The sequence below is a fragment of the Pinus tabuliformis genome, chromosome 1_2, assembly GCF_031772625.1.
Source record: "Pinus tabuliformis cultivar Carrire ecotype Pingquan chromosome 1_2, CPIR1, whole genome shotgun sequence".
NCBI lineage: Eukaryota > Viridiplantae > Streptophyta > Pinopsida > Pinales > Pinaceae > Pinus > Pinus tabuliformis.
In genome coordinates, this window is record NC_142298.1 from 100204912 (window position 1) to 100277000 (window position 72089).

The 72089-nt window shown below is 36.0% G+C and overlaps 1 pseudogene; it reads right to left on the bottom strand.

Moving 5' to 3' along the window:
* Positions 1-9572: 9572 nt before the first annotated feature.
* Positions 9573-54599, bottom strand: LOC149204678 (2-Cys peroxiredoxin BAS1, chloroplastic pseudogene; annotated as a pseudogene).
* Positions 54600-72089: the final 17490 nt, after the last annotated feature.

A 72089-nucleotide genomic window follows, 5' to 3' on the forward strand; every position in this document is an offset into this window, starting at 1 on the left:
CTGCAGCATCTTGTTGCACACAACTTCTTTGGATGATGCAGACCTTGCAGGACTTTCAAATCACTTGCACTCCACCCGTCTCTATCTTATGTGATAATACAAGTGCAATCAGCATTTCAAAGAATCCAGTCATGCACTCAAAGACCAAGCACATACCAATCAAGTACCATTTTCTTCGGGAACAAGTGCTTGAGCAGAAGGTCAAGTTGGAGTATGTTCCTTCTAAAGAACAAGTTGCTGATATTCTCACAAAACCACTGCCCAGGGAAACTTTTGAATATCTCAGACAAAAGCTGGGAGTAGTTGATGCTTCATCCTGCTGTTGAAGTTTGTTTATTCTACAGAAAAGTTGGTATACGCAGGTTACGGAAGGGATATCCGCGTATATACGCAGGTTACGGAAAAGGAAGTCGCATGTATGTTGGACGCTTGTTGCAGAAAGTATATCCGCGTACATACGCAGTTTCATGCAGGAGAAATCACGTATATGAAGTTCTGAACAGCAAGGGCAATCTCTGGAGTCCTGAACAGCAATGGGTATGTCAGAATTCTTCAGGCACAGTTTCAGGGGGTGCAGCAGGCATAGGTTCAGGGGGAGCAGCTTAAAAGTCTCATAAAGCATTGTTGGCATTCAGATGTTTTGGTTGTTGGGTTCAGGAGAAGGAGCTCAGAAAGAAATCCTGGTTGCTGATCTAAAAAGATGTTTCTCAGATGCTGCTGGTGACTTTCATAAGTCTTGGTCTAGATCTGTTGTCTCTATGTCATATCTCTTTTATGATGTCAAGGTCATGTAACGGCCTATGTTGGTTTCCCCACTATGCCTGGGATGAATGATGTAATATAATTGATTGTTTCTGATGTAGGGAGTATGGATGTATGTATTGAGTCTTTTTGTGATAGAAAGGTCCCTTATGGTGTATAAGTCTTGGTTCTTGTTGAAGAACATCTTTTGCAGATCTTGCCTACAGTCAGGGGGAGCATGTTTCAGCACAGCCAAGCAGAGGTATCAGCATGTTCTCAGGGGGAGCACAGCCCTTTGCCCTTGATGACAAAGGGGGAGAATGATTCTAAGGATCTGAAGGTTGCCATCAAGTCCAAAGGGGGAGATTGTTGGCATTTTGGCTCAGGTATGGCGCTATGATGCAGGTGTTGTCCTTGATGGCAACTCTCTTTGATGACAGATCTCCGTTCAGTCTACATAATGAAGAAGAAATCTCATATACGCAGGTTAATTAAGTCAGAGTTGCGTATACACGCTGGTGATATGCATACTAAGTCGCGTATACGCAGGAGAGCTATATAATAAGTCGCGTATACACGCAGATGCATGAACAGAAAAATGCGTATATGTCGGGAAGTTTCCTTTTGGTCCATGATAGTTAGTCCTCGGTACTTGTGCCCATGTCTTTGGACCAAAGTACCTCGACAGTCGTGTAGATCTCTAGTTTTGAAGTTGATGGTTTTGGATTTCTATGGTTTTGGCTCTTGGTATTAAGCAAGGCCTAAGGCTATATAAGGAGAAGAATATCATTAGGCAAAATCATCTTTTGAGAAGGCTTGAATATCTGAAAAAGAAAGAGATCTGACATGCAGGTTCTGGGTTGCTTGATCTAAGCCAAGGAGAGATCACATCGGTTGATGGAAGACTAGATCTAAGGATAGATTGGGATCTAATGGTTTGAAATGCACTATCATGATATGGTTGATTATGCGTATTTCTAGATCTGCATACTGTCGCAATGTTATGTTCTGGGTCTAACTGATGTCTGGTACAGCTGCAAATTGAGAGAGTTTATTTTTAGATCTGTACGCAGGTTGGCTTCGGTAAAAGCGCGTGTATACGCGGGTTTTGCTCATTGAAGTAGCGTATATCTTTTGAAGCTTGATTTTGGGTCTACAGTTGGGTCTGACTGTTATTGCAGAGTTCTGTAGTCTGCTCTGTGTTCTGGTAACTGGTGATTGACAGGGTTCAGTGGTTCAGTGATTCAAAGTTTGGTTGTTTTATGCTTCAATGATCTGTTGTGAAAGGTGAATGAATTGTAGTCTTCAGATTGTAATGTTGTGCTTCAGGAATATCCAGTCTGAAAATGTATGAAAAGTGGTACCTGAAGGAAAGAAGATTGTAGGCCAGCACCTACGTACTAGTATCTTAGGTAGTACAAGAGAAAAAGGGGGTTGGAGCTCCCTTCCAAGGAAGTTTGGAGAACGAGAGAAGGTTGTAGCCTTCTGCAGGTTGTAGCCTGCGTACTGGTATAAGGCTGCACCAGTACAAAAAGATTGTAAACTGAAGTTTTATATTAAAGAAAGATAGAGACGACTTGCAGCAGGTGGTTTTCACCCACATTGGGTTTCCACCTTATATCTTGGTGTTCATGTGTGTGGCTTTTGATCTGTTCTGTTATACTGCACCTCTTTACTGTTAATGTGGTGAATAATGTCCTGATGCACTTAACTGAAGATTAATCTAACTAAATTATAAGTTTTCTTCTTATACACTGTTTTATTTAGTCACAGTAGCGTGTACACGCTGGTTCACTTAACTGAAGTAGCGTATATGTTTCTGAGCATTGAAAAAGTTTGATTGATCTGATAATACTGATTCACCCCCCCTCTCAGTATTATTTCCAACAAGCCCGCAACAGTTACCCCGATGGGTGCATCCCAGAAATTAGAAAAGAGAACCTTAAGAAGTTAAGCGGGATGACATAGAAGCGTAGAGGTGGCCTGAAAAAAAAGTGGCAGGCTTAACCATTTGTGAAAGACTTAATTGGGAGGCCCTCATATTGACATCAGAGCCCACTGAAGCTAGCCCGAAAATAATACAAGGTAGCGACTAGAGGAGCGTTGACCGAGAGAGGGTTTGTACAGGAATAAGCCAGGAGTCATTAATTTTTTATAAAGGAAATATGGTGCAAAACAATGTTGTAGGACCCTTCTTTCTCCTCTCTAAAAATGGGACACATGGTGGCATATTATGGGCCCACGTGACGAAGGATTATGACGTTAGAACTAGTGAATGGGAGCATGACATGTGGCATTCATATTTGGTGTTTTGGGGTACCTAAATGGTCCATTTCTAGGTGACACATTTCACGAATCATAGGCTGACACATAGCAAAAGTGATGTCACCATGACTTCATCCCATTGATATGACCCTGAAAGGTCTTGGAGTGGCACAAAGGAAGATCAACGGCATGATTGGGCATTGGGAATGACCTGCGCATGTCAGAGTTAACCTAACCCAAAGATATTTTCTATGGGCTCTTGCTATTGCAGGAGGACCCCATCGGGATAACTCATCCTGCAAGGAAGACCCTGGTGGATTATAAAGGGGCATAAGATTATTGCGCTTGGTAAAGAGCACCACGAAGGTGGTTCCATGTTCGGCAAAAGAATACTAAGGGCACAGAGGTTTTACAAAGGAAAATAAGCCCTCGCATGCTTAAAAAGACTCTAACACCTTAAGGTTTGAGTAGCGGTCACAACACTGAGTCCTATGGTGGATAAGAGGCTAAGCACAAGCATGGGAGGAGATATAATTAAAAATGGTTGCAGAGTTATTTTGGCAAGTGTAAGCACTTGGGTCCAAGACTTATATGGCACCAATGTTTAGTAGTGACCATGTATTAAAAGGCTTCGGTCCTATGTTTAAAGTATTATGGAATGAATACTCGAAAGCTATATGTTCATAAATTCTATAAAATAAAACCTTTGGGCCATAACCAAAGGCCTTGGATGAATGATTCAGCATCTTGGTTTGGCAATGTGGCAATATCTTGCACGGTCGGTTGAGTTGACAACTATTTTGATAACATGTTATGATTAATAGATCCTTTGGGTTAATAGATGAATGAGTCAGAAACATGTGACAGTTTAGTTGCACTATTTGTTTGCTAAGCCAAACATAAGAACAAAATGTTAAATGCATGAATGAGTTGGAAGTAGTTAATAGGAAGAGTTAGCAATTCTGGTAAAACTGAAGGTTTTCCAGAAATAGAAAGTCTCAGCTAAATTCTGTAAAATGCCCGAATGAGAAAAATTAGAAGAAAATCTCACAGATTGAGCCTAGAACTGCATATCAAAGATTGAGAAGTTAATAGAACACACATAAGATTGGAACGAATAAGACAAAGGAAAAAATAAGGATTCATACAAGTATACAAGAAAAGAGTTGAAGCAAAAGATATAAGTCCATAATTATTTAAAAGTATAATTAGAAGGTCCAAATCAGAAAGTGGATAAATCCCACATGTGACAGAGAAATTGTACCTAGCATGGAGACCATATTTCATACAGATAATTGTGCAAGCAATGAAATTTTAGTTACAACATTATAAATAGAATGAGGAGAGGAGGTACTCGATATCAGCGACGAAGAGCAGAAGCCCTATCGATTACTTGTGGGTCGCACTTGACCAGATCCTCCTGAGAACGAGGTTCGCCATCCATCTTTTGCACGTCCATCATCCCTTGAGTCATACCTTGCTACCCTTGTGCCATATTTCTGCTAGTCTCCATCTTCTCCATGCTCTTCTCCATGAGCTTATGCATGGGTTATAGAAGAGTACATGTGATCAAGATGTGGACTATCATCTCATAGAAAATGGTTTGGTCATATTTAGGGACAGGATGTATGTGCCAAACAATAATGAGCTCAAGAAGCTTATCTTGAGGGAATTTCAGGCTAAGTCATATTCAGGTCACTCGGGATATCAAAAGACATTGAAAGAGGTGAAGAAGTTCTACTATTGACTGAATTTGAAGAAGGAAGTGGTAGAGTTTGTGGCTAATTCTTGGATTGTCAACAGGTAAAATCAGTCTAGTGTATGCATACAAGTGGATTACTACAGTTGATTCTGATTCCAAAGTGGAAATAGGAGGTCATTTCCATGGATTTCATTACAGATTTGTCGACGACATCCAAACAACATGTTTCTATTATGGTTGTGGTTGACAAAGGTAGCACACTTAGTTCTAATAAAGTCTACCGAGTATGCTAATGATGTAGCACATGTATTCATCAGAGATGTGGTGATACTGCATGATGTTCCAAAGAAGATTGTGTCAAATAAGGTTGCTAAGTTTACCTCTAGATTTTGGAAAGAGTTATTTGTAGGTTTGGGTACAGAGTTGGCCTTCAACACAACTTATCATCCACAAACAAATGGACAAACAGAGAGGGTCAACAGGATACTGAAGGACATGTTAAGGATGTATATGATTCATCAGCAGTGAAAGTGGGAAGAATATCTTCCACTGGTTGAGTTCGCTTACAACAATGGGTATCAAGAGTCTCTGAGGATGAGTATGTTTGAGGCATTTTATGGGTGGAGTTGTAGTGATCCAATGCATAGGGTATTGATAGGGCTAGAAATATTGGCAGAGATGGAACAAGAAATGCAGGTTATCAAGAAATATTTAGAGATAACATAGGATATACAAAAGAGTTATACAGATTAGAAAACGATGTTTAAGGAGTTTCAAGTTGGGGAATAGGTGTACTGGAGGATTAAGCCCAAGAAGAGATCCTTGGATCATGTGCCAAGCTGGCACCTTATTTTTGTGGGCCTTCTGAGATTCTTGAGAGGATTGGAACAGTAGCCTATTGACTTGCACTACCTCTGACAGTGAAATCCCATGATGTTTTCCATGTGTCATTTCTTAAGAAGTATGTTAAATATGATGATCATGTGATTGACTCATCTATATTGCAGGTGGAGCCAGAATGAAAATTTCATCCGGAACCTTAGTGTATTTTGCAAAGAAAGATTTTCATGCTCCAGAATTGGGCAATTGAGTAGGTTAAAGTGTAGTGAAAGCACTTTTGGCTCGATGAAGCTACATGGGAGATGGTTGATTAGATGTGAGCTATTTATCCTTCTTTATTCGCTAGTTGAGTGGATGTCTTTTGGTATATTTTTTGGTGTGGTATTTCGGTATGTGTATATATATATATGGATGTAAATACTGCCATGAGATGTGTTATAAATCTCCAATAAGTAGTATGCGTTTCATGTGGTTATGGTTGTTAGGTTGTTATGATTTCCGTGTTGGTTTTCTTTTCAGTAGGTTGATCATTGTAAATACTACGCCGAGCTAAGTTATAAATCTCCATGGGTAGTATGTTTTGCTTCTCAACGGTTTTACTGGTTATAGGTGTCATTAAACACCGGACAGTGTTCCCCCAAGGGGGAGGGGTGTGTAACAACCTTGGTCAAAAATCTATGTAATAAAGTTGATAAAGGAAAAATAATAACCAAGTTCATGGGACTGTTGAAACCACTCAGCCATATTAAACACACACAATAATCAAACCAACTACACACAAAAGACAAACTGGTAGAAAAGGCAAAGAGCCATCATGTGGTCTCTCATGCTCATGTATATCTCTCCTTTAATTCAAATAATTTAATAATACATTTAAATACATGAGCGAGTGGTCTTAAGATAGTGCATCCATCTTAGACTCACTTGGTTGAGACAATTTCTAAACTTACACACTAATTTAGGAGAGCTACTTGAAGATCTCATACAATCTAGAATCCTTAGTTTGAGGAATTCTCATGATTTTATTTATTTAATTTAATATTTGGATTTATTATAGATTTTTAAGAGAGTGAGGCTAACATTCCCCCCTTCAAAGATAAATCCAAAATGAATAAGTAACCATCTTCCAAGTTCTCAAGTTGATCCTCAAAAAAACATTTTCCTGAAAAACCACCAAAGCTAGATGCTAAAAAAAACTCAAATCTGAAGAGAACATGAATCAACTGCACGTCTGGTTCATCTCTGAATGTCACTTGACAACTCCATCATTTGCCAAGCCACAAAAGGATCCAACTTTCCTTTGCTTGAAATCAGCATCTGGTGTCCACTGACACAATTTGATGAATGCCCACTGGCGTATTTGTTAATGATGATCACCCACTAGCTGATGAAGATGCCCATTGGCTGCTTCACTGATGTTGTCGATATTTTCAGTCTGACAACCACTTGTCAATTTCATTGACATTTTCCCCCCTTTGTCAATTGAAAGGAGAGACAATCATCTGCATTTGATATCTGAACTCCCCCCCTTTAGGTGTAGGAGAGTTTCACTGTTGTACTCCCCTATTCAACTGCATGAGAGTACCATCGTCATTTGACTGTTGGCTGCAATATGTGTGAGTGAATCCGATTGTAAAACTTGTACAATCTTCTAGCTGTGGATGACCATTCCCAGGGATCAATCCATGAATAATTTATCTTCAATCTGGCTGACTATCATTGATTGCAGCATTTCTCTGATGCATGATTGGACTTGCCACAATGGTGACAAGCATGGAGATCAAAACATTGATCTTCCAAATGATCAGTTCTTTGACAATGAGAACATTTTGGTTTATATGCAACTTGAGTTTGTATGTATTGATGCCTGTCTGCAACTTGCGAAGAACTTGTTGAGGTGATATGTTCAAGTAATCCGGCACTGACGAACTGAATGGGCTTTGAATAAGCAGGGATATGTAAGTTATCGTTATCTTCGACATATCCTAAGCCGTGTCGATTTCGATTACATTGAATTTCTTCCCATGGCTTAATGATGGGTTTGGAAGAATGTTTCACTAGAACAACTTCAACACTTGAAGCTGGTTGGATGAATGAGTTCAAATGATTAGCTATATCTGGAAAATACTTGGAAGCAACACACTTCTCTTTCAACTCAATTCTCTGCAGTTGCAATTCTAGTTGAAGGAACTCAATCATTTCATGTGCATGTTGAAGATGCACTTGAATGTCAGCAAGAGTGGTTTTGTTGATGTGCACCACGTCATCGGCTAATGATAACATTAAATTGTGAAGAATTTTGGATAGTTGAATGTGTGTCGCCATGTTTTCTTGCTTACTTTGAAGTTAGGATTGCTTGGTGTAGAAGTCGTGCTTGAAAATTGCGCCCTTGTGCTGTTTGCTGATTGTTGATTCTTTAAACACTTGCTTGAATTGTTGACTTGACGCTCACTTGATGATGATCACTTTGCCTGAAATGAACTTTATGAATGTTGTAATGAACTTTACATAGGCTCATTTATTGTGCATTGAACTGTAGCACTTGATTTGGTTACTTGACACGCTCACTTGATCTTAGTGAGGTTGTTGTAGACACATGCTTGTTTTGATGCTTACTTGAAGATTAGAAGTCACACTCGTTTGATGATGATTGCTTGCTTGATTATTTTATGAACACGCTCGCTTGCTTGATTATTTTGACTTGAAATACTTGTTTTTTTTATTATTTTTAATGACATGGTCGCTTGTTGATGATTGTTGTACTTGCTTTAAACACCTATTGTCTTGAACTCCTGGGTGATTACTGCACTTAGTGATGCACTGAATGTGCTGAAAAATGATGGGTGTCGAACACTGTCGAAAATGCACCCAAATGACAAATGACAAGTTCAATCTTGATGACTCAGTTGAAGACTTACTTGACTTTAATGTATTCACCTGGTTTAATTGATTCTCTATCAATTCAAAGTGTGGGTGTCAGTTTCAACCGAGAATGCACCCTTACAATTCAACTTAATTTGACTTTGATTACAATCCAACTTACAAATTATGATTTGCAAGTTACAGTTTTGTATTGAGCTTAAAAAAATGGTGCAAGTGCAATTGCCAAAAAATTGTTGTTGAATTGCTGCAAAAATTGTTGATGTAGATGATAGCTTGACTAACTTGATTGGATGTTGATGTAGAATCGTCTTTGACAACTTGATTATGTAGCATCCTTAACTTGATTTCTTTAATGATGTGAAATGTATTTGCTTGAAAGATTGTCTTTATCAAGTTGATGATGTGATGCTTTGTGCTTGTGTACTTATGTGCATGTTGTTTTTTTAAGCATAATACAAAGAGATAACTTGAACACAAGCCATGCACATTCATTCATTACACAGTGTGTACCTAATGATCCCCTTATTCAATTTCGGGTGGATCTAGGACACAAACACCACAAAAAAATGTCTTTATTAAATAGTGAATTACATCAACCTTCACCTTCACAACATCATGAATGAAATTTTGCAAACAATGAGAATGCTACGCTCCCACAGCCCCTTGAAGCAACTTGTCTTCAAAAATATATGTACACTTACTCAATTTGCTAAAACTAAAGCTTTCTTCAAAATACAACAAAAAATCTTCACTTATCACTCCAAAGATTTTTAAGTCACACCTTATCGCTCCAAAATTCAAAATACTTTCACCTTATCACTCCAAAATAAAAATATTACAAATTAAAAGCATACCTTATCCAAAAATGTTTAAAAGGATTTGTAAAAAAAAAATGAATGCAAACTAAAGCCAAGCAACTTGTCTTGTACAGAAAACTATAGCCACATGTGAAATCGCAATTGCATGCATCGATTCTACGGAATTCCCGTTTAATTCACCTTTGCATGGTCGAATGATGTGAGCCAACTAGTATTTTTCTTATTTGTCTTTAGTTAATCGTTTGAACTACTAAAAATGGCACAAACAGCGTGCAAATGCCAGCTTCAGTTAATAACTGACCAAACTTGAAAAACATTGATCTTCGTAGTCATGCCTTTAATGTAGGCGACATGAAAATAACTACATATCAAGAAAATAATCAAAATTGAATGCCTTATTCTTTAATATCCCGAGTAAACCTTCACTTGGACCACAATGCAGTGCTATGGACCAACGCTATATTTAATTTTCATCCTGATTTTCAGATAGCTTCAAAGTATTCTTTACTCAATTTGGGATCTGGCTTCATTGATTTGTCTCCTGGCTTCCACCCAGCTGGGCAAACTTCATCGGGGTTATCCTGAACATATTGAAGAGCTTTTAATGTACGCAACGTTTCATCCACACTACGACCAATGGCTAGATTGTTGATTGTGGAGTGTTGAATCATACCCTCCTTGTCAATAATAAAGAGTCCGCGTAATGTTATTCCCTGATCTGCAATCAAAACATTGTAGGCTTTTGCAATACCCTTCGTAACATCAGATATCAGAGGATATTTCAAATCACCAAGACCACTATCTTTCCTATCAGTTTGAACCCAAGCAAGGTGAGAAAACACACTATCAATAGAAACACCAAGAATTTCAGTGTTCAACTTCTCAAACTTTGAATATCTGTCACTAAAAGCAGTGATTTCTATGGGGCAAACAAAAGTGAAGTCCAAAGGATAGAAAAATAGAATAACATATTTTTTCCCAATGTATTCAGATAACTTGACCTTGATGAACTCTTGATCAAAAACAGCCTCTGCTTCAAAATCAGGAGCCTTGTTTCCAACCAATGGAAGTTCACCAGCATTGACGACCAGCCTCCTCCATACAACACATAATACGCTGCATACTGCAAAGTCAGTGTGAAGATCGTGAAGACATCAAACACGTCAAATAGAATAATTTTCTCTACGGGAAATGGCCTAAAACTTGTTCTTCGTCGAAGTAGGCCCACGAAACCACAACTGCACAATGATGGCTTCACCAAGGGCGCTTCACAGTGCTCAGGTTGTGGTGACTCTCTAGCTCAATCTCCATAATCAGAGCCTTCACAATAGCCTCGGCCCTTTTTATTCACCAACAGACCCCAGGGAGTTTACACCCCCCTGTTGCTTGAGGGATTCAATTTGTGCATTTGGCTATCGGTGTGGGCATTCAGCGGTCGGTTTCTATAAATAATGTTGTGGTTTCTCAAGAGAAAATTGAGCCAGCACCTGCCATTCAAATTCCACGTGATCTGCGCACCACCCCGATCAAGAACCCCGCAGGAAAATGGAGATCGATCTGACTTGGAGGTCCCGAGGCTGAGTCCTGTCTAGGTCAATCTGAAAAAAAAAATGGAAAATGGGTAGACTTGATAAGTGCAGAGACTGGATTTGCTTGCCCTTTGTTGTGATGTTGCTGCTATTTCAATCAATTAATCAATCCATGGCATCCATCCCTGCATCTTCACACATAGTCCTTACACAATAGTTCCACAATGTTTCAGATTTAAATCCAAGATCTCCATTCGCTCTAATACCACATGTTGAAACCACTCAGCCATATTAAACACACACAATAATCAAACCAACAACACACACAAGACAAACTGGCAAAAAAGGCATAGAGCCTCATGTGGTCTCTCCTGCTCATGTATATCTATCTTTTTATTCAAATAATTTCATAATACATTTAAATACATTAGCAAGTGGTCTTAAGATAGTGCGTCTATCTTAGACTCACTTGGTTGAGACAATTTCTCAACTTACACACTAATTTAGGAGAGCTAGTTGGAGAGAATCTCTCATCCAAAATAGAATCCTTAGTTTGAGGAATTCTCATGATTTTATTTATTTAATTTAATATTTGGATTTATTATTGATTTTTAAGAGAGTGAGGCTAACAAGGACACGCATTCCAAGATGAATGTTGGGAAAAGCATGCTAGTCTGGGTGTTCATTTGGTTTATTATGGCTAAGGAAATTGGAAAAGTCTTCGGAAAGGAAAGAGGCATTAATTGACATTTTGTTCATGAGAATAATGGAAAATAAGAGAAAAGGAAGGTGAAAGGTCACATATTGCATGTGAGGAAGAAAATGAAGGAAAAATAATGGAAATTGAATAAAATAGAGGCCTCATTAATAAAAAGGATTTTGAGGATCAATTCACAACATTTTTGTCAACTTAGTTTTAGAACTCTCTCCCTATTCTCTTTATTCTCTCTATTCTCTCATTCTCTCATACACTTAGAGTATTCTTGGAGAACTCTAGCATTGGAAGAAGGAAGGAAAATGAAGAACAAGAAAGCATAGGGAAGCAAAGATCAAGCAAGGAAGAGCAAGAGCAAGCGGCTACAATGGGATTACTTCCACGTATCAAGTTGCATTTATGATTTTCTTGCTAGTTCTGGCATGCATGGTACATGCATGTGTGTTCTTGGTTCTCTTGTTGTCATGGGAATGGGTTTTTTAGGTGTGACAATGGTTTTCAACATTGCCTTGCCATTTCCAGATAATCATGGTATGATGGGGTTTTTCTTACGTGGTTAAGCTAGATTTTCGAATGGTTTCAAAATTGAGTGGGTTGGTCTTAGGAAATCACAAGGCCTAGGAATACCTTGACTGGTAATGGTGGGATACATGATAAAACCTAATTTTGAATGCTTTCTTTGGGCCTAGGAATCCCTTTACTAGTAATGGCGTGATACATGGTAAAACCTAGAGGGTAGAGATGGAAAAATCCTCACGGTTTAGGTGGAGAGATCCAGAGGCATCCATGCTTGGTTAGGCCTAGTGATCCCTTGACTAGTATATGGTGGGATTACAATAAATCTTATAATGTATGTTTATTGTTTGGACCTAGGAATCCCTTGGCAGGATACATGATAAATCCTGAGGAAGCCTTGGTGGGTTTTGTTGTAAGTCCCACATTCATGCTTAGAATATGGCACAGGGGTGATTGGTTGAAAGAAATATTTGGTTCATCACAATATATGGTCAGGTGCTAATAATAGGTGAGAATAATCTACCTTTCTACCTGTCCAAACTTCTTCACAAATACCATCGTTTAGGACTGTAGAAGATGAGTGATTGATGAGGTAACAAGTTGTCCTTACTTCTACCCAAAAATGATTTTCGAATTTGGAATTTGACAACATACTCCTCACATTCTCCATAATAGTGTGATTCATCCTTTCTTCAATACCACTTTGTTGTGGAGTACCAAGCATAATCTTCTCATGTTTAATGGCAAACCTATTACAATAATTCTTGAATGCATTATAGCAACACTCCCCACCATTATCAGTTCTCAAACGTTTGAGAAATTTATTAGTCTCCCTTTTAACAACAACATGAAATTTCTAAAATATCTCAAATAAATCACCTTTAATTTTCATAGGGTAGGCCCAAACCTTCTTGGATTCATCATTTATGAATGTAACAAAATATGAGGCTCCTCCTAAAGACTTAAGATTCAGCGGCCCAAACACATCAGAGTGCACTATTTCTAACAAATTTATTTTCCTTTCATGACCACCTCTCATAAAAGAAGCCCTTCTTTTCCTACCGCAAATACAATATTCACAAAGATCAAGTTCATAGGATTTCAAACCTATAACTATATTTTTACCAACAAAAACTTTTAGTCCCTTTTCACTCATGTGGCCCAAGTGCTTATGCCATAACTCCACCGATTTTTCTTCTTTTGCAACAACAACTACATCCGATATCTCTATTGTTTCCCTTATTGCATACAAGGTTCTTGTCTTGGATCCTTTAGCCAACACCAATTACCCTTTAGTAATTTTCTAGCCACCTTTCCCAAAGGTTGTGAAGTAGCCTGCATCATCCAATCGTCCCATAGAGAACAAACTCATACACATCTCTGAGGACATGCCTAAGCTATTTCATCAAGATAACTTATCCATCATTTGTCTTGATTCAGACATCTCCCACTCCAACAATATTACAAAAATGATTATTTCCTAAATTTTATCTACCATGATCAATTTCTTCGTATGTAACAAAATTATTTTTACAAGGGGTCACATGGTTAGATGCTCCTGAGTCCAGTACCCAATCAATGCTACTGCTAGAAATATATAAACAAACTTCTTCTACTGAAATAATAAACTTCTTCTTCTTCTTCTTCTTCTTCTTCTCACCTTCCTTTGTATTTCTTGATTTTTATTTGTGTTGATTGATTTATGTTCCTTATGCTCCTTTTTTTCCTTCTTCCAAAACCAACCATCCTTTTTCTTGTGTCCCACTCTTCCACATTGAAAACAAGTGAGCCTTCTTGTTCTTATTTTCGATCTACCTCTTGATTTTTAATTCTCATCTACCACGTTCAAATTTCCTTCCACGATCAGCTAATACAAGAGCTTCTTCTCCCTGGTTTTCCGCAATTGATTTGGGACACAACTCCTCATTCATTAAACTGCTACTGACGTCATCAAACTTCAGCACACTTCAGGGTCCGTGGAGGGTGTTGAAGTGTTGATAACTACTATTAAATTCTCCCTATCCGACATAGAGCACAATAATAAGATGGCTCTAATATCGTCATCCAAAATAATTTTGAGAAAGGAAAGCTAACTTGTGATTATAGTAAACTTGTTCAAATTCTCCCCCACTGAAGCGCCTTCCTTCATCTTGAGATTGCACAACTTCTTCATTAAGAAGACTTTGTTCGATGTCGTGTTCTTCTCATATAGATCATGAAACGTTTTCCATAATCTTTTTGTTGTCTTCTATCCAGCAACGTTAAAATATATGCTCTTTGGCAAATATTGACAGATTGTGGTGATGGCTTTTCTGTCCAACTTATTCCATTATTCGTCCATCATGGATGAGGACTTCTTTGCTACTCCCTCAACAGACAAATATTGATCCTTTAAAATCAATATGTCCTCCATAATTGAACAATAAAATATTCCCCATAGAGAAAACAAGATTTAATATAAAAAAAATTACTCAGGCACAATGGGGTTTACTTGGAAAACCCCATTTTGGGAAAAAACCATCGGGAAAGGGTTTAGTAAATTTTTATTACCACCATGAAAACCTTCATACATTTCACTCACACCAAAAGTTTAATAAATTTTTATTATCACCATGAAAATCTTCATACATTTTACTCACACCCCTATATATACAAATATCTCATTACAATACCATAGGTACTAAGATATAAGAATATTGGTAATAGCATTCATTTGCATAAATTCTTAATTTTTGAAAACTAAAGAAAAAGTCACAAAAATCTCTGCAAACTTATTAATCATAAACACAAAATGTTAAAATAACTTACGTATTAAATATGTTTTTGAATTTTCTTAAAATTCAATTATTCAAAATTAATATAAATAGATAATAATTAGTTACATCATCATTATTATATATAATAATAACATGGATACAAATTAAATTAACATTAATATATTATTTCAGGGTGTTGAATCCATATATACAGTCCAAAAAATCATTTTAAATAACACAATTCAAAATTTCACCTCAAAATTTTCGACCAGATTTTCGCAACAGAAAATCAAAAATCACACTAAAAACAACTCCTTATTATAATCTTTTGATATTTAATATATTCAAATCTTTTTATTTATATTTTATTGAGAATCTTTACAAAATAAATTGAGTAGAATATAAATTACATAACATGACTTTTAATCCATCCAATTATAAAACAACTCAACTCCACAGTACCAAAATTAGCGCAATACCACAGTACCGTAATTAACGCAAGAAAGTTTACAAAATTAGTAAAAGTCGCGAAATCTTTGTTAAGTTTGCCTCTCTTCTAAAATAATAAATTTCTTTCATGCAAAAATATGGAACGAAAAGGTTTTCAAAAAAAACTTTTTATCAACTCATTATTATATTAATTTATTAATCGAGTTTGATTAAATTAAAGCAACTTCTATTATTAAATAGAGTACAGTAATGAGTGATGAAAGATTACATTATAGTGTTTGGTTTGCATATTGGTGAGACACCGATTATATGCTTATTTTTAATATCAAAAAATTATAATTTGTGTTGAATGGTAAATCATTTTTACAAAACTTTGACTTTTTGACTAACGAAAGTTGTGAGATTAAAATGTCTATATTTATTATTAAATAATATTTTTAATATCTGAACGAAAACATCAGAAACAAATTTTCTCATCAAGGATGGAAAACTTTTTGATTAATTAAAGTTGTGAGATTAAAATGCCTATATTTATTATTAAATAATATTTTCAATATTTGAACGAAAACATCGAAAACAAATTTTCTTAGCAAGGCTGGAAGACTTTTTAACGAGATTAAAATGCCTATCTTTATTCTTAAATAATATTTTCAATATTATTGATGCCATGTCATTTTTTCCCCCTCTGCTTTTACACCCATCGCAAGTTTGAGTTGCTCCACGGTACTACATCTTCTTCACGATGCCAAAACATGTCGTTTCTCTCATTTTTCCCTTCTCTCTAATTCTCCACTACATGTTTTTGTGACACAATATTATGTGAATTGCAATTGTAAATTGGTTTATTTTATTAGCCATTCATAATATTAACCTTTTTAATTCTCTAAAAATTAATTCCATTATTTATTTGTTTATATATGAAAGGATATAATTATAAAAAAAGTTATTTATAACTTATCAACACATTTTTTAGCGTAATGAATTGATTTTATGAATTATGTTGGAGTTTAATTATACTTTTAATATTATTTTTAATTGTTTGACTAAACTTTTGTTAACGTTTACTATCTATTTGTGATTATTAATCTAAAACTTAAATGCTTTAATAACACTTTATTAACTAGTTGAAATTCATCTATATCTTAATGTGATTTATTATTATCATTATCCATTATATCAATATTCATATCTACAAAATAAAATTCTCTCTCAGAAAAAGCCATATGCAATTAATTGCATTATCTTTAGAGCTCAAATGAATGGATTAATATTTTAAATTCAACCATAAGTAACTTGTCTATTTCATTAACAATAGTCCTCGATTAGAATGTAATGTTCTACAAAAGGTTTAAAATTGAAATCTAGTGAGAATCATAACTTCATGTTCCAACCTCCATTTTAAATATTAGTGTTCTGATCTATGTCTAGCATAATCTTGGAGAAGCATTTGTAGAGATGATAATAATGATGAAGATGTATGTGAACTGACATTGAAAAAAAAATAGATATCGTCGCAGATGTGGCCCATTCCATGGAATACTTTCATCATGATTCTTTTGTTCAAGTAATGCATTGTTATTTAAAACCCAATAATGTTATTTTGGATGAAGACATGTTGGGCCATATAATAGAATTTGGTATTGCAAAATTAATTGATGCAAACCCTACTAACACATTTCAATGCTTACTTTGAAAATATCCATGGGATAAACTGTCCCAAATACAACATTTTAGAACATTAGTTTTTTTTTTTTTTTTTTTTTTTTTTTTTTTTTTTTTTTTTTTTTTTTTTTTTATATCATCAACAATTTTTTACACATTAGTCAAGTAAAATTTAGTGAATTTTAACTTCAATGCAGAGTATGGATTAAGTGACATATTTTACATTTTGTTATTGGGAATGCTTACTAGGAAGCAACCAAATAGTGACATGTTTTTTGGAGAAGTAAACTTGTACGAGTGATGCTAGTGTTTAAAAACATAGTGAAGGAAGTATTTCACTTAAAAGTTTTTAGTGAGGTGGATGGAGATGAATTTGAAGAAAATAATGTATACAAATACCTTCTTTGCTATGAGTTTGTTTTCCTTCTCAAAAAAATCACCCAATAAATGAACAACTATGAAATATGTGGTAATGGTATTCAAGAACCTTAGAAATGATTTGGGGGGAAATGTAGTTGTACTAGGATATTGAGACAAAACATATCTAATTTCCTTAGCAATACAAATGCAACAAGGAGTAATATACGTGCATCAAATGCTCATAATTCTTCTACATTTTATTTTATGAAAATTACATTTCTGATGAGCTGTGAAATTATGAATTTTTGCTAAGAAATTACCCTGCTTTATTTTGATCAAACCATCCATTTTCCATCTTAAATTATCATAAAGCCTTGTATATGCATATAGAGTAGCTCAAGGTATGATTGATATTAATATTTATCTTATTATCATTTTTAGACTAGAATAAAGGATGTTTTAAGAGTTGCTTTAATATATTAGGTATGTATGGAATAAAAGGGGTGCTAACTTAAGTGATCACATACATAGAACCATCAATTATTACTAGGTGCCATGTTTTGAATCAAGGGACCAACAATGCAATAATAACTTAGCTAAGAAATAGGTGGTATGATGTTCATATTGGGAGAACTCATAGATCTTCCACATGGAGAGGAGAAATGCCAGATTTAGCATATGGCGAGAAGCATAGTACACAATGCTGCAACCACTTGCATACCATTGTGGGAGATGCTACATTTAATTTTATTTGTAGTCGAATCATTATGGATAGATTCAATCTGACCTCGAGTTGGATGCTATGTTGTCTAATTATCACATGGATCGTTATGTAGCCAACTGAAGCACACATGAGATTCCTTGGCACATAACAGTCTTTATGTGGTTGAGGATGAAGTAGTTATTTTCGATTGGAGTAAATTTTTAAGTTGCCTCTTTATTTAGGCACCATATTTTACATGGGACAAAATTGTATCAGCAAAGTTAGTTACCATTCCTAGATTACGAATGGTCTCTTGAACCATTGTCGAGATGTATATTCCCCTTTTTCTTATATAAATGTGTACTCTCAAGATATGCATAATAGATAGTATACAATGTGCACATGCTCTGTAATTTTGGTGCCTTTAATATAAAAGCTTCCTTCCCATGGATGTTGACATGACCTCCAATTTTGGTGCCTTTATTATGTTGACTTGACCTCCAATGTTCTATTATGGAGATGGGGTATAATTTTTTTTACCATTTTTGAACTCCCCAACAACAAAAATAGACAATACCATTGCATTCATCTCATTGAAACCTTTCCAATGATATAAATTTTATCTCGATCTGACTTACAGATCAAAAGATATGACCATTTTAAGATAGTCCATTAAAGCCTTACCACGTCAGCAGTGGTCCACGCATGTCACCCATGTAGCACATTATGTGGTGCCTGCATGGAAACACTTCCACCATGGAATATTCATGTGGAAAGGTCTCTCTTCACATATAGTCATTAGTCGACCCGTTAAGAGAAACATTATGTAATTTTCATCTGGAGCCCCGACCTCTAACCTAGAAAACCTCTCAACCAACAACTCTACCTGACTAAGATAATGGGGCTGACTTGCTTCTGACCCCAATTACCCCAACCCCAACCTAGCCTACCCCAACCCTAACCTAGCCTAAGCCTGACCTATAGTCATCTCACCAGTTCTTGGACCATCGAAGCAAAGACTCTATATGTCTGCCTTTTTTCTGGCATGGGGCCTTCATAGTGATTCTCAACCTATTCTATGGTCGTTTACATGAAAAAGTTTTGGTGTTTCTTTCTACATTTATGTGGATGGAACCACTCAAGATTCAACTATGTGCCAAGATATGAAACTTGTGACTTCATATATATTTTTTGAAATCCATTATTGTGAAATTCATGGCTCAATGCTTTCATGCTATTAAAAAAATATGTTTGAGGCACATGAATAATCTACCCCTAGTGCCACTAGGACAACAATAAATCTTGGGCCAATAACATGCCTAGAAAACACACAAAACTATGCATCTAAGTGCACTTCAAAAAATCACAAGGAACTTAACTATAACCCAATCACAACATAAATATGCATTCCTTTCAAATCACCAAAGCTCACATACATAGAGCATATGATGGAATTTAGAAGCATTTCATTCTAGAAAATTGTGTGCATCAACGTAATGAAATAAGCACAAAGATTCACCTATCTCTTATACTTAGGACATATACTTATCTCTCGACATAGAACCAATGGAATAAAACTAGTCGACTACAACCAATCAACATAGCATGATCTCGCAACATCAGTCGAAGACAACCCACACCAATCGACTTACCTTAACTGGCTAAGACCCATTGAAATGACTCAAACCAGTCAACTCACTTGTATTGGACAGAATTAGTGAAATGAAATTAACCCAATATTAACACAGGAAGAATTCCACTACAATGAAGGTATTCAAAATATATTCAATACATTTTTCATTCTAGATTCATATCCCTAATCATTAATCTAGTCAATTAACAACCCTGTGTTGACCTATAATCATAACAAATGAAACATAAGTAAACGAGGATACATCAATCCTGCAGGAATGAACCAACCCTCATCCATAGCACATAACTTTAGCATAGTACAAGAATTCACACTCTTCATCACATCATAATCGTTAAAGGAACATATTGAACTAGTATCATTATAGGCATTAAATCCACACATTTAGCATATGCATAGTAGTAAAACTGGAATAGCTTGAGTAAATATATACCTTATATTATGAGTTAGGTGACTGAGTCTGGGCTTTCAAATCTCCACCCATACTCAAATTGGACTTCATTGTGGCCCTTTCTTGTAGTTAGTCACCCCCAAGCTAAATTCTAGAGCCTGAGGAGGTTTGTTCAAGGGATAGAACCAATGCTAATAGCTGAAATAGGGAATCTAGAGGCCTCCAACCTCCACCGACCATACAAACAAGGGAATCCATAGGTCCTCCACCTCCAACATCAATGATATTAGGGAATCCATAGATGTGTGTCTCCACCCTCAATTATATGAGGGAACCTAGACACTTATATATCCACCCTCAATTATATGAGGGAATCTAGAGACTTATGTATCCACCATCAATTACATGAGGGAATCCAGAGACTTATGTCTCTGACCTCAATTATACAAGGGAATCTAGAGGCTCCAATACCTCCACCATTAGTGATAGAAGCATAGTGATTCCACCCAATAATGGGAGTCCAAATCTAACTATAAAAACAAGAAATAATCAAAGGAATGTGTTGTAGCTACTACAACCCCTTGCCCCAAACATTTTATCCAATATACTTAAATTATGGGCCCCCCTTTGCTTTTGAAGGTTTTAATAGGTATTTTTATGTCTTGAGTTGGTTAAATCCTAGATGAGCTAGCTATCATTGAGGTCTATGGTTTCTCATGTTTTCACAAGGCACATTTCCTATGCTCACCTTTGCTTCATTTTGATTTTTATTCTTCTCAATCTATTAGGGTTTCTAGAATTGTTTCTTGACACATGCACCTTGAAGTTTCATACTATCATGTTATGTATTGCAATATTCAAGTATGGATTTCATATCGTACAAATGAAGATTCTAGCCATTTTTTCTTTGATCCTCATCCCCTAATTTGTATCTCCAAATTTGAATTCTAATGAGCATTTCATGGTAGTTTGCAATCATGGTAATGGCGTCGACATGGTAGGAATTGCATTTCATATAATTACTTTAATAAAAGACATTGGAAACATCTTTATCACTTGCATTTGCAAAACCATTAAAAGGTCTCTCTCAAAGATTTTATGAAACCCATTTTTATGGAAATGGCTTGGTTAACTAGCTTTTTCTTGTAATCTTTTCATCTATTGTACATTCAAAGCTTCAACATTCAGTATTTGTAAAATATCATCTTATGTCTGGAAAGGCTTATAATTTTAACTAATTGAGATTATGTTTGAGTACGAAAATGATTCCTCTTCAGAGTTCATTTATGAAAGAGATGTTTTACTCTTAATTAGTGTAAACAACCCAAGGAGTTATCAATTGAAAAAAACACTCATGGAACATCCTCTAAATTTTCCTATGTTCATATTGGAATATTCTCTTGCATGCATTGGTAGCTGCTCCATATTATTGATGGTTTGGAATAGAACAAAATCTCTCATTGTGACTACAAACTGCTTATTGGACATGCCCTCCATATGTTATGCTACATGCCAATAACATAGAGTATGGATTCTACAGAGTGAAGATATATTTGAACACAATGAATGTTGTTGTAAAATGTAGATCCTCACTGGAATGACTATTGAAAGTAAATGTTGTAGCAAAATATAAGTTAAATCCTACATATATACAACTATTTTTTACTCCTGAAGGGATTTTCTATTATAATCAATAAAAGTGATAAATCTATTAAAGATCTAACACATAAATTGGTTTCACTTCATGAAAATAAGCATCATCAAATATCTCATGGAAAAGGAGTGCCATATGGGTTGATCAAGGAAATTTTAAAAAGATTTGGTTTGAATCTAGCTAGATTTAAAACATGTGTTTCAGAGGCAAAATATATTCTTGATACACATCATCATGTTTCATTTATTCATGCCAGTAGAGAGTCACAATTAAATCTAATAGTGTCATTGCTAAAATTGCAAATAATATTAAGGAGATTCATAATCATATGCTAAAAATAGTTAAAGAAAGTGGGAATTCTTGTCCCATATACTTCTTGTTGTGTTTTCCATGGCACTAGAATCTAGGTTAGGGTCTTATAATCTCTAACACTATCAATCGAAATACCACAACAAACTATTGTTGGTCAATAATTGTCATTGATGTCAATATGAGCACTATTGAAGGTCATGACATGGATGATTGTTGAAGATCACACTTGGATCCCTAATGAAGATTCCCTAACCCTTATCCTAGTTCAAATTTCCTTATGCATAAAGAATCCTAAAAACCCCAAGATTTGTACTATAAATTTATGAACATTCATAAAGAAAACTATTTTTTAACATATTGAAGGCATCATGTTACAATGAATCCTCTGTAGAAATTCCCACCTGTAGATCACCTGGTAATGCAATATACTAAAGCAAAACACTTGATCTACTTCTACAAACAATTTAGCAAAAACTCAATCGAACATGAGCAACATCAATAAGAACACATATAACTGATAAGAAGGAATCAATCACACATAACACAGAAATATAATCCTGGGAAAGCCTCAACCTAAAACCCCACTCTCTGTATTATCATACATAGGATTTATAGAAAGCCTTAGCTCTCACACAGCTAGCCAGCTCTAAGTACAATCCTCACAGATGAAGGTGGAAATAGATCAAGATTACACAAAGCCTTAGCTCTCACAGCTAGCCAGCTCTCAGTGCAATCCTCCTGGATGCTCACAGGAAATCAAGACTTCACCTAAGCCTTCTCCTCTACCCTCCAAGCCTCCTATTTCCTTGCGCAGTTTTTCTTGGGTGATCATGTTATCAAGTGTAACAATGATCTCTCACACTGATCTCACACCCTGTAAAACTGCACAATCCTTAAGGAACCTTAATCCTTCTACTTGGATGATTTTCCTTTATAGGAAAAATCCATCCAACTGATAGTACACTGTCCCTTCTTTGATCTCAACTGGGTCTCTGTCTGAACTGACATGCATGAGTTATTCATGAGAGAATCTTCAGTTATTTAAAGTGCAGTAGTTATATGCTAGCATGCATTAACTAACTGAACTTACTTAATTTAAACAAATTGTTTAAATCAATTATAACTGGACTTGGCTCAGTTAACTGAGCCAGCTAATTACAACTCAATATTAGAACTCATCCTTATCTCTTTAACTAATGGATAAATTCCTCAATTAATAGATAAACTGTTCCATGTCCTCACATAGAATTCATGTTTGAATTTTCTCAACTAATTAACTCATGGAGAATTAATTAATTTATTTTCAAATAGTTGTTAAGTTCAAATTCGAATTTTACTTCCTATTTTTAGTCCAGGAACTGACTAAAATAGGAATCCATCCTGAACTACTAAAAATAGAACTTCTATTTTTAGCACTTCCATTTTTCATTCCCTGTTGCCCAATCCAGCACTGGTACCCAAACTGCTATTTTTAACAGTGCTATTTTTAGAACTTCTATTTTTAGCACTTCTATTTTTAGCATTTCTTGTTGCCATTTTCAACACTCCCTCTCAACAAGAAAGGCTTCCTCTCGAACCTGATCCTATACCTCTGGAATATTCTGCATGCAACACTTCTACCAAGTGTGGTTGCTCTAGCAACTCTCGAAACAAAAAAACTCCCAACTGACCTCTTTGTTGGGCTAGAAACATACTCTGATGTTGAAGCTCTACCTACTGCTGACAAGTGCTCGCTCTCTGACCTCTATGCTAGTGCAACATCTCCATGTGTCTCGCACCATTGCACACCTCTTTGTGCTACCCTACACTGGTGCAACACACGTGTGCCTCTCGCATTGCTGGAGCCTGCTAGCTCTGTGCTATCCTGGGATTCCCTGCATTGTAGCTCCCTTTGCCACTCCATTCACATTTGTCTCTACCCAATCAATCAATCCTGCTACACCTCATCGAGGCTCCCATAGCAAAGTTGAATCAAAGAGATTGGATACCTCAATGATCCTACCCCTCCTCCTTGGGATGATCACTCCACATCACCCCACCTCCTACCTGGAGATGTGTCTGCATATGATCCCTCAGCCCACCTGGCTCGAAGTTTCCCCCTACTAGAGGTCTCTACATGAGTAGATGTCTCTACTCGATCTCCTCTCAACTTCCCCAGTTGTGGCTACTCCACAACCTCCTGGAGCTGTTGCACCAATTGTGGCTCCTCCACAATCATCTGAGACTTCTTCTGGCACTGCATGTTGAGTGGTAATTTACTCTCCCTCTAAACCACCAAATATCTAGCCCTTGCCTTGCTCCTCAAGGCTTTGCATGCATCTTGAACCTAAAGAGCATACAGGTTCTTGGCTAGCACACCAATATGTTTCATCTTTCCTACCGTCACGAAATTTTCTAGAAAAATAGTTGATTTTAAGTCAGCGATGTCTCCCTCATCCGAACTCCAATTTAGCCGAATTTTTTTTTATTTTTTATTTTGGGTATTTTTCCACAAGGAATGCAAATCTTCTATTTGTTTCTAAAAGTTTTGCATATATATTTTTAGATTTGCTCTACAAACTCTGGGCCCAAAACTCAAAACTTTGAAATCTCCTCTCAGTATACTATTCTCTCCTTTGATCACCTTTGCTCTGATACCATGTAGAAATTCCAACTTGTAGATCACCTAGTAATGCAATATACTAAAGTAAAACACTTGATCTACTTCTACAAATAATTTAGTAGAAGCTTAATTGAACATGAGCAACATCAATAAGAACACATATAAATGATAAGAAGGAATCAATCAAACATAACACAGAAATATAATCTGGGGAAAGCCTCAGCCTAAAACCCCACTCTCTATATTATCATACATAGGATTTATACAAAGTCTTAGCTCTCACACAACTAGCCAGCTCTCAGTACAATCCTCATAGATGAAGGTGGAAATACATTAGGATTACACAAAGCCTTAGCTCTCACAGCTAGCCAGCTCTCAGTGCAATCCTCCTGGATGCTCGCAGGCAATCAAGACTTCACCTAAGCCTTCTCCTCTACCCTACAAGCCTCCTATTTCCTTATGCAGTTTTTCCTGGGTGATCCTCCTGTTACCAAGTGTAACACTGATCTCACACCCTGTAAAACTTCACAATCCTCAAGGAATCTTAATCCTTCTGCTTGGATAATTTTCTTTTATAGGAAAAATCCATCCAACTGATAGTACACTGTCCCTTCTTTGATCTAAACTAGGTCTCTGTTTGAACTAACATGCATGAGTTATTCATGAGAGAATCTTCAGTTATCTGAAGTGCAGTAGTCATATGCTAGCATGCATTAACTAACTGAACTTACTTAATTTAAACATATTGTTTAAATCAATTATAACTGGACATGGCTCAGTTAACTGAGCCAGCTAATTACAACTCAATATTAGAACTCATCCTTATCTCTTTAACTGATGGATAAATTCCTCAATTAATAGATAAACTGTTGCATTTCCTCGCATAGACTTCATGTTTGAATTTTATCAACTAATTAACTCATGGAGAATTAATTAATTTATTTTCAATTAGCTGTTAAGTTCAAATTTGAATTTTACTTCCTATTTTTAGTCCACGAACTGACTAAAATAGGAATCCATCCTGAACTGCTAAAAATAGAACTTCTATTTTTATCACTTCCATTTTTCATTCCCTGTTGCCCAATCCAGCACGGGTACCCAAACTACTATTTTTAGCAGTGCTATTTTTAGAACTTATATTTTTAACACTTGTATTTTTAGCGTTTCTTGTTGCCATTTTCAACATCCTCCACTACCTTGTAGAGGAATCTTCCTCTTTCCAATGGGACCTCACTCAACCTCTAACTCCTAGTAGTCTGAGAGAAATCGATTTTTTAAGATAATATATCTTATTCTCTACCCTAGCCGACGTAAGCTCAGTTATCCTAGGGGGCCTCCCTCCAAAAGACATGTCCCTTCATTCAAATCGAAAATATGTATAAATATAAGTGTAATACTTCATTTTTCATCCATCATCCAGTGAAAATTAATTCAGAGGATAAGACAAGAAGATAATTTCATGACCCGTTAACTATAGGAGGCCAAAAATATAGTGTTTAAGGTCAAAACTAAAGAGTGGGTAACCTGTGAAGACCTCGGCCTAGAAAGATTGAATACCTCCTTAGACTTTTTGGGTCAAGCCTCCTTATTTCGGATTGATTAATTGCAGTGCCTCAAATCTAGGTTCGAGAAACATAACCTTCAGTGTATTCTTTTGTGGTGATAACATTGAACTGAAGCCTGGATAGACCTGTGACAACTCCCTATTGGACAACTTTGATCAGCTGATAGTTTGGATTGTTGACAGTAGAGGATACATAAAGCTTGAACATGTGGAGGACATTTAAACTTGGATAGATAGGTTCCTATCTCAATCATAAACCTCGGACCTGAGTATACCTACAACAAATCTAAGATTTCTATTTCGGATTGAAGCCCAGAAAATTGGACTAGGATTGTAGGCTTTGATCTCATTATAATTAAAGGATATGTTTGTTCTAAGGGCTTAGAACCTTTTTAAAGAAAGAGCAGACATCCTGTAGCTCGATGTTTTCGATGAAGTATTGATACCTTCATACCTATGACAAGGAGTTCACATGTGACACTTTTTTATAAATCTCACATCAACAGTCACCCACCATTTATACTTAAAACATATGGACAGTAACGAACCCATGAAGAATTGAAGGTTGGAATAGTGCTAAGTTTGGAGGCATGAACTAATAAATAATTTATGATTCTGAACAATAAAGAGAAAAGTCTTGGATAGTTAAGCACTACGAGTCTTGGATAGTCTTAGAAGCATATTTGGACAGTGAATCATTAAGAGTCTTGAAAGCATACTTGGACAGTGAAGCATTAGCAATTTTAAAATCTTTGACAAGTGAAGTATTGGACAGTCAAGAGTCTTTAGTGAACAAATTGGAAGTTTGTGATAGACTTGTGGAACAATTAATGTAAGTTACTTATTCATTTTATTAAAAACCTTAAAGGGTTGGTGCCCTAGGCGTTGTAGCCTCTAAAAATAAGGTTGGAGCCTTGAGAAGGATAGGGTTGGAACCTGTTGATGGTGCTGAACCAACCAACATGTTAGGGGATCTCCTCGTTAAGAAGTCCTAATTAGACCTCAGACTGTTTTGTGTAGGAGTCCGAGCAGTGGGTTGTACGATAATGCCTTGACCGCGGTTTCACATAAAGGCAAGTAAAATGTCCTTGTTGGTAGCAAGGGTGTGACAGCTGCAGTGAGTCGAGAAAGGTGCATGAGAGGTTCTAACACATGGAGGGTGAGGTGAGTGTGCCCCTTTTAAACCTATAATGTACTCGGCTTGGAAGGGAACACATGAGGGAAGATATATCACGAGCTAGAAAGAAAGTTAGTGAGAAATCCAAATTAATGGTTAAAACAACAACACGCCTACAACAAGATTCATACAATTGCATACAAAATAGTTGATACACAAATGCGTAAGTTAAATAACATACATTGCTACAACAACAAGAATAGTCTAACTACAATAACAACATATGCATGAAAACATGATGGCTCTGTAATATTAAGAAGTGTAAGTTCAATACATCCATGTCCAACCACTAGTTTTGATAGTGGAATGTTATAGCCACAACTGCCTGCTCCTCCAAAGAGATATACTAGCTCTATGCAATGGAGAAGCCAAGGCATGTTACAATATTGTCCAAGATTTCTCTAAGATAGTCCTATCGAAGCTTGGCTGACAAAAAGCCTATACAATGAGTTATGAGGTACTATTTATAGCAAAGGGTGGGGTGACCCTTGACATTCCCCTTTGAGACTATTCATCTACACTCATGACTCTTCAACTACTCTATGACTGTTACATTCAACTATCGACACTTGAAATTCCACTTGACAAGATGTTACATTACAATGCACATGTGCCCATGTGAGACAAAATGGCTTGAGCAAGACATCACTGACACTCGAACCGTTATGGTGAGACGAACTCTTTGACATGCTTGTGATGGTTGAAGGTGATGAGCTGATGCCAAGCTTAGTTGTCCATGATGGTGTCCGTGAGCTCAATGGTGAGATCTTGCTAAAGCGAACTATTGCCTTCATTGCATCCGGGTGCACTGATATGGATCCTCAGTCTAACTCATCTGATAGCATGTGCATGGATGTCTTGGTGTGACTAGATTGACAACATATTGATGAATAGTGTCTACCCTGCTCTCCAAGCATGTGTTGGTGGCTGTGCACATCAACTTGTCGAGGTACATGTTCAGCTCCTACCGGACTTGCTTCTTGTCTTCACCTTAGTTTTTGCACACAATGACATGCATGTTGCTGCATTCCCTTGCATACGATCAACCACACTGCTCACTTTGCCTACTCTGTGCCAGATGTTGGGATGGATCTATAGCTTGTACGGGCATCGTTTCATCCATGAGTGCATGTTGCGCCCCTTGTTGTACATGTTCCTGCTGCAATTCATTCTCTCATCAATGCAGCTCTTGTTCTTCCTTGAGTTGCAGCTTTAGCACATGCAACTCCTTCTCTGTTATGTTTTATGCCTTCACGCGATCTTCTTGTCATGTCGTCACCTCATATCCTAAGTCTCCAAAGTTTATTTCATCACAAGTGGATCTTCTTCAGCTTGTAACTTTATTCCGCCTCTGTGTTGTCAACAAAATTCCTCTTACTTTTGTTGCATCTGGTATGCTACCTTCAACTACTGTTGATGGTGTTGCTTGTTGTGATGTTGTTGCCATCATATCTTGATGTCCTTGTCTACAAATAATTTGATGTCTTCATGGGTAGGAAAGTTCATAGACACTTGATTGACTGCATCCCCAAGTGTGCTCTGAACGGTGTCTTAACCTCTGCTCTCCTGGAAACCATTGTACCTATGCTGCTGAGAGGCAAATGAACACCTTCGATACCTAGAGACATGGAAACACTCATGGCAAGCAATTTGTCAGTCAAAAACCAAAACAAACTTGAGTACTGACTTGCAACATACCTGTGTGATTGATCATGAAGGTTCTGCAATTTCTGCTGGGAAGACGGGAGACTAACTACCAAAACTGCGCAAGGCACAATCCGTGCTGTAAGTAAGGGAAGGGAGTTGGATTGGCTTCCAAGAGGGATTAGGCAATTTCTAGGTAGAGGAGCTGACTGTTGCCCAGAATGCACAATTTATGGGCCGAGTAGTCCTTCTGGGAGCAATTGTGCAATTTTTCCAGTGAACAGTGACAGGAAGATTTGTACAATTCTGGAGCCTAGCAGGCTGCCAGATAGAATTGCGCAATTTCTTGAGGGAAGGCTAGTTCTTTTCTAGAATTGCACAATTTCTTGAGGGATATGCCCAGCCTACAGTTGGACTAAGTCCAGACAAACAACCTCTGAGGGGGATGCAACAAGCTCTGATGCACAAACTATCATTTTGCAAGGAAAACATTCAAGCTTGTGTACTTCACAAGGCAAGACATGCTGTTGTGAAAGGTTGGTGGAGAGGCTCCAAAATGAAGCTAAGGAAAAATTTTGGAGGGAGGTTGTAGCTACTACAACACTTGGTGACACACTAGTAGAAGTCCGGCTCTCTGAATGGACCATGTTCGTGAAAAACATGTCTAACACCTCCAGAAGTATTGTTCAGTTCTCAGTTTGTCTTGGTTTTCACACTTGCTTGATTATAACATGTAGTGTCTGCCAAGCTCTTGGTCGAGTGACACACATTCCAAGCTAAGTCAACACATTTTTTTTATTGGGGTTGAGGGGTATATTGGTGCATAAGCAGTATAGTTGTCAAAGTCTTAGTTTCATCTCTAGTGTTGCTCTGTTGCCAGCAGGCCTGGATAGTACCCCGGTGGAGTCACGTAGGAAAACAAGCATCGCTCCACTGCCAATGAACCTAGTCAGTACCCCGACGGAGTTACTTGCATCACCTCTCTGTGCAGGAAGCCTTTCTCTTCTTTCACCTTATTCATTTTTTTTTCATTTTTTTCATTTTTCATAACTGTGCATAACACTTATTCATTTCAGAGGCGGAAGAGGGATCTCGACTTATTGAGAGTAGAAGAGGTGTTACATTTAGAGAAGTAGTTTATTATATACCTCTAACATGCTTGTTAAGTTTTTCCCCCTCACCTTACTCTACTTGACTGAGCTGAAAAAGGTTAACCCAAAAAAAACTGACTAGAGTAGGTGACACTAGCTAGCGCGCAAGTGTTGTGTTTTCACCAAGGTTCACTTCGAATATTACATATTTTCCATCGATGTATCATGGAATAAAAGTAACAAGTTCTTCATACAGGGGCAGGATGACAAATAACCAAATAGTGATAGATGCACAAAGCCCTCTTGTACTTTACCCATCTTGTTTCAAGAGTCAGACATGGTTTCATGCGAAACTAACCTACGAACAAAAACAAGCAAACAAACAACAAAGCAAAGCAGAAGTAGAAGTAAATGTGAAAGCAAAGTGAGTAAGAAAACAAGCAGGAAAACAAAAAAACATACAAAAAAAGTAAGCAAACAAGCATGCAAGCAAACAGACTAAAAGCAAACACTACTCCTACTCCTAAGCTAACGGTGCATGGGCTTGATCACGTGAAGTGATATTTCCAATGTAGCCATTGGCGCATTGGTTGATCCATGTTGGTGAAGGCTTGGTCCGCGAGAAACCCAATAGTGCAAACCAACAAGAAAGAAAGATATAACAATGAAGACAAATGTACTTCATGTTTAAAAGTGTCCACCTGACATAAGTGAGTGCAAGTACATGACATGTGGTCTGTGGACTTATGACAGTGTTGTGCGACACTCCATGCAGCTTTGAAGCATACGTACACTCTTGACTGTGACATGCAAGAAAATTAAAGAAAAAAAGACAACATGCATCGTGCACATGTCCTTGCAATGTAAGATTCCTCCAATGCATGAGTGATGGGATCATGCAGTTTGAGTGGAGGAAGCATGATCTGTGTGTGGGATTTATCTTCAATGCATATAGATGAGTGATGAGGAGCCTCGGGTGATTGAACAATTTCCTGATTGGAAGTGAAACCAACCTCATGACAGCGAGGGCCTAACATAACCATTAGCTCAGGCTGAAGTGCCTCGAAAGTCTGGGGTGTTTCGACTTCATCATCAAATAAATCATATTAAATCTTTGGCTTCGAAAAATCAACTGTGATAGAAACATGATCGTGATCGAATATAGGAATAAATGGATCACGACAACTACGATCAAAAATATCAATGATTTCATCGACATGCTCATGATTTGATAAATCAAACAGAGGGGTAGATGAAAAGCGAACAAACTCATCCTCTATGTTTCTGGAAAAGGCAGATGAAAGATCAAGTGTATTTTCAATGAATAACTTATCCTCTCCATTGTCGGATGATGGACCGACATCTGGTGTGTCCAACGAGTGATAAACAATGGGTACATCTGTGGATGAAGATACACATGAGAAATCATGGATGACAGGTTCAACAAAAATGTTAGCAAATAATAGAAGGGGCTCGGGAAGAATGGAGTCATCCTTCGCCGAGTGTTGATGTTCAAGCTCCCAGCCATACTCTTCATGAATGGAAATGCATGTTGGTGTGCCCTTTACCCACAAAAATGTTTTGTCATGACTAAATTAGGGGAAAATGTCTTTCAAATGTCAACTTTCTTAATTCAGCAAGACCTATTCTTCCTAATTGAAAATTCTCACACCACATTCTCTGAATAATCTTCGATTTCCACATTTCAAGACTTGTATTCTTCTAGCTATGCTAAGCTCGGCTTCTTTTTAATGCCTGCTGGAAAAAAAATTCCTATGGAACCTCTTTAATTTCCTATAGATTCTTTTATTGAAGAAGTCACATCTGTGCTACAAATTCTGGCAAAAATCTTAGGAAAGGAAGACACCAACACTGTGGATAAGGCGTTCTTAGGAATGTTCAGTCTAATGATGAACCCATATATATTTTTTGATATACCTTCTTTCTAGGAAAAAATGATAAATTCTCAATTATCAGATCTTACTCTCACTCGTTGTTTTAGATTTCCATCTCTTGTCACATATCTCTTTTTATATACTCATGTGGAAAGGTTCATGCATTTAGGGCTGAATATCGTGGACCCTAATAAAAACAAACAATCAGTAGTGTTTTGGACTGATGTGATAAGATACATTGGTAATGGCCAAGGATTGATGTATTTTTCCTCTTCTTTCCTATCAGTTGTTTATTCAATTTTGAATAGTTCTCCTTCACCCTGTTTCTTGCCAAAGGCTCAGTCTATACTTCAACTCAGTAAAGATGTCAAAGTGGGTGCTTGGTTTCAATTTGAATATTATTCAGAAATTATATTATATGGAGCAAAAATTTCCCCTTTTAGACTTCCAGTTTTTGTACCTATGAGGTTTTTTGCACTAGAGTTCATCAGGTATAGCTTGAATGTAGATCAGATACACTTTGTGCCAGCAAAGAAGGCATATTTATTTAAATTTCCAAATATAATGGGGCCTTTCATTGTAAACAACAAACAAGTTGCAGAAGAAGTACATAAAATACTTGAGGAGATGGATTTACAACTAGGTGAAAAATATGCATATGACCCACATTATTTCAAATAGAAGGGTGGAATATTCTTATGCTCCTTTTAATCATGAAGCTAAACTAGAAATACATAAATTGGCTAATGGAGGCCAATCTAGCTTATTAGGAGATATGGAAATTAAGACTCCTCATCAGAGTGAGAAATGTTTGAAAAGAGGCAGTGAGGATGTCATAGAATTAAAAGAATAAACTGAGAGAAGTTCAAAGAAGGCTAAGTTATCTGAAGGTGGTAGCTCATCATTATTTCAGCCAAAATTAGGAGAAGTTGTATGTAAACCTTCTTCTCCTGTTCCAGAATAAGCTGACAAAAGTTCAGTCTCCATGATCAAATAGATGTACTCCCAGATTGAAGAAATATGCAAAAAATTCAAAGAAAATATGGATTCATAGGTGGAAGCACAATTTGTTTCTGACTATCAAACCAAATGGCTTTCAGTTATGGATTTGGAAAGAAACCAACTTAAGTTAGCTTTCTCTCACCCTTCTACTTTAAGTGTATCTTCTTCTTCTGGTTTCAAGATTGTTAATTTGATAGTGGATGCTAGAGAAATTCCTTTTTTTAGTAAAATTAATTTACATAGTCAAACTAGGGAATTAATTTACAGTGAGTTGAAGAAAACCTCCTTGGTTGTCAACATAGTAGAAACTTTATTGGACAAGGTGGTGAGCCAATTAAAGTTGGAAAAGGATAATTCAAGAGCCTTAGTCACTCAAAATGAAGAATTGAAGAAGATGATCATTAAAATTGGGGTGAATCCAGAAGATAAAAGTGTTGTTCAGAAGTTGTTAGAGGGAGTAGAAATAGAGGTTCAGGTATTGAGAAAGAAATTGGTGATGCCTGCAATAGAACATGTAATGGCACCTGAAGTAACACATGTAGAAAAGGAGAAAGAAGATTTGACTAAGGAGTTGATTAAAATAAATGATGAAATGTCTAAGGTGAAAGAAATAAACATTGTTCTGCAACAAAATATTGACTCACATGTTTGCACTATTGTAATACCAGCTAATTCGAAAGACCCAACTGATAAACTAACTAGGGTCATGACTGAAATTAATATTTCTAAGAATGAAATGAAAAAATCATAGAGAGACTATGAAACTGCATTGAAAATCATAAAAGGTAATGAAAGGTAAATAGCCATGGCTAAGGAGACTGCAGAAAAATGCATAGATGATTTTGAAGTTGCTTCTAAGGAGATCAAAGAATTGAAAGAGAAGGTGAAGGGAAACATTTCCCTTATTCAAGCTAGGGAGATTCTATGGAATGGCATCATTCATACTGTTAGAGATATCTAGGAATCATTGTCCATAGTGGAAGAATAAAATATCATCATCAGGGATCTAAAAAATATGATTGTTGCAAATAAACAAAAGTCACAACAAAGAGCTCATTTCGTAAAAAAAAATGATAGATTTCCTTAATTCAAGATCTTCTCATGATCAGAAAATGATCATCGATGACTTTTTTTTAAACTCCTCAAAAATGAAAGTCATTGGATGCTTCTGGAAATAGTCTCATTGCGTAGATTTCTTCATTCTGAATCCAACGCAATTTGAATGGACCAGAATGGACTCCGGATGAAGGAATTATTGCAAAAAGAAGTTGGCCCAATGTCCCTTAAAAAGGAGGAATTTTCTTGTTAAATTGGTCTTTAAGGGAAAATATGTCTTAACGTAAGTTCCTTAAAGAAATTGCATTCATATCGCATCGCAATGTTTCAAAAGGGAAGGACTTAAACCGCAGGCATAAAGACTTTGTGATGAGCGATTGCGCTTTATCGCATCCCTTAAATCAATGGGCAAAGGACCAAGACCTATGGAATTTTGACTTGCCGAGATGCGATGGCACCGATCAAGCGATAACTCCGATCGACGATCTACGATCACTGATCGGGAAAGGATAAGGACCATGGGCCATGGAACCAGTGATAAGCCGACCGCCGATATGCTGAAATGCCGATGGGCCGATTGCGATGAGCATTATCAGCCGTCGGATCAAAAGGAATCAACAGTCGAGATGCGATCAGTGATTGCAAATCGGAGAGGCAAGACTATAGGCCATGGAAGCAGTGATATTGCGATACTCCGATATTCCAATAGTCGATGAGGTGTCGATCGGAGTGATCAGAGATCAGAGATCGGAGTGTAGCAGAGCAAAGGGGAACAACAGACCATGTGACATTGCGATTTGTGATGGATGCGCAGACCCGAAAGGTTTATGGATGCGATTTAATTCCGTTAGAGATCCGTCTTGGCATTCAAACAACGAATTTCTATGTATTTCCCATGTATTGGTTGATTCATGTTCTATTCGGGGTTTAGCCTTATGCAATGCAACATGCGACATGTGATAAGGAAACAGACCCGAAAGGATTATATATGCGGCTATGTTTATTTTGAAATCATACTTTTGGCTCGACTGCGGATTTTCATTGTAATTCCCATGTATTCCATTATTGGGTTTTGTTTCAGGATTAATGCCAAAGAAAGGCCGGACGGTCGGGTTACCCACGCCCACAGTTCCTTTCATTTGAACACAAATAGAAACACTAAAAGCAATAGAAATGCAACACAAGACATGGAAGGTGGGCTTACCCCAAAATAACTGAGTTGAATGTGCCCACGAATCTTGTATGCAATGTGGGATGTCAGAGCTACAAGGTCGAAGTGACAAATGATCTCTGCAGTCTCTGGTTCATGAGTTTTGATAAAATTGAAGATGTGACACACATGCCACAAATCTAGGAAGAGCGACACTTGGTGGGAGGTTTCTGAAATGATCCTTGCATGCAACCTCTAGTTGCTAAAAGTAGATCTCTGAATCAAGGGATGCCTTTGTATGCTGTCTTGGGAGAAGCATCCCATGCATGCAAATCAATTTGTCAATTCAACTGCACATGCAAGAGTCTGCTCAGCTGGGAGGAAAAAATGTGCATTTCTGGGAGGGAGTTGGGCTAGCTTCCAAGAGGGATTGCCAAATTTCTGGGCAGAGGAGCTGAATGTTGCCCAGACTGCACAATTTATGGGCTGAGTAGTCCTTCTAGGAGCAATTTCACAATTTTTCCAGTGAACAGTGACAGGTAGATTTGTGCAATTCTAGAGCCCAGGAGGCTGCCAGACAGAATTGCGTAATTTCTGAAGGTAAGGCTGGTTCCCCTCCAGAATTGCACAATTTCTTGAGGGATATGCTCAGCCTACAGTTGGACTAAGTCCGGACAAACAACCTGTGAGGGGGATGCAACAAGCTCTGATGCACAGACTATCATTTTGCAAGGAAAACATTGAAGCTTGTGTACTTCACAAGGCAAGACATGATGTTGTGAAAGGTTGGTGGAGAGGCTCCAAAATGAAGCTAAGGAAAAATTTTGGAGGGTGGTTGTAGCTGCTACAACACTTGGCGACACACTAGTAGAACTCCAGCTCTCTGAATGGACCTTGTTCGTGAAAAACATGTCTAACACCTCAAGAAGTATTGTTCAGTTCTCAGTTTGTCTTGGTTTTCACACTTGCTTGATTATAACATGTAGCGTCTGCCAAGCTCTTGGTCGATTGACACACATTCCAAGCCAAGTCAACACATTTTTTTCGATTGGGGTTGAGGGGTATATTGGTGCATAAGCAGTATAGTCGTCAGAGTCTTAGTTTCATCTCTGGTGTTGCTCCATTGCCAGCAGCCCTGGAAAGTACCCTGGTGGAGTCACGCAGGAAAGCAAGCATCGCTCCGTTGCTAACGAACCTAGTTAGTACCTCGACGGAGTTACTTGCATCACCTCTCTATGCAGGAAGCCTTTCTCTTCTTTCGCCTTATTCATTTTTTATTTTTTTCATTTTTCACTTTTCATTTTTTTCATTTTTCATAACTGTGCATAACACTTATTCATTTCAGAGGCGGAAGAGGGATCCCGACTTATTGAGAGCAGAAGAGGTTGTTCCTTCAGAGAAGTAGTTTATTATATACCTCTGACATGCTTGTTAAGGTTTTCCCCCTCACCTTACTCTACTTGACTGAGCTGACAAAGGTTAACCCAAAAATGACCGACTAGAGTAGGTGACACTAGCTAGTGCGCAAGTGTTGTGTTTTCACCAAGGTTCACTTCGAATATTACGTATTTTCCATCGATGTATCATGGAATAAAAGTAACAAGTTCATCATATAGAGGCGGGATGACAGATAACGAAGTGGTGATAACTGCACAAGGCCCTCTTGTACTTTACCCATCTTGTTTCAAGAGTCAGACATGGTTTCATGCGAAACTAACCTATGAACGAAAACAAGCAAACAAACAACAAAGAAAAGCAAAAGCAGAAGTAAATGTGAAAGCAAAGTGAGTAAGAAAACAAGAAGGAAAAAAAATAAACAAATAAACGAAGTAAGAAAACAAGCATGCAAGCAAATAGACTGAAAGCAAACACTGCTCCTACTCCTAAGCTAATGGTGCATGGGCTTGATCACGTGAAGTGATATTTCCAATGCAGCCATTGGCGCATTGGTTGACCCATGTTGGTGAAGGCTTGATCTACGAGAAACCTGGTTGTACGAGCCAACAAGAAAGAAAGATATAACAATGAAGACAAATGCATTTCATGTTTAAAAGTGTCCGCCGGATAGAAGTGAGTGGAAGTACATGACATGTGGTACGTGGACTTATCACGGTGTTGTGCGACACTGCGTGCAACTGTGAAGCATATGCACAATCTTGACTGCGACATGCAAGAAAATGAAAGAAGAAAGACAACATGCATCGTGCACATGTCCTTGCAATGTAAGATTTATCTAATGCATGAGCAATGGGATCGTGCAGTTTGAGTGGAGGAAGCATGATCTGTGTGTGGGATTTATATTCAATGCATACATATGAGTGATGAGGAGCCTTGGGTGATTGAACAATTTCCTGATTGGAAGTGAAACTAACCTCACGATAGCGAGGGCCTAAAATAACCATTAGCTCGGGCTGAAGTGCCTTGAAAGTCTGGGGTGTTTCGACTTCATCATCAAATAGATCATAATAAATCAATGGCTTCAAAAAATCAACTGCAGTAGAAACATGATCGTGATCGGATATAGGAGTAAATGGATCACGACAACCACAATCAGAAAAATCAATGATTTCATCGGCATTCTCATGATTTGATAAATCAAACAGAGGGGTACATGAAAAGCGAACAAACTCATCCTCTGTGTTTCTAGAAAAGGCAGATGAAAGATCAAGTGGATTTTCAATGAATAACTTATCCTCTCCGTTGTTGGATGACAGAACAACATCTGGTGTGTCCAACGAGTGATAAACAATGGGTACATTCGTGGATGAAGATACACATGGGAAATCATGGATGACAGGTTCAACAAAAATGTCAGGAAATAACAAAAGGGGCTCGGGCAGAAGGGAGTCATCCTTCGCCGAGTGTTGATGCTCAAGCTCCCAGCCATACTCTTCATGAATGGAAACACATTGTTCCTTCACTGCATCCTAATACAAGAATGCATTTGCACACACACACACACATACAAACATAGATACCAGTCATATAATTTAAAAATTTTAAAAACTTCCTATATCATACAAGATATTTATAATATTGAGAACAACAATTCCCCATATATATATATATATATATATATATATATATATATATATATATATATATAGATATATATATATTTATATATTTATATATATCCAATTAGAAATAGATATACTATGCAATAGAAGAAACACAGGGATTTCCCCAGTCCCTCTTATGTCGAGAGATTTCACATGCACATTCATCACAAGTGTGTAAGAACATACCACTTAGCCAATAATGTGTGTCACACTATAACAATTATGCACCAAAATCATGGAATAATTTCTACAAAAATAAGGAAATAACAAGCATCCATGGTCACAACCATAGACTATCCACACCTTCAAAATCCTATTAGAAAACACATGCAATACCCTTTCATTTTTCAATAAAATTAATCATACCATAACATCCTTGTAGTAAGCATTCAATCCACAATCAAATGTTACAGGTAGTATACAATCATATTCCATTCTGCTATTGCACTTAGAGCTAGAGCTCCACTCCATCTCCAATGATCTAAGAATTGGAACTACTGCTCTATTAATTATGGAATAGGGCACCAACTTATTCTGAAAGGTCTAGTGTTGAACATTTCTCTAATATCACTTTGTAACATACCCCCTTACCAACCATAGCCCACATTAAGGCTAATATGATGACTTTATCTCCAAATTCCTATGATGGAAATGGGATCTAAATTTTTCAATCTTTTTTAAACTTTTCAAAGTACAAAATAAGCATCACCATTGTGTCTTTCTCATCAATACCTTTCTGAAGATATAAATTTTACCCCAATATGACTTATGGATTGAAATATATGGTTGATTAAACATTTACCTAGATACTATTTGCCATGTCACTTGGTTGTGCCTCGTGGCACCCATGTGGAACCCGTGTAGTGCCCATTTGGCAATCCATGACATGCCATGTATCACTCTCAGAAATTCCGCATCATATGTCATCTTTGACTAGGTCATTCTTGCATGGTCCATGTCACCCCCTCCTGGCCCCCATCGGACCCCTGCCCATGGGTTGCAATTTACCATTCCCCATTTTCCACCTAGACCCTATTAACAACCCAAGAATTATGGGATATTAAAATTCACATTAATCAATGGATGGCTCTTCGTCTACCATAGACTATCAACACCGACCCTTCACCCCCCTTCACACTTAACCCCTACGCTCTAGGTCTAGTGCCCAATAATCTAGCATTGTGACATTCCTGTATACTTTTGGTTACTCCCTCCATTTATTGGCATCCATCCATTTCCCTTCACAACACTTGGCACATATTTGCACTACTCAATGGCTGGTGCTTGAGACGACAATTTTCCCATAACATGTTGTACACTTTCCCTTCTACTAGCCTCTATTTTTTGGCCCACTCCACTATCACTTTTACGATGCCCTCTGATTTAACATCATTCTAACATCATAACCTCCACATGGCCTCTATTGAAGTTCCATGCGTCACTCAATTTACTCCCACTTAGCCCTGCAAAAAGGTCAATTTTTAGTGTCATCTTCTATGCCATGAAGGCACCATGTCAAACCCCTCTTTCCACGTCACACACCATGAATCCTTTGCCTCACTATCTTCTCGACCCCTTGTAAATTTGAATTTCTCCATTTTAATAAAGTTTTGTGTTCTTAGCGTTCTCACAATTTATTGGCCCCATGGCCTAAGAGATGCCTCGACCATCAATTGTCAGACCTACCATCCATCTTGGCCCCATCTCCCTAGGCCACATATGCACATTGTTGAACCCTCCAATGGCCTAGTTCCCCAAGGCCTTATGATGATAACTCCTCTTATCACTTGACAGTTCCAAGTCATGTTACACACACACACACAAACACACATGAGTGTGGCCATTAACAATTTGCAGGTTTTTGCTACCCTTCTTGAATTTACCCCTACACATATAAATGTAGATACATAAGTATTTCTATGATGCCATGCATAACTCTATCGAGCCCTCAACATAAAATCATGGTGCCTCTCCATTAGGGCGCTACAAGGCACAAGGCCTATCCCTCTTGATCTTAATACAAACTGAGTCCATCCCAACAATGACCTCCTGAGTTTTCCGATACAAAAACCAAACCTTGATAACCAAAGTTATTTCAATTCAAGCATTCAAATAAATTAATAGAGTGGGCCTTTGTTTCATTACTCATGCCATTTAGACCAAAATACAGACATATAATGGACACAGTAATAATCACATTCCTTAGAGGATATTCAATAGTAACATCATCCTTGTTTTATCAAGGAACCTCATGTTTTCATCTTAATGTAAACAATTTAAAATCTTAGTCGATGATATGTAGAAATTCAATACATGGAAGCATAAGAAAACATTAACTTATTAGACATACAAGAATCATCCATTCCTCATCAATAGTAAAAAACTTGGCATTATTCATTTACAAAGTAATTTATCTTCCTCGGCTCAATAGAAGCATTAAACCAACACATTGAACCATCATTAAAAGAATTCATCAAATCGACATAATAAGGATATGCATGACATTCAATGTGCAAGAGCTTGAGTAAACACTTATCTTATAAGAGAAGTCTTGAAACCGAGTTGGAGCTTCAACTCACCACCCAATCTCAAATGAGCTACGACCAATATTTCTTGCAACTATCACCACTTATTCAAATTCTAAAGCTTAAGGAGTTATTACCCATGTAAACTCAATATTATCAGCCAAAACAATGTCCCTAAGGTTACACCACCTCCATCCACTAACTATTCAGGTAATCAAATACACAAGACATTGTTTTCCTTCAAATGTTCTCTATAATCATGTCACAGAGCCTTAACTCATTTAAATACAACACAAATATCCTTTGTAAGCACAGAGAATCACATCTATAATCAAAGGGAATATTTTAATCATAACATGGGAAGGTTCCTCAACTAAACAAGCTACTGATAGAACAGTAGATTCACAAGTCCACATGTTTCTTAGTGGTTTCTTTAGTCCCAAGACAAGCCACTCTTAGTCACATGAGGAGAGTCTTTATCCAAATATGGGAAGGTAATTTAGCTGGAAAAACTATTGACGGGATAGTAGATTCATTAATCCACAACTTCCAAGTGGTTTCCTAAGGTAAGCCACACATAGTGGATTCTTCAATCCTTGGGAAAACCACCAATTAGTCACAGGAGGAGTAGAGATTAATATGGGAAGGTTATTTAGCTAGATAAACTACCATGGAAGCATAAATATCACCATTGTTACGTAGTTCTTTAGAGAAGAAAACACTAGTGTTCCTAGCTTAGGGCCACATCTGGTATTTCCGCAACCTCCAAGTACCTAAGTATATATATACCCTAGCTAGTAGGTTCCTCAATCCATAAGATTACCAGTGGGTTCTTTAGTCCCAATGCAAACCACTATCAATGGCTTTGCAAGTTCTTGGAAATCCACTGCTCTTTATTTTCAACCATAAAACCCTCTTGGGCTTCTTCAATCAGTCTGCTACTGAGAAACTCGCTCGGCCCCAATTTTATTTCTTCGTTATCCTTCTTCTTCATGAAAAATTCTCATTCTTTTACCTTGGTCGAATATTTTACTTCTCTCTCCATGGAAGCCTCTCAAATGCATTCCCCCTATTATTTTCCTTATCCTTCTCGAGAAGTCCATTTGTGGCCTCCACTTCTACTATCACAACCATATGTCGATTGTTAAATCATGTGCCCTTCACTCTTCCTCTTGTTTTTCAGTCTATAGCTAGAGGTTCTTTTTTGTTTGCATGTTCATGGGGATGTTGTTACAACAATTCCCTATGCCACTCATCAGCCTATTGATCTTGTCCCACTCTGCCCCTACTAGAACAACCCACTCTTGTATTTAATTTCGACCTCTTTAGCTTGTGGGTTCACCTAAGGAGGTATGGTGCTTTTCATCTTGTATTCTAGCCCAAATAAAACAAAATCAACTTATTAAAGGAATATATTTCAACCTCCATGTTGAAATTGAATATCCTAGCTTCCTCTAGCAATCTCCCTAACAAGTAAGAAGGAAAACAACAAGTTAAAATAAAAATGTAAAGGAATTGGGTAAGAATTAGTTTTAGCCGAATTTTATATCTCTTGCTTATTCAATTTAATACATGTATTATGTGGATGCCCAAGAAGGGGTGCAGTTAAGGAAAGAAATTGCGAGCACATAAATATTTAGTAAAATCATACAAATATGTGCATACATGAGTTTCCATGTTGAACAAAAATTAAATGAATGAACAATACACTCATGATATGAAATATGTTCGGTAATGCATTGAGAGATTACATGAAAATGTGGGAGGTATGAAGTAACTGTAGGGACTGCATTTTGTTCATGTGTTGATGAGTATTGGCACAATAGTTTCTAATCTTAAGACAAGTGATTAAATCATATAATGTTAATTTCGTCGATAAGGAATATCTAGTGGAAGGATTGTTTTTTCCTAGTCAATGAGAGAATTGTATGGAATTGTTGATATATGAAAGGAAGTTTTTCATTAATACCTAATGGGTTGTGCAAATGGTAAGAAGCCTCCAATTCATCAATATTACTAGAATCTTTGTGATGCATATATGAATTACTATGATATGATTTGGTCATGACACTCGCATTATGAATCATGATTATACAAATGTTAGGTGCATTAAGTGCATGCTTGCTTGTATGGAAAATTCAATTGCATAATTGAATGCCATGAAAGGACATAAACAAATAATATTAAGGAATTGTTGAGTAGCGAAATGAGGGGCATGAATAACTCATCCTGCAAAACAAAGTGGAAACTAATTACTCATGAATTTAGAGATATGTATTTTAATGGAGAAAGTGGTTATATAACTCTCAGTTTTGACCCTTTGGGTTGTTGGAATAAATGTTTGATTGCATTAATAAATGCTTAGAATGATTGTGATGAAAATATATAATGTAATTATAGTTCCAATTCAATCTATCTAAAATCAATTGAAAGTTATAGAATTATTATGTGCATAATAATTCTGAGATCACTTCAAGGGATGTTGTAAATTTTGCAATGAAATTCCTTTATGTATGAACACTTACAACTATTTGGCTAATTAAAAGTTCATAATGTATGTATAGTGCTGGAATGTGGTGCGACAAAGAAGCCACTATGAGAAACAAAAATATCACCACGTACATTTAAGGAGCCCAACATCATAACTAAAAGTCTTGTGTTTGTGGGATCTGGTTTCTGAATGAAGAAAATTTGGGCAATTAAAATTTATAACTTGAAAATTTTGAGCATATCTCATGGGTATTGAATTTTGTGATATATGTAAAGTAATGAAGCAAAGATAATAGGAATAAGGCCTTTGTGGTGACATCGCAACCTTGTGACACAGTTTGATTACCTCAAGGGAGAAATTCATAAAGGGCACACTGATTATAAAACTCCATGAGAAATGTAGTGTAATTTATGTTAGAGCACACTAGAAGGGAACTTGACTATAATAATTTAATAATATCTTCAATAATATCATACAGAAAATCCATATGATAGTTATATCACCCAAGGATGGGGGTTTCCTCTGCCTAGATGGGTGAGTAACTAATGGGAGAATAAATTTGTCACATTCTTACTAGGATGTGAATATAAGAGGGCCTATCCAATGCAAACAATGAGATAAACTTGTTACTTGTGGAGGGAAAGGAGGCAAATAATAACCATACAAAGTATTGGTTTAAAACCTTATCTATTAGAGATTCATCTTATTTTGGAGAAAAACAAATCTTCTTATATAAGGATTACTAGCTAAATAAGAAAATTAATTTTGGATTTGAGGCATCTGTGGTTCATTTCTTTCAAGTTGAATCTCGGAGTATCCACATTAATAATCATACTTGTCAATGTTTCAAATCCCAACAAGGATCCATCATGAGGACAATTTCTGAATGATGATAGAAGAAGAGCTTAGTGAGAGGATAAGTAGTAGAAAGATAATTTGATTTTTAGGAGATAAGATCGGCTTAAATTTTTTTATTTTTATTTTTTATTTTTATTTTTAATAATTATTAATCATGCTTTAAAGTTTTATTTTTAATTTTTATAAATATTAATCATGTTTTAAAGTTTTATTATAATCTTTATAATAACTTGTATTTTATATATTTTCATTATTATTAAAAGATCCTTTAATGAATAGTTTTTTAATTAATTATTAATAGATTTCTTATTATTCTAATGTTATTATAATGTGATTAATTTCTGTTACTAAATTTTAATTCATTATTATACCTTAAATTTGAATTAATTAATTAATAGGCATTATAATGACTATTTATTGTCATGTGTTAATTAAAAAAAAATTGTTAATAAACTAAATGATTAATAGAAATTATAATAACTAATTATTGTTATAAATAATTAATGATACTAATAATAATAAGTATTATTATAAATAATCTTTAATTAGTTACTATTATAAATACCTAATAATAATCATGATAATTATTATTAAGAATTATAATTAATAATGATTTTTATTAATTTTGTTCGGGGTACTTTTATTTTAATTTTATTTTTAATATAAGATCAAAAAGTTATAATAGGAGAGGAGCATTTACTGATTACCTGAGATGTGATGGTGGTCCTAATCCCTTTGATTAAAGGAAGCCAACTTCCACTTATCTCTATACCATTGTCTCTGTTGAGATTTTGTGGATGTTTTATAATTTCAAGGGCCTCCCTAATCTTCTATTTTTGATAATGTTCTTCTCTTACAATAATTGAGGTGCTCTCCAAACAAACCTAGTGTTTCATCTTTGAGGAATGCTCCGAAAGGGCCGATGTACGAGACCTTCCATTCTTAATATCTACTCCATGTTCTTTTAGTATTTTCTGCAGAGAACGACATGTTTCACCAATGTAACATTTTCCACAGGAACAATCAATTTTGTAAACTCCCTTGAGCTGATGTCTATCAATATTGTCCTTGACAGAACTCATACCTTGTTTAATTGTTCCAGGTGCTGAGAATTGTGTGACTATGTCTTTCCTTTTCAGGATTTTGGCAATATTATCAGTCACCCCTTGAATATATGGTAGGAAAACTCTACCACACTCAGGTAGGTTTTGGGCCTTAGGTTCTTGAGATAGCACCCTCCTTTCCACTCTTTCTATAGCTTTCGTAATTTATTTTTCTCTATAGCCTATACCCTTAAATACCAAGGATAAGTGATTTATCTCTTCCTTGAGATGCTCAAAGTCAGAAATTCGAAGGGCTCTAATGGAAAGAGTGTTAAGGACACAACGCTTTTAGGACAGGTGATGGTAGGATTTAGCGTGGAGGTAGCTTTCTATGTGAGTTAACTTCCTAAAAAATTTATGTCCTAAAGAGCCATCCTCCTTCCTCATGATAAGAACGTCTAAGAATGAGTTAGGAAATAAGTTTAAGTGTCTTAGATTAGACAATGGAGGTGAATACTACAACAAATAGTTTGATAACTATTGTTTAGAGCATGGAATTTGCATAGAGAAGATAGTTCCAGGCACACCACAGGAAAATGTTGTGTCATAAAGGATGAACAGGACAATCATGGAGTGTGCAAGGTGCATCAGATTTCATGCAAGACTTCCCTTACAATTTTGGGAAGATGTTGTAGATATTGTTATTTATCTAATAAATAGAGGGCTTTCAAGTTCCTTGGATGGTGGTATTATAGAGGAGGCATCGATAGGTAAAAAGGTAAACTACTCATTTTTAAATATTTTTGGTTGTGAAGCCTTTGTCCACATCAATAAAGAAAATATAACAAAGCTTGAGGCAAAATCAAAGAAATCATACCTTTTATTGGATATGGTGTAGATGATTTTGGTTATCACTCTTATGATTATCAAAATCACAAAATCATTAGGAGCAAAGATGTCATATTCAATCAAAATGTCTTGTATAAGGATTAAATGCAAGGAAAGAAATAGGAAAATGAAAACTAGGAATATGAAATGCTTGATGAGATCACACAAAAATTAAAGGTGCCTGAAAATCATAATGATCAACAACCCCAAAAACCACAACAATAACAAACACATCAAACACCTGAAAGTGGTGTCAGAAGATATACCTCAATAAGTAGACCCACTAAATAATATTTTCCTTCATTATATTGTGTATTGTTGACTGACTCTGGTGAACCAGAAAGATATGAAGAAGAAATGCAGGTAGAAACCAGGAAGAAGTGGGAGCAAGCCATGGAAGAAGAGATGGACTCCTTGATGCATAACCAGACTTGGGACTTAGTCAAGTTGCCTGCAGGTAAAACAACATTGCAAAATTAATGGGCTTACAAGTTGAAGGATGAAGATGGATCTAAATGGAGGTATAAGGATAGACTTGTGGTGAAGGGGTTTCCATAAAATAAATGTATAGAATTTGATGATATTTTTTTCTCATGTTGTTAAAATGACTTCAATCGGGACTATTTTAACTCTATTGGCAACAGAAGATTTATAGCTTGAGCAATTAGATGAAAAGACAACCTTTATCTATGGGGATTTGGAGGAAGAAATATACATGCATCAGCCACAAGGGTATGAGGTCAAATGGAAGGAGAAGTTAGTATGAAAATTGAAGAAGAGCTTGTATGACTTAAAACAGGCTCCAAGGTAGTGGTATCTAAAATTTGAAAGGCTTATATTTGAACAAGGTTATACTATATGTCACTTTGACCATTGTGTTTATCTTAAAAAGAAAAATGATGGTAGCTATATTATATTTGTATTATATGTAGATGACATGCTTGGCATCACCCCCGAAGCTAAAAATAGATGAATTTTTTCCTTGTATAATATTGTAATTTCATAGTCAATCTGGGTCGTTCATTAAGCGGATGATCTGATGGTAGAAGTTATGTTTAATTTAGGGTTTTTTTCCCTAGAAGGAAACCTATCAGTTTATATGAAGGAATTGTATTGCAAATGTGTATTATTTTTTTGAGTGAGACAGAGATAGGATACTATATGAGAGAAGAGGAAATTACAGTGGATCTTTTGTAGATTGTATCTCTTCATTTTGCTAGATAATATAAAATGAAGGGCTAGTTGTTTCTCCTTTGACATAACCCAAGTTGGGTGAACTATCTATATCTGTGTCTCTCTTATTTTGCGTGTTTCTATATTTTGTGTTTCCACAATATTTTGTGTATTTCGTTTCTCGTTAATTAATTTCTAACATATTTCAGATCCTTTTTCTTTATATTTTCAAAGATATTCCTTGAGGAAGTTGGGTCTCTTGAATTCTCCTAAAATCAAACCTCAAAAATAGTCAATGTGTTATTATTGTCATAATTTTCTTTATTGGATGTTCCAGTCTATGAAACTTGGAGGATTTAGAGAAAATATCTCAAGGTATATGTGGTAGAAATTTTTGAATTTGGTCCTCTATAATTTACAAGATATACTATATGGAATATTTTGGTTTTAGAGAAATAAATAGTGCACATAAACTAATTAATGAAATGCCCCTTCAAAATGTGGTTTTTATCGATGGTGATTAGATAATGTGTGGGAATTGCTTGATAAAATTCTTAGAGAAAATGTGATAACCCATAGCCTCATGTGGGATTAAGGGTTGGGTGTGTTACAAAGTGGTACTAGAGATAATTGTTAAGCCTGTGAAGAAGAAAACATTTAAGGTACCATGTATGTTGCACTAAATTTTATTATGTTTGTGAACCAAATTTTGTATTTAATCAATAGATATATTAGCTTTGTTAGGAATTAAGTGTTGAGTGCTAGGTTTGCAGGAAAATAAATAAATTAAATAGATATAAATACTAATAAAATTTTACGTCAACATGTATAAGCTAAATGGAAAATTCCATTGTATGAATAATAGCATGAAGAACTATGGTAACGTAATTTTCATAAACTAAAATGTTGAAGAAATATGGGCATTTGATTCATGTGTATTACTCCTTATTCCATCTGTATTTATAACGAAATTGGATATGCTTTGTCTCAATCTCCTAGAAGCAACTACATATCCCCCCCAAATCATTTCTAAGGTTCTCCAATATCGTTACCACATCTTTCATAGTTGTTCATTCATTGGGTTAATGTTTTGAGAAATTCAAACCAACTCATAGCACATAAAGTAATTGTATACATTATTTTCTACAAATCCATCTCCATCCACCTCGCTAAAAATACTTAATAGAAATACTTCCTTCACTATGTTTGGAAACACTAGCTTCACTCATTTGTGCAAGTTTACATCTCCAAAAGAACATGTCATCTCAAAAAAAATTGGTTGCTTCATAATAAGCATTTCCACTCAAAAAAATGTCATACCTATATATATCTACTTTGGTAAACACTATCTAAATTAATCCATACACCATATTGAAGTCAACCTTCATTATATTTTACTTGACCACTATGTACAAAAATTGTTGATGAGGAAAAACAAGTAAAATTAATGTTCTAAAATGTCATACTTGGGACAATTTATCCCATGGATTCTTTCAAACCAAATGTTGAAGTGAGTTAGTAGGGGTTGCATTCATTAATTTTTCAATACCAAAGTCCACTATATGGACCATCATGTCTTCATCCAAAAACACATTATCGGATTTCAAATAAAAAAGCACCACTTGAACAAAAGAATCATGATGAAAGTACTCCATGGCATGGGCCACATCTATGGCAATATCCAATTGTGTTTTCAATGCCAATTCACATACATCTTCACCATTATTGTAATCCCTACAAATGCTTCTCCAAGCTTTTGTTAGACATATATTGGAACATTAATCATTTAAAATGGAGGTTAGAACATGAAGTTATGATTCTCACCAGATTTCAATTTTGGACCTTTTGTAGAACACTACATTCTAATCCAGAACACTTGAAAACCTTGTCTTTTGCAACTAGAAAACTTATGTAGCCACAACTGTGTCATCACTAAAATTCCTTTATAAATTAGCCAAAACTCCTCATTACAAACAAGTTGGCTTTGGTAAATCTATTAATTGCTATGTGAAGCTCATCATATGAGATCCTTTTCTACTCTAACCTTTAGACAATATGTTGCAAGGAATCAACATTTTGCATACACTTATTTCCTTTACAAATGAATCCCATAAGTAGACAACATAATACAACAACAATAACTACATTCATTAGCAATAATACTCTTTCACAAATGCAAAATCATCTCTTGTTGTTTGAGAGATAGGTAATCGGAATGCTTGTGGTCTGAAAAAGCTTGGTTTCCAACGAAGGACATGACAATTGTTATTTTTTGGATAATAAAAAAAAAAACCCTCCTTTTGGAATTTCCCCAATGATATTGTTGAAAGATAACTTCAAATACTAAATAATTTTCAAATGTCAGAGTAATTGGAATTGTCCATAATAGGGAGTTGGAAGAAAGATCTAAGTTCATAAGACTCTGTAAATTTGCAATTGAATTTGGAGTAGATCCTAATAATGTATTTTGAGATAAATTCAATGAACATGCCACTTAGAAATTTGTGAAATGAAATCTATGTGATTTACGATTTTGAAATAATAACATATTTATACCATATTCAAGAAACCTCTATCCATTTGAAGCTAGAGAGGCCAACTTAGCATAAAACCTTAACTTTCATCACTCACTACTTTATTAATAGGAGCATAGAATAAAACGTCTTCCATATCCCATTGTTTTGTCAATAACATTAACTATCAAATTGAAGTATTCGCTAGAATATAAGAAGCCCTATTACAAGAAGCCAAATATCTACATGGTCAACAAGAGTCATTTGAAGAAAAGAAGGGTTGAAAGGGTAGGGAAATCTCTCAGACATGTCTCTAACAATGTATGGGGATATAAAATTTATAGATGATATAATTATAATATAACTAAAAAAAGTTCTAAATTGTTAAAAATTATAAAAAGTCATAGTTTTGTAACATAAATTTTCATGTCTTTCAACATAATTTTTAGATCAAAATTGTATACTTAAATATTCATGCATTGTATACAATTCACCATCAAGTTCCATTAATGGCTCACTAATCTCATTCATAAGAAAATTAAAAAATCATATTTAAGATTAGAATTTAACTTTTAAAATTTTATTGATAATATAAAAAAATTATATATAACTGAAATTTAATGGATCAAATTATATATTTAAAAGAATAGAATTGTTATTGATGTTTCATCAATTTGATTTACATGAAAATTTAAAAAATCACATCTAAATGGGAATTCAACATTTAAATTATTGTTAATGACATAAACAAATTAGTTATGGTTGAATTTAATATATTAATCCATTAATTTGTGCTCTAAGGATAATACAATTAGTTTCATATCACCTTTTGTGAGAGAGGTTCTTATTTTGTAGATATGAATATTGACATCATGGATAATAGTAATAAATCACATTAAGATATAATTTTTTCATTTGGTTAATAAAGTGTTATTAAAGAATTTAATTTTCACATTAATAATAATCATAAATAGATAGTAAATATGAACAAAAGTTTGGTCAAATAGTTAAAAATAATGTCAAAAGTGTAATTAAAATCCAATATAATTCATAAAATCAATTCAGTCATCTAAAAAATGTGTTTATAAGTTATAGATGATTGTTATTTTTTAATTATATCCTTTCATTTGTAGACAAATAAATAATGGAATTAATTTAGACAATTAAAAACATTGTCATTATGAATGGCCAATAAAATAAACCAATGTATAGTTGCAATGTCACAAAAGCGTGTACTTTTTATTTTGGATAATACTGACATATAAATATAAATACTAATAGAAGTTTACTTCAACGATTATAACTTGAAAAAAAAGAAAAAAGTGCCATTTTATGCACAATGGAAATATTGAAATCTTCTAGTATTGCAATTTTCACAAACTAAAATGAGGAAGAACTATGAGCATTTGATGCATGTGTATCACTCCTTGTTGCATTTGTATTGCTAAGAAAATTAGATATGCTTTGCCTTAATCTCCTAGAAGCAATTGCATTTGCCCCCAAATCATTTCTAAGGTTCTCCAATACCATTACCACATCTTTCATAGTTGGTCATTCATTGGGTGAATCTTTCGAACAAATCAAACCAACCTGTATAAGAGAAGATATGCAATTAAATACATTGTTTTCGTCAAATTCATCTCCTTCCACCTCCCTAAGAAGGTTGTTGTCAATTACCTCCTTAACGCAGCTTGGAAAGGCTAGATTTACCCACTTGTGCAAGTTCAGGTCTCCAGAAAACATATCATTAGTTGGTCGTTTCCTCGTAAGCATTTCCAATAATAAAATTCCATAGTTGTAAATATCTCAATAATAAAATTCCATAGTTGTAAATATCTCCTTTGGTAGACACTGGCTGACCGAATCCATACTCTGCATTTAAGATAATAGTCATCAAATTTTACTCTATTGTTCCATACAAAAATTTTGGTGAGACATTTAGAAATGAAAAGCAAACATTTAACATTCTAAATGTCATACCTGGTGCAATATAGCCCATAGATCCTTTCAAAGAAAGTGTTGAAGTAAGTGACTCAGTAGAGGTTTCATCAATTAATCTTGCAATACCAAAATCTGTTACATGCCCTGACATGTCTTCATCAATAGGCACATTATTTGGTTTTAAATCACAATGCAGTACCCGCACAAATGAATCATGATGAAGATATTCAATGGCATGGACCACCTCTATTGCAATGTCCAATCTTGTTTTTTGTCCCATTTCACATGCATCTTCACCATTGTTGTCATTTGTATTAGGATACAAATGCTTCTCCAGGCTTCCATTAGACATAAATTTAAACACTAATCCTTTGAAATCAATGTTGCAACATGAGGTTATGATTTTCACCAGATTTCGATGTCAAACCTTTTGCAAGACGGTACATTCCGCTTTAAAACTCTTTTCAGCCTTGTCCTTTAGAAAATGGAAAACTTTTACAGCAACAAGTGTGCCATCAATAAAAATTCCTTTATAAACTGAACCAAAATTCCCTATTCCCAACAAGTTGGCCTCGGCAAATCCATTAATTGCTATATGAAACTCTTGATATGAGAGCCTTTTGTGCTCCAACCTTTGCAAAATGGCTTGTGAGGAATCAAAGTTTTGCACATGAATATTTCTGTTCCAAAGGAATCCCCTTCTTTTCCAAAGGAATCCCAAAAGTAAACAACATAATATAAAAGCAGCAACTCCACTCACTGGCAGTATCAATCTTTTCACAAGTGCGAAATGATGTCTTGGTGTTTGACATGCAGGCAGTTGAAATACTTGCGGTCCACAAAGGCCAGTATTTCCAATTAAGGACATGATGATTGTTCTATTTGCAAAAAACTCTTCTTCTGGGATTTCCCTAGTGAAATTTTTGAAAGACAAATTCAAGCTTTGAAGCATTTTCAATTTCTTGAGTGTGACCACTGGTATTATACCTAATAAGTTGTTCAAAGAGAGGTCTAGACTTGCAAGGCTTTGTAAATTTCCAAGTGACTCTGGAATAGACCCTTGGAAGGAATTGCGAGATAAGTTCAATAATTGTAGCTCATTGCAACTTCCAAGTGCAGGGGGGATTGCTCCAATCAATTGGTTGACAGAGATGTCTATAGCTTGAGCCATTGCAATTTTACCAATCTCCATGGGCAAGGAACCTTCTAATAAATTCCATGACAAATTCAAATAGAATTGTATATTAGAAAATTTCCTAATTTCATGTGGTATACTTCCAGAGAGGCTATTGTGAGATAGGTTAAGCAATTCCAAATTTATACAATCTCGTAAGTTGGAAGGTATGGTCCCTGATAAGTTATTGTGATGAAGATGGAGTCTTCTTAGTTGTTTAAGGAGTGAAAGAGAATTTGGAATCTTGCCAGAAAGACTATTTACACTAAGGTCCAAGAGACCAAGGTGTTGTAAGCCTTCAAAATCGTCAGGTATGTTTCCTTCTAAATTATTGTTACTTAAATACAATCTTTCTATTTTTACAAAATTTCCTAATGGTGGAACATTACCATTTAGAAAATTTTCACTTAAATTTAATAAGGTTAGGTTGCTAAGATTCCCTATATGTGGAGGGATGTTTCCTTGTATTTTATTATTTGATAATGTTAACATAGATAAATTAGTAGAGTGATATGGGGTTTAACGGTAAGTTTCGCTGGGTGAAACCCACGAGATGAGGGTTCAAATCTCATTGAGTATATATATGACCTGTTGTGTCTTGGCTAGAAGAGTAGGCGACCCCATAGCGGACGTCTTGGCTTTTGTTGAGGCATAATTTTCCTGCTATTGTGTAGCTTGCAGGCGGTTGCATGTAGCCTAGGTTTATAGTGGCAGCCAGTTAGATTTGATCCTGGGTCTCTTCAAGATAACTCTCACCAGTTACCGATTATCCTAGATTTAAAAAAAAACATAGATAAATTAGTAAAAAGTCTACCTATTGCAAGTGGCAAAGCACCACTCAATTTATTGTTATGCAACCATAAGTGCTTTAAGTGAGAACAATTAGTAAGAGCAGTAAAAAAAGGCATGTTTATAGCATTGACACTATCTAGTTGGTTGTTATTCAAATGTAAAAATTTGAGAAAAGATAACTTAGCCAACTCTATTGGCACGGTCCCACTCAGCGTGTTATAACTTAACTTGAGTCCTACCAAGTTAGGGAAATTTCTAATAAACTTTGGAATCTCTCCACTAAGTTGATTTCCCGCTAAATTGAGATATTGCAAGTTTAACATATTTGACAAAGATGCGGGAATGCAACCTGACAAATCATTTAGAGAAAGATAAAGTTCTTGCAAACGGGAGAGGCGACCCAAGGAAGAGGTAATGGTACCTGAAAAATCATTCAATTCTAAAGTCACCTTGATCAGCGATGAAATGTTTCCCAAGGAAGAGGGAATGGTACCTGTCAGCTCGTTCTCTGCCCAGTCAAGGTGTTGCAATTGCCGGAGGGAACCCAACTCCCTCGGGATATTTCCGGTCAGATGGTTGCAGGAGAGAATTAGAATAGTCAAATTTTTGCAGCTGATCAGTTGACTCGGCATAAGACCAGTCAGACTATTGTATTCCAAAGTCAACTCAATCCGCGATGAAAGGTTTGCCAAGGAAGAGGGAATGGTACCTGTCAGCTCGTTCTTTCCCAAGTAAAGCTTTTGCAAAAGCGGAAGGGAACCCAACTCGCTCGGGATATTTCCGGTCAGGTTGTTGAAGGGGAGCGCCAGAAGAGTCAAATTTTTGCAACTGCAAAGTTGAGTTGGGATATCTCCTTCCAAGCCATTGTTGTCCAATGCGAGCTCCCTCAAACGAAAGAGCCATCCCAATTGAGGCGGGATACGACCAGTGAGCGCATTCTCTGAAAGGCCGAGCGTGCGGAGAAACGACAAATTGCCGAGCGATGGAGAAATGGAACTGCGCAGATCCATGTGAGTGAGGTTGAGGGATGCCACTTTGTGTGGATGACGGCAGTTACAGGTGACACCGGTCCAGTTGCAGAAGGGGTTGGCGGGAGTCCAATCTGCGAGGGAATGATGTGGATCGCTGGCAATGAGGTTCCTGAATGCCGCCAGGGATTGGTGGTCATTGTGGAATGAGTGGGACCCTTTACCAGGGGTGAAGGAAAAGATGAGGATGAGAAAGAGCAGATGAAAAGCAAAAGAAAGAGAGGGCATGGTGGTTGAAATCGCAGCCTCTGTCAAAACGGAACAGAGGAGGGGAGGGGAGAAATGCAGTGTCTCCAGAGTTGGCCGCCACTCAGCTAACGGTGCTTGCTCAGGACCCGGGAAGCAACGACGGCATCCCGTGCCTTGGGATCACATTTCGTGAGATTTGATTCAACACATTCCAATAAGTGTGGATTTGGTGTTCAACTGTAATAATGTTTGTTTGATTAATCTGTGTCCTCTTTCGTATTAATGTAAATTTTGTAAATGAAACAAAGGCAAATTTTGTGAACATTGTAAATGAAATCTCTATTGCCCATATGTTGCGAGGGATTTTTTAGAATTTATGGGAAAAGGCCAGCTAATATCCGAGCCAGATAGAGAGTAAAATTTTAAATTTGTGACGGGCATTAAATCTAGATTTGGATTTTAGAATCGCAAGGAAAAAGCCATTTTTTAAAAGTATAATTATTTATTCTTTTAATTCTCGCGAAATGTGATCCTTTGCATTGATTTGCCTAGATTTTATATATATATATCTAATTATTTAGGTTTAATATGAAAGAATCAATACTATATAGAATTAAGTATTTATTTAGAAGTGAACACCACAAAAATTAAGTACTTATTTAAAAGTGAACATTTTGATAGTATGTTTTAAAAATTCCTAACTTTATAATTACTTAGAAAAATGTTAGCATATGTATTAGATAATAAATAGTTTGTTTATCAAACTCAAATCCAAAGCTTTTGGATAATTAATGTTTCGTTTAACAAAATCAAAGCACATGTGTTTTGGAGAATAAATTGTGTATAATTTTGAAAATTATTTATTTTTTTAACAGTGGAAAAATCTATTATAATTCATGGGACAATCATCACTTGCTTCTATGTGCATATGTAGGCTGACTCATCATTGTTATGTAAGGAAAACCATGTCACATGGAATTACTCGCTAGTGGTTTGTAAGGGGTAAGGCTTTCACTTCTACTAGATGCCTTTGAGTTTTGGTTTGTTAACTTCCTTCCTTACATCCAAGGAAGACAAACACTTAGCCAAGAAACAACAGTTCTATGGCATATCCCAGGCCTAGAAAATTACTTATCTTTATCTTAACTAACTTGTGTTTATGTGTTTATATATAACTTTTAATTATAAAATAAAATTTCACCCATTTGTGATAAAGATAAAAGATGGAGAGGTCATAAGGGAGCTAGGGTTTTACAGTGTTGTAGGGGTCCAAATCACACATTGCAATCAAGCATGTTGTTATGCTACCATGGTGAGCATTGTGCGAGAGGTGTAAACCCCTCCTATAAAAAACATTGCCTTTAGAGATCATAGTTCAACAATGAAAGCAATTTAGAATGCATTTCGTTGATCGATGACGAAAGCAATTTAGAATGCATTTCATTGATTGATGACGAAAGCAATTTAGAATGCATTTCATTGATTAGTACTAAGGGCCAACATATCAAAAGTTAGTGGGGATGATTAATAAGGTGAAAATCCATCATTGGGAGTGTTTTTGGAAAAACTGCAATGAAGGGAGAGGTTTGCAAAAAATTGTTTAGGATCCAAAAGACAAGTTAAGATACTCTAAGATTGAAAAATATATATATATCATATGAAAGATCATACTTTGGTCTGCAAGTTTATTGGAATTTGGTTGTCAAAAAGGCACTAATATGGTGGATCAAACATAAACGACAGTCCAAAAGTCATATAAATGTGAAATTAGGCTATGGTGATATCCTGAATATTTGATATTACCCGCAAAGGTTTTCCTAACTTAGCATGATAAGCATGACAAGGTTTTTTCACTTTTGTTTTTTCTTAATGGTACTAGGGCCCTCATTGCACAACAATGTCATTCCCCTCTTTAGAACATCAATGTCATCCCCTCTTTTGTAGACTATCTGCATTATTAGTATGCTTATTTGAATTCCACCTATATAAAATGCAACCAAGTTTGGATTTTGGGAAAGAAGTTGGAGAAATAATTTGAAATTGTCAATTAAAAATGACTGAATGGGTCCTGTATTATATGTCTCCATTAAATATATTTTATTATTCACATAAAAAAATATAACCTATGAAATATAGGCCATATTATTTTAAGTCATTTATCTGCAATAGAGATTTTATTCTGTAGTGAACCTCCTTAGCCATGGTAATTAGGAATATGTCTAATAATCCTTGTTTAACAATTTAGATCGCTCCACCCCAATAAGGGAAAAAAAATAAATTAAAAATTAATGAATGATTCATCTTCTTTGGTTATCCCTTAGTTTTCCTCTCAAGTTCTATTGAGCATGCAAAATGATTGCAAGGACTTGTTAAAACCAAACACATTTATAATATTTTGAATTTGAAGTAGTAAGATATGACAATTATCTTTGAAAAGGCAAACTTTTTTTGAAGTTAATCTATTTGGAAGTTTATGGAGTTGAATATCCAAGCTTTGACATAACTTATGATTTTTAAAAATCTATACATAATTGTGAGTAAAAATTAACCAGAAAAAATGCAACAAAAAAAGATCATTTCATCTATTAGTTAGATTACCTTAAAATATGACATAATTAAATTACTCTGGTTCTTTTTAGAATGCATATTCAGTGTAGAGTATTTTATTCTAAATGTTCCAAAGTGCAGTTGTAATGGCATCAGATTTTGTTTTTGTTAACAAGCTCTGATATAATTACAAATTATAAATTTAAGAATAAAATACACAAAAAATGAAATTTAATATATCAATTATTATTTGCTTGATTATCGAAACTAAAATACAACTTTTTCAATTTAGCAATCCTATTGGCATCTCTTTGTACCTTTTGGGGAAATTGCTAGTATATTAACTTACAATATAATTTTGTTGTTTGTAATGTGCCGAGAGTGTATGGAGGACTCGTTGGATGCCAAGGTGGTTGCAGATTGTTGTTTGTAATGTGTTGAGAGTGTATGGAGGGCTTGTTGGATGCCAAGGTGGCCAGAGATGTGGCCAACTGACACTATGGTAGCACGACCAAGGGGCATAGGGCTAAAGTAGCCATCCATGGGAGCACTAGGTGACATGGAAAAGTGCTAAGGTGGCTGATGAGTTGGAGGAACACATTAATAAGGCATCTTATGTTATTGCAAGTGACATTAATGGGTTCACGTGAGAAATTTGAGGGCACTTAGGCACCAAATTTCGAAATGAAATAAGGCTAAGAACAACTAAGAGTGAGCAGAAAGAGAAGCAAAACTTTGCAGAGGCATACCTTTGCACCCAAAAGTCAGAATTTGACCTGTAACTAATCAAAAGAAATATAATTCTAAGTAGGATAAAAACATCCACCAAAAATTTCGGATTGAAGCTAAATTCCTAAGAAAATTCAAGGGAAATCTACAAGAGTTTTATAAGGGTAAAAATTGTTTAATAGGCTGTGGAATTCCGGAGGGCATAACCCTGGTAACGAAATTGCATTAACAAATAGCCAATAGAGAGATATTGATAAGGAGAATGTTTCAGAAAACCCTGAATTTGAAATTAGCTAAGATTTGTGAGGAGAATGTCACAAAAAATATACAGATGTTTGGGAAAATAAATATTTGAGTCCAATTAAAACTTATGAAGGACATAACTTTTAGCCCAATTATCATAATTCGATAATTGAGCAGTTAATAGAAATCTATTGACTAGAAGAACATATTGGTAAACTTAGAATCCAAATGTGGGTAGGAATTTTGAGGATAATTTCCCAAAAAGCTACAGTTGTACAACAGGCTCATGATGACTTTTAACAGGATTATGATCACTAAAGCATGGGTTTGAGTTGAGTATAATGGATAATACAAAATCAACAGTGACTAATTTAAAGTTCCCTAATGAAGGCTCTAAATTAAGATTGTAATGATTAACAAGGTGGTTATATGTGTCCAAGTGACAGCAATAGAGTTTCAAATACTAAAGAATTGGACAAAATGACAGCCATGACAACATGACAGCAAATGCAAGTACATTTATGATGGAAGTAGAAAAATAAGATACATGTGGCTTGTAAAAGAATATGAATAATGAGAAAAAAACATAGAAAAATATAGTTATGTTAATTGAGTTCTCCAATATACAGGAAATGTGAAGGAAAATTTTCTAAACATTCACTCGCTGATGAATTATATTATTATTATTATATGCATATGCAAATGTGTTATAAATATATGCTTGGTAATTATATGCTGATTGACAATGTTACATGCAGTACTTGATATGAGAAGTTAATCATGGTTGTTTTGATGCAGCTGCTCAAAACAACAATTGTATATATTATATTATATAGTTTGAATACCTACTCTTTTGTGTTATGAATACATGAATTATGAACTATAATGATTAGAAATATAATATATACAGATAGATTATTGGTTTTATGGGCATGTTTAATTTGTATTTAGTTGTCATAAACTTAGGATTTGATTTGATAAATATAGCATTGAGAATGTTGTTTGGTGCTATGAAGTGGAAGTCAAGACTATGGAAATTTATGTAGTTGTGTAATAACATAGGATTGGCATTGGAGAGGTAGCTTGCTTGGATGAAAAGTAGGTTCATAAACAGTATTGTGATAGGAATGATATACAGGAACATTAGTTAGTAAGGCAACAATGGAATGAATATAGGAGACTTATGCAAGTTGTATACAAGTTTTATTATAAAAAATAAGGTGATATCAGATATGTTTTTCTATTTTGAAGAATAGACCTACCCTTGTTGTATTCGAACAATATTCTAACAATGTTATATCAATATTTTTAACTACAATGATATTTGGCTGGACAATAATGTCTTAATTAGAATAATATTCTATCAAAGTTTCAATCCATAATTAGCATATAGGGATTTTACATCCTTTTCTTACAAATGGAAATAATAGACATTATATCATAATGTTAAAATGAATCCAAAAACCTAGCACATATGGCTATAAAATAGGTCTAAATAGGATGTAACATGCTTATACAAGTTATCTAGAAGTTTGTGACAAACTTGACACATATGAGCGATGAGTTAATGACATGTTAAATATAGGATGTTACAAGTGGTGGCAAGTTACAATGGGTATTGTAACATGATCATATATCTAAGTTTTGTTACAGGAATACAGGTGGTATAACAGATTTCCTACAGGGAATAACAAGTTCTACTAAATTGGTCATAGGTAAAATTATAGTTACATTACAAGTTACAATAGATGGATTGGTCATAGGTGGTGACATGTTTTATAACGAGTTTTGTAAATGTTTATCACAAGATGATAACAAGTTGCAACAAGTCTACAACAAGCCTATTACATGTCTTGTATACAGGTTATAACAAGCCTTCTAACAGGTCTTTTGCATAGGTTGTAACGGGTCTTGTGATGAGTCTTGTGTACAGGAGGTGACAGGTCTTCTAGCAAGTCTTGACAAGTACATAACATGGTTGTAACTTGGCCATAGAAAATTTTATGGCAAAAATTATGGTAGGTTTTGTGACTGGTCATAAGAGGTATAAATAACAAGAATAATAGATGTTAGGACATGCTACAGTGACTTGTAACATGTTTAATACAACTTTGACAGAAGTAGATTGTTATATAAATTTAAACAGAGCAATGAGAAGGAAAGAAACAAGAAATGAAAGAAAGTTAAAGATATATATTTGTCCATAGGAAATTTATGTAGGGCCAATGCCTTTGGTTGAAGTATTTGAAGGCTAGCTATGATCTTTTTCCTTCCATGTATTTTTATTTTCTTAGTTTATTTTTATCAAAAATTGTATGCACTTGGTTATTGATTTCTCTTGTTGGAAAAGAGAAAATATTTCTATGTATATGTCTATATCTATACTTATATATGTAAGAATGAACTCCTGTAGATGCTAATGTTTCTGTTTGATCTCGTCCTTGTGTAATGATGATGGTGTGAGATGGCACACTCATCAGCATTGGGCAAGGACCTCTAGATCTTGTTGGTGTGAAAAAGGCACTAGAAGCATAGAGGATGCCTCGAGATGAATCCATGTATGAGGGCATGGAATTGTAGCTATATATTGTGACCTCAAGTCACTTTGCGCTAAAAAATTCACATTATAGACATATAATGCATTGAGGATAGCGTTGGAAATACTGAGAGGGGGGGTGAATCAGTATTCCTTTTCAATTGTTATTTTTGTCAGTTAAATCATTTATATTTAGAACACAAAATGAACAACAGGAATAAATGATTTTATTAATATAATCTTTACAATAAATCAAGTACAATGTATATAGGGCTCCAACCAGTTGCCAAGCACCAACTTGGACTTTTTGTGAGGCTCCAACCTCCAGGGCACCAACCCTATCTTGTCAAGGCACCAACCTTGGATTTAGGAGCACCAACTCCAAGGACACCAATCCTTCCAATTCTGAGGCACCAACCCCAAGGGCTCCAACCCTCTGCTATATATTGTCTAGATATGTTTGGTAGTTATTCTCTGCTCCCAACATCTTCTTCACTGAATTCTGTCTATCTACACCTTCACTGCTACATCAATGACAACCTATCTTCATATGAAGGAGTCTTCACAACTCTTCATATTGCCCTAACAGAGTTTGCAAAGTTACCTCATGATGATTTCAAATAGGCATCATGATCTCCAATAATGTTTCTGAGATTTATTGAAGCTTTCCAACAAGATATCTGCGCTAAGCCTCAATGTATGCACAAAAGCAATTCTCTATTTTCAAGTCTTTGTTCTTTACTGTTGTGGTAATTGTTTCAAGCATGACTGCTTCTCACTGTTCTTGCTATCACAATCTCTTACTTCCCAGAAACATACTCACAAATGCTTCAATGCTGGTGCTGGCTACTGCTCCCTTCAAATGATGTCAGATGAAACTTTATTTTTCCCCTTCACAGAATTGTTCTTCAGGTTGTGTTATGTACTTGATTAATTCATCACAGGTCCAAGCCTTTCAAAGATTAACCCAATCAATAGAATTTCTTCATCCTTTGGCTTCATCCTATCCTACTGGACCTTCAGCTTCCTTCTGTCCTGCTGGACCTTCGGCTTCCTTCTATCCTACTGGACCTTCGGCTTCCTTCTGTCCTCCTGGACCTGCTAGACCTTCAGCTTCCTTCTGTCTTGCTGGACCTACGGCTTACCTATGTCCTTCTACTTACATCTCTCTCACTCAATCTTTGGCTTCTTTTGTACCTTCATAGTCTGCTAGACCTTTGGCTTCTCGACCTTTCGACTTCTTCTTTCGTTCGCTTGACCTTCCAGCTTCCTCTGTTCCTTCAAGTTCACAAGTTGTGAACTATTACCTATTCTCTATGATAGATGCCTGAGATACGTTACCCATATGGAGGTCCCACATGCCACGCCATCACCTTTAATCACAGTCGCAATTTCCGGAGGTCTTCTCATAACATAGTCAAACCCCTACAGCCGATAGAGTGGATGTGATATGATCTTAAGCAGTTGTTAATAAAACCGTCGAGTCCAAATCCTTATCACAATCGACGGTTTGTGGGACTTAAACTGACACATGGATTAAAAAAGGCCTTAACCCCCACCGTTGACCATGATCTAAGGGTTGACTATGAGATCGATGGCTAGGATTGAGTGCAAGACTTCAGCCACAATCAAGGAAGTCCGTACTTTCCTGTACCCCCGCTCTTCCAATAGTTGTTGCTCTTGTGACTTGGCTTCATTGTTTTGCTCTTCTGATAGTTTTCTTCTTTACTCCTCTATTATTGTTGTTTCTCTTTGTTCTTTCGATAACACTTACCCTTGGGCATATGCGATAACCTGCTTCTCTTTCTCTGATGACTTGTTTCTTTGATGGTTTTCGATAAACTCTTCATATTACTCTTTGGCTTATTGCTCTGTTGCTTTACTGGATCTACTGCGTCATTTTCTGTTCAATTGTTGTTCAATTTCTGTTCAATTGATGTTCAATTTTTGTTCAATTGACCTCCTGCATCATTTGTTGTTCAATTACTATTCGATTGCTATTCAATTGCTGTTTAGTTGACCTCCTGTGTCATTTTTGTTTAATTGACTTCGCGTTGTTCAATCCACTTGGGTCCTCCATCTCATCATATCATCATATATCAAACTTTCATCACTATGAGCATTATGATCAATGGGCATCAATGGACAATCATGTATCAAAGAAAACACTGCTATATTGACATCAATGACAACCTAGATTAACAATCTCCCCATTTGTCATTGATGGCAATATTCTTCTTCTCTCCCCTTTTGACATCAATGGCAAAGGAGTGCACAAGGACTCCCCCTGTCAAACTGCTTCTGTTCTTTATGAACAATATATTTTTATGGGTATGTTACTCCCCCTGTCATGGTGCTCTTCTTTTTACTCAAGATAGAAGGATTGTTGCCTCATCATCAACTAGCACATTATCCCCTCTTCATGTCTCAAAATTTCTTTATAATGCTTTCAACAATGCTTAAAGATGCTCCATTTCAATGCTTCCAAATAGGCTCCAAATAGTCATACACCAAATGCTCAAGTCCAAGTTTTTATGCTTCTGCAATCTGAATTTTATTGTCTTCATAGTCAAAATTAAGGAGTCTTTATAGTCTGAATTAGGAGAAGATGCCACTGAAATTGTCATCCTCATTGTCTTTCTTCAAATCAGGATTCCTTTGTATCTCTATGCTTCTCCTTAAGTTACTGAGCTATACTCGACTGCACAACATTCTCCTTTCTATAGTCCTTTTGATGAGCCATATTTTCCTTGTGTTCTTGTAAAAGTCTCTGCAAGTTATCTCCACTAGCAAATTTTGATATCCAATCTGTGACTATCTTTTAAATTCTTTTACTGGTTGACAACTTTTTGTGATGCTTCAATTATGCTAGATTCTTCCAATTGTTCTTGCTTCAAGCTCCATTCCCAGATGTGTTTGTTTGTTTGAAGGTTACCTCTATTACTATCATTGATTTACCTGTTCTCACATTATATCCTTGATTTGAGACATTCAACTTCTGTAATACCAACAACATAGTTATTATCCCTATTTCTCTAGCATTGGATGGCCTTCTCTGCTGCTCCAATTTCTACTTAGTGATCAAGTGGAAAACATCTTCAACAACAGTCCAAAGAATGGTTACAAGATCATGTTCTTCAATGTAGTGCTCCTGAGAAATGATCTTTATCAAACGATGATTGTTAATATAGCTCAACAAGGATTTTATAAGGATCCTTTCATGAATAGCTTCTGCAATAATGATCAAGAATCACAAGCTCCCCCTAACTGTATGCATGGTCTCCTTTCGGTAGAATCCCATTATTAAACACTTGAAATATCAAGAATATCTTCATCAATTCAACAACATGTGTTGTTGGCTGGAGAGTTCAGATTTTCATATTTTATTTGATTTCTTCTCCATACTTGTGTAACTTTCTTTTCTGGCATGGTTCTAGCTTGAGAAGGTGCCCAAATCAAGTTACAATTACGTGCCATATGACCAATGTTGTGACACTTGAAGCATTCTATGTTGTTCATGAATAAGAATTCATGACTTCTTCTTGTGAAATTGCTTCTCGGAGATTGACGGGGATCATTATAAGCCCTGCAATCTTTTGCCATCTGTCCAAAGTTTTTATAAGAATAACAATAACCAAGAAATAAACTTTGGTACCTGGGAGATGGAGATTTCCTTGATGTACTTCTGAAGCCTTTCTGCCTTGAGATCCTTTGATGATAATTATTGTTTCTCGCATCCTTGACAACATTTACATTTCTTCTTGGAACAAGAATTCCTTCATTATCACCTTGACTCTTATCTTTACCTTTGCTAAACCTAGAAGCATCAACATTTCTTTCTAACTTCCTCATATCCTTGTTGTTTGAAGCATTATCATTCTTTCTTGAGGATTCACCTGCATACCCAAGACTTGATTTATCAAATGGACATCTTTGATGGTTGAGCATGTCATCCAAGGCTTGAGATCTCTTCAAGGTTTTGTCCATACCTTCAACCTTTTTCCTGAGGGAGATAATCTTTTCTTTCAATTTTTCACAATCATTATTCTTCTTAGAAAGTTGTTTCTCAATCTCTTCCTTAATACATATTGCTTCATTTGCTTCTAATTTAAGGGAGATGATATCTGACTTCATTTTTAAGATTTCTTCATTTTCCTTTGCTAGATTTCTCTCCATTTCTTCATTGATCCTTGTAGCTTTACATGTTTCAGCCTTGATAAGGTTGATGTTAGATATTAATTTGAATATTTCTCCATCCTTTGCTTTTAGTTGACATATCATGGTGTTTCTCCCCTTTTCTGCTTCATCAACCTGTCCTTCTATGATTGCCAATGCTTCCATTGTCTTCTCAGCTCCTTGTGCTAACTTTCTTGCTTCTCGTAGTTGATATTTGAGAGAGGAAACCTCTACCTTGTACTGACCAATCTCTTCTTCAAGTTTGTTCAAGCTCTTATGCCTTTGTTCAAGTTGACTTGACAAGGTATCTTCCCATTTCTTTGCTTTATCCAATTGATTTGTCATGGATATGAATTCTTCATGATGCTTTCTTTTGCTTTGATGAAATTCCTTCTTAAGCTTGGCAAGCTCTTCATCCCTTTCTTGTACTTGAAGCTTGACAAGGTCAACTTTCTTCCTTGTTAGGTGTTGATCACTAGCTAGTGCTTTCTTATTAAGTTCCTTGTTTTCCTTTTTAAAATTAATAATCTCTTCCATGGTAGCCATAAGTTTAGTGAGGAGATCTTCTACAAATTCTTTTCATTCTCTTCATTTTCTAGGTATTCTTTAGCCTTGATGTCATCAATCTTATCTTTAGCTTCCTTGACAGGCTCTGGATTTTCTTCTTGTTTTCCATCATTTTCTTGACTAGAGATCATTGTCAATGCTCCTTTTGAGTGAAGATCATGAAGTTTATCCCATATACACTTCGCTGATGAACATTTTCCTAAATTGTTCTTTATAGAATCTGGTAGCCCATTCAAGATTGCTTTCATCGCTTTTGTATTGTACTCCTTGGATTCTCCATTCATCATGTTATCAGTAATTATTGATTCCCATACTTCAATGCCTTGAGTCTTTAAAAAATTCCTCATTATTGCTTCCCATATATCAAAGTTTTCATTGAACCATGGAGCCTTCACAAATTGATTGACTTCTATTTCAGTGGTAGAGGGAGACACATCTTTAGGAGGATTGGAGACTTTCTTCCTTAGCTTCTCCATTTGTGTTCTAATGATCAACTTTCAAGCTGTTAGGATTTTCAGTGAAGGTACTGGCTCTGATACCAATTGTTGGAAATACTGAGAGAGGGGGTGAATCAATATTCATTTTCAATTGTTATTTTTTTCAGTTAAATCATTTATATTTAGAACGCAAAATGAACAATAGGAATAAATGATTATTTCCCCCAAAACCCTTCAGCTAACGCTCCTTTCAATACGTATATAACTCTTCGGCTAAGGCAAATGATCTAACAACGGCCTTTGTCGAGAGTTCGACAAGCTCACCCTACCGGGCCTTGACTTCCTATTGGAATATTGAGCAACGAATGAATGCATAATGACATATATAATGATATATATCTATTTGTATACGATATTCGATTGATAGAGCGTGAATGCATATATTATATATGTAATTACGCTCTCTCGAATCCAATCATCGTACTTCTCTGAAGAGGTTGGGCAACACTCCCATCCCACCCCACTCCATGGGTTGTTGGGTGAAAGGTTGTACTAGCGATTCCGGCTTCATGCAGGCGAGTTGCAGCCTGCAATCCGAACTGAGGCCGGGTTTTTGAGGTTAGCTTGCCCTCGCGGGGTCGCAACCCTTTGTCTCGGTCATTATAGCATGTGTGTCGAATAGCTAAAGCTGACTTAGCTTGAGCCGAAGGCAAAAGACAAGAAACTGAGGCTGATTTAACTCTGAAAAGGGCTAGAACCCGATTAGAGGCTATCAATGCTAGCCCCCCCCCGTCTCTAATTAACATTTTCTATAATGATCTGAATTATTAATATAATCTTTACAATAAATCAAGTACAATGTATATAGGGCTCCAACTAGTTTCCAAGCACAAACTTGGACTTTTTGTGAGGCTCCAACCTCTAGGGCACAAACCCTGTCTTGTCAAGGCACCAACCTTGGCTTTAGGAGAACCAATTCCAAGGACACCAATCCTTCCAATTCTGAGGCACCAACCCCAAGGGCTCCAACCCTCTGCCATATATTGTCTAGATATGTTTGATAGTTATTCTCTGCTCCCAACATTTTCTTCACTGAATTCTGTCTATCTACACCTTCACTACTACATCAATGAAAACCTATCTTCATATGAAGGAGTCTTCACAACTCTTCATATTGCCCTAACAGAGTTTGCAAAGTTACCTCATGATGATTTCAAATAGGCATCATGATCTCCAATAATGTTTCCAAGATTTATTGAAGCTTTCCAACAAGATATGTGTGCTAAGCCTCAATGTATGCAAAAAGAAATTCTCTCTTTTCAAGTCTCTGTTCTTTACTATTGTGGTAATTGTTTCAAGCATGACTGCTTCTAACTGTTCTTTCTATTGTGATATCTTACTTCCCAGAAAATGATTCACAAATGCTTCAATGCTGGTGCTGGCTATTGCTCCCTTCAAATGATGTCAAATGAAACTTTATTTTTCCACTTCACAAAATTGTTCTTCAGGTTGCATTATGTACTTGATTAATTCATCATAGGTCTAATACTTTCAAATATTAACCCAATCAATATAATTGCTTCTTCCTTCGGCTTCCTCCTATCCTGCTGGACCTTCGGCTTCCTTCTATCCTACTAGACCTTTGGCTTCCTTCTGTCCTACTGGACCTTCAACTTCCTTCTGTCCTGCTGGACCTATGGCTTACTTCTGTCCTTCTGCTTACATCTCTCTCACTCGATCTTCAGCTTCTTTTGTACCTTCATCGTCTGCCAAACCTTTGGCTTCTCGACCTTTCGACTTCTTCTTTCGTTCGCTTGACCTTCCAGCTTCCTCTGTTCCTTCAAGTTCACGAGTTGTGAACTGTTACCTCTTCTCTATGATAGATGCTCGAGATACGTTACCCATATGGAGGTCCCACATGCCATGTCATCACCTTTAATTGCAATCACAACTTCCAGAGGTCTTCTCATAACATAGTCGATCCCCTACGACTGATGGAGCGGATGCGATATGATCTTAAGCAGTTGTTAATAAACCTGTTAGGTTCACAGCCTTATCGCAATCGACGGTTTGTGGGACTTCGACTGGCACATGGATTAAAAACGGCCTTAACCCCCGCAGTTGACCGCGATCTAAGGGTTGACTATGAGATCGATGGGTAGGATTGAGTGCAGGACTTTAGCAACGATCAAGGAAGTCCTTACTTTCGTACCCTTGCTCTTTCGATAGTTTTTGCTTCTGTGACTTTTCTTCACACTTCCTCTCTTCCGATAGTTTTCTTCTTTACTCCTCTGTTATCGTTGTTGCTCTTTTTTCTTTCGATAACACTTACCCTTGGGCATATGCGATAACCTGCTTCTCTTGCTCCGATGGCTTTCTATAAACTCTTCATCTTAGTCTTTGGCTTCTTGTTGCTGTTGTTTTACTGGATGTACTACGTCATTTGTTGTTCAATTGCCATTCAATTGACCTCCTGCGTCATTTGATATTCAATTGACCTCCTGCGTTTCAATCCACTTGGTTCCTCCATCTCATCATATCATCATATATAAAACTTTCATCACTATGAGCATTAAGATCAATGGGCATCAATGGGAAATCATGTATCAAAGGAAAAACTGCTATATTGACATCAATGACAACCTAGATTAATAGATAGTGCATAAAATAAGGGGGGGAGGAGTGTAATACCCCTACCCATTTAAGATGATGTGAAAATATGTGCAATGATATAAGGTTTGTGATTTGGATGTATATAACGGCTAGATTGATGAGTTGAGTTATGTTATGGGGCCGGTGTTCCCATGTAGATATGATTGGATATGTTTTGAGGCCACCGTTCCCAAATATATATGCCATTTTTTGTTAAGTTGTCGAAGGTCTAGGATTGTAAATACAATGTAATTTGTAAATATTTTAATAATAATAAAATATTGGCTACAAATCCCACTCCACGATAAGAGTACTAAGGGGTTGTACAACTCCACGATGACAAGGGACAACAGTGTTGGATGACATGTGTTGGTGATGTGGACACATTTGTTGAAGAATGCAACTAGTGTCAATCTTCATAATTGTATTTGTCAAAAGAAAATTTATTGTAAAAGAAAAATATTATTGAAGCATGGGTTTCATGCTCTTTCATTTATTTTCTAGATACTAGCGTCCATTGAATGCTTCTAGGTTTTGTCAAGAGTCAAAATAGACATTTTCATATTTATTAGATCCTTCTTGGACTTATGTATCATGTAAAGATTTTTTTTTTGAGTCAAAGTATTGATTTTGTCCCTCGTAAGAAAGTCGGCCATATCCTGGAGAAGTCAACCCTATTGGAGGCAATTCAACCTCATGGAAGCAGTATAAATAGAGGGATCTCTATTCACTTGAAGCACACTCACAAAATTTCGATCTACATAGAGAAAGAGGATGAAAAGGATAGTGAAGTGTAGGAGAAGAATACATAATCCAAAAGAGAAGAAAAATTGAAGTTTCTTGGCATCTCTCTCACATGTGTGAAGTCTACTAGGGTTTCTGAACTGAAGTTGGGGGGATGAAATCTCTGAATTAGTTACAGGTCCAAAATTTTGAAGCTGGGGGCCGAAATTCTAAAGTTGGGGGCTAAAATTCTAGATTAAAGCTACAATTGAAGAGTTGACACTTGGAAAATTTGGCAGATGTCATCTACTTGAAGGAATGCCTGACTTGGCGATTGGAAGATATATTTTTATAGGTCTAAAGGGTCTTAGGTTGTATCATCTTGATTTGAATCTACTAGTGGAAGAGTTGGATTGGGGTTTTCCCCTAGATAGGGGTTTTTTCCTGGCTGAGTGCCTACATCTTGTGTCTCTTGTTCTTGTGATCTTCATATACATTTAATTTGGTAATTGTTTGATGAAAGACAATATAATAAAGAAGTAAAATAATCCAACATAAATCTGAAGTAATTATCAAAAAAATAGGAATCAAACCCTAATACCAACATGCATTGATCTCTCAACATGGCATTAGAGCTAAGGTGAAAGAAGGACTAGTTGAAGATCACTTTATTGGCTATTAATTAAAGGAAGAAAAATCAAACTTGGAAGAAAATATCACTCTATCAAGGGAAATTTATTTGGAGATGGGACTCAATCTCATGAAAATTGTAGGAAGATTGGTTGGAAGGATCATCTACAATCTATCTATGAGATTCAAGAGTGAAGGACTCTTGGTTACACTTACAGGTACACTTGATGATGACAATGCATAGATTATTGATACCGAAGCCTCAAGACACATGACAACAGAAAGTTGAAAACTTCAAACTCTATCAAAAGGATCATCATCACATGCAATGGAGCTTGGAGACAACAACAAATATGAAATCAAGGGCCTTGGATCTACATCATTGAAGCTAGAAAGTGGAGCAAAGCTACACCTCAAAAACATCCTCTATGTCACATGTTTGAAAAAGAATTTAATTTCTATTCCTTGTTTAGAAGATAAAGGAGATAAAGTTTCTTTTATATATGGTAAAGTTTCGGTGTGGGGAAAAGATTCTAGTTTTAAAAAGGAAAGGGTTATTTGGATTCATGAAGGAATATCATATAGAGTTATAAATCCATCTCCTCAAGCCATTTTTCATATGGTAATTAGTCGCGTCAAAATTTGGCATAGAAGATATGGACATATTCACTACATGATAATACCCTCTCTAAGTCAAATGGTGAAGGGCATCCCCAACATCAAGGCGGACCATGAAGGAGTTAGCAAGGGTTGTGCCTTGGGAAAGAATAATAAGAAATCATTTACAAGTAGTGATACAAGATCTAAGGAGATACTAGATCTCATTCATTCTAATGTATGTGGGCCCATGTCTAATAAATCTCTTGGAGTCCACCAATATTATGTGACCTTCATTGATGATCACTCTAGAAAGACATGGCTCTAACTTATCAAGACAAAGGATGAATTATTTGAGAAGTTAAAGGAGTTTAAATCCGAAGTTGAGACCCTAACCAAAAGAAATATAAAGTCTTTGAGATCTAACAATGGAGGTGAATACACTTCAAAAGAAATTATAGCATATTGTAAAGAAGCAGGAACTAAGAGGGAGCTCATTGTTCCCTACAACCCTGAACATAATGGAGTAGCAGAAAGGAAGAATAGAACCATTGAAGAATGCATAAGGACTATGATATTTGATCAAGAAATACCAAAATTTCTATGGGGAGAAGCAACCATGACAACAATATACATACAAAATAGAATTCCTCATATAATTCTTGATAATATGACACCAAAGAAGCATTTTCAGGGAAGAACCCATGTGTAGACCATCTCTGAATCTTTGGATGTCCTGCATACATTCACGTTCCAAAAGACAAGCGTAAGAAGTTAGGCTCTACAGGTACAAAATGTACTCTTGTTGATTATAGCCTTTCATCAAAGGCTTATAGAATCAAAGAAGATAGACGAATTTAAGATAGTAGAGATGTTATATTTGATGAAAATCATGCCTACAAGAAATCCAAATACATACCAATTGAGTTCCATGAAGAAAATGTACCACTATTTAAAGAAGAAGAGCAACATGACAAGTCACCTACAAGCCTAGAAGAAGAAGGACCATGTGAACCTATTCAACCTACAATTATTCCTGAAATGAAGAAGAGGCTAAATTGGTTAAAAGCTACACTTGAAGATGTCGAAGGATAGGGAGAAACAAAAGGAACTTTCAGAGAAAACAAAAGACCAAAAAGATACTCAAGATATGTAGCATATATGACGAATTTAATAGAAGAAGAACCAACCACGTTTGAAGAAGTTTCTCACCAAGAAGAATGGAAGAAAGCTATGCAAGAAGAATATCATGAAGAATGGATTTTGGGAAATTGTTCCTAGAACTAGTGACAAGTTCATTGTCACTTCCAAATGGATTTACAAAATCAAACATTTCATTGATGGAAGCATAGAAAAATACAAAGCAATATTTGTTGCAAGGGTTTCTCTCAAAAGGAAGGAATGGATTATGAAGAAACTTTTCCTCCCACTTCCAGGAATACTCTT